This window comes from Mustelus asterias, chromosome 3 (assembly GCF_964213995.1).
Source record: "Mustelus asterias chromosome 3, sMusAst1.hap1.1, whole genome shotgun sequence".
Classification (NCBI taxonomy): Eukaryota; Metazoa; Chordata; class Chondrichthyes; order Carcharhiniformes; family Triakidae; genus Mustelus; species Mustelus asterias.
The window spans coordinates 119,169,883-119,241,971 of NC_135803.1; the positions used below are offsets into that span (position 1 = coordinate 119,169,883).

The 72,089-nt window shown below is 41.4% G+C and overlaps 1 protein-coding gene and 1 pseudogene across 8 annotated transcripts; one reads left to right on the forward strand and one right to left on the reverse strand.

Annotated features, from left to right (window-relative positions):
* Positions 1 to 21,868: 21,868 nt before the first annotated feature.
* On the reverse strand, positions 21,869 to 53,586 carry kbtbd8 (kelch repeat and BTB (POZ) domain containing 8). 8 transcript variants are annotated; one of them, XM_078209479.1, is made up of 4 exons: positions 53,559 to 53,586; positions 36,564 to 36,771; positions 34,479 to 35,596; positions 21,869 to 27,008 (listed from the first exon to the last, which is right to left on the reverse strand). In XM_078209479.1, exons 2-4 carry the CDS (start codon positions 36,710 to 36,712, stop codon positions 26,545 to 26,547), a joined length of 1,731 nt encoding a protein of 576 aa, XP_078065605.1. In that variant the 5' UTR covers positions 36,713 to 36,771; positions 53,559 to 53,586; the 3' UTR covers positions 21,869 to 26,544. The 8 variants fall into 8 exon arrangements, with proteins under 8 accessions (XP_078065605.1, XP_078065606.1, XP_078065602.1 ...); XM_078209480.1 differs by having other exon boundaries at positions 36,670 to 36,771; positions 53,496 to 53,568; XM_078209476.1 differs by lacking the exon at positions 53,559 to 53,586 and adding an exon at positions 53,496 to 53,558.
* LOC144491951 (U2 spliceosomal RNA) lies at positions 46,015 to 46,158 on the forward strand (annotated as a pseudogene).
* Positions 53,587 to 72,089: the final 18,503 nt, after the last annotated feature.

The following is a 72,089-nucleotide window of genomic DNA, read 5'->3' on the forward strand; positions in this document are numbered from 1 at the left end:
TTTATAGAATTCTACAGTGCAGAAGGAGACAATTTGCACCGACTCTCTGACAGAGCATCTTACCCAGGCTCTATCTCCCCGTAACGCCACTTATTTACCCCACTGAACCCCCTACACATATTGGGACACTAAGGGGCAATTTAGAAGGCCAATCACCCTAACCTGCACATCTTTGGAGTGTGGGAGGAAACCGGAGCACCCGGAGGAAACCCACGCAGACACAGGGAGAATGTGCAAACTCCATACAGACAGTCACCCAAGGCTGGAATTGAACCCAGGTCCTGGAGCTGAGAGGCAGCAGTGCTAACCACTGTGCTACTGTGCTGCCCCCAAGTTACCTGAAGCACACAGATTTATTCCACCATTCTCTGGTTTGCTGGATCTGTGCTTCAAGGTAGCAGGAATACAGGCCCTCAGTTCTATATGCCCAATTGGCAGCACACCCAACTTTCTGATGGCCAATTTCCCTTACTGCAAATTAGGCTGTGCTGCTAGCACACTTGGGCATCAATTAAACTGAATAATGTGGGAAGTTATGTCCCTTACCTAAACTTCCAACTATGGGAAAGGATTGTTTACTTGTTTGCTGTTTGCCTGGTCAAATTGAGTGTACTAGAAATCCCAGACTTCAGCTGTGAGCTTCTAAAGATCATGCAAAAGTCATCACCACACAACTTTGTATTTCCCAATAACTGCTCTATATTTCACAGCAAACATTAATTGCTTTTGCTGTAGCTTTTTTGGTTTATTTCATTTTACGTTTTCCTTTGAGAACAGTGTTTTTCTTTCATTAGTCTCAGATGCTGCAGACATTTAAATGGCATTGTGCAAATTGTTAAGCACTGTCCGGTCTCCAAACAGACTAAATGCTTCTAATGAGGAAAACAAACTCATGAGAGGTTTTATGTAAGCCCGCTGTCAAGCATTGTGTCTGCACTTGTCGTTACCTTGGACTCTCCGCGTGCACTTGCCTTCACCACGTGATACGATTCCTTCGAGTGCGGGATGTCATGGATGGCATCCATTGGACTTCTGTGTTCCTTGTGTCAACCTTCCAGTCTATGTCTGAAGAAAGGGTTTTTACTTATTAACTGGGTTAACGCCACAGAAATATCATGATACACGGAATGGTATTCAGGAAGTAGTCATTGGGCCAGTATGTCTGAGCAGTGACAATCGCAGTCAGATTGCCTCTCTGCTCCTTTTTACATACACACGAAAACAGCTGCACCTTTCTCGGCCAACCTTCCTCCTCAGGCCGACTGAGAAAGATGCAGTTCAGCAGGTTTCCGAGGCCTTCAGTTGAATGCAGAGAAGTCGGGGGAAAGGAAGCCATGTTTTTAAGACACCAGCTGCTGTAAAGCAGATGGGTTCAAGAAGCCAGGGAGAAGGTGAGTGAGTAGGATAGGGAGGTGGTGGAGGGAGGGGGTCAGATAGGTTAGGAGGGGATAGGATGGGTCAAGAGGCTGGTCAGTCAGGGGTTAGGGGGCAATGGAGCATTGGGGAAATTGGTCAAGAGATAGCGGGTAGCCAGTGGGTTGAGAGGGATTTGGGGTTGTGAGGATAGTCAGTGGTTGAGAGGGTAGTCACTGGGGGTAAGCAGGTGGGTAGTCAGGGGTCCAGTACTATATTACTCTGGAGTTAGAAGTGGTTTTAATTCTTCTACCTTATCCTGTGTGACTATTCTGGTAAGACAGTTGGAACCTCCCAAATAGTCCGATGTAAATCGGAGTATCAGATGGTTCCGGGTGCAGGGTCATTGTCCAATGGAAGTTTGAACTTCTGGGCAACTCCCATACATTGCTTGCATGGGGACTTTGGGGGAAGCCCCCAGTACATCATCTGGGGTCGCACTTAGGTACAATCCTGAGGTCAAAAGTTATGAACCATTATGTCACGAGTAACCACCAATCATGGTGGCTGCATTTCTGAAAAGAGAAAAATAATTGGGTGAGGGTGGTTCTTGGAAGACCTTAGGTTAGAAGACCTCTATATCCCTGATGACTGACCACAATGAGAAAACCAACAGCAATGATGGGGGCTGTGCTGAAAGTGCAAGAATGGCTTCCTGTTCATAGTTACTGTACTACTTCAACATGCTAAACATGCTATGCAACTTTGATGCAATTAAAGTGCTCAAAAAGGCAATGGCTTTATACAAAACTTAAAATGGTATCACAATGGTGAGTTCTTATTATGGGTTTATACAACTATGCCCACAAGAAATACAGTGAGAATGACATTTACATCAATTCCTTTTGGTGTCTGCAAACCTCTTCTTCACTTATGGTCAAGTGTAAATGATCTGGATTTCAAGCTTCCATACAGCCTTCATTTGTGCTTTCACTGCAGGGCAGACTTCCACCTTCAATTGGTCCACGGTCCGTTTGTGCATCCCTTGTAGCAGGGTCTGCAACTCTCAATGCCAAAGGTACAGTGTTACCCACACACCTCTGTTATACTACTCTGATCAATTACTCCACTTCTCAAAATAAATCTGAGTAGTAATTTCCCACAGTGGCAATATGGGTCTGTTAGCGATAGAACCCTATTAACCACACAGCAATCGTGTCACTGAATATTGCCAGACTAGTTTGCTGACTAATGAACCATAGAAGTGACATTCCCCAGTTTGTGTTTATTTATTTGTTGATCACGGCTGCAGATTCCTACTGATTTTTTATTACTCATTCAAGGGACGTGGAAGTTGCTGGCTAGGCCAGCATTTATCGCCCATCCTTAATTGCCCTTGAGAAGGTGGTGGTGAGCTGCCTTCTTCAGCTGTGCTGGCCATGCATAGGTACACTCACAGTGCAGTTAGGGAGGGAGTTCCAGGATTTTGGCTCAGCAACATTGAAGGAACAGCAACATAGGTCCAAGTCAGGACAGTGTTTGGCTTGCAGGGGAACCTGCAGGTGGTGGTGTTCCCATGCATCTGCTGTCCTTGTCCCTCTTGGTGGCAGAGGTTGTGGGCTTGGCAGATGCTGTTGAAGGTGCCTTGGTGAGTTTCTGCTGTGCATCTTGCAGATGGTTTACACTACTCCCACTGTGAGCTGATGGTGGAGGGAGTGAATGTTGAAGGTGATGGATGGGATGCCCATCAAGTGGGCTGCTTTGTCCTAGATGGTGTCGAGCTTCTCAACTGTTGTAGCAGCTGCACTCATCCAGACAAGTGGAGAGTATTCCACCACATTCCTAACTTTTGCATGTCCATGGTGGACAGGCTTTATGGAGACAGGAGGTGAATTACTTGCTGCAGTATTCTCAGCCTCTGATATGGATTAGATCCAGAATTGGGTAGACCAGATTTGGGTCATAGTTAGGGCCAAGAAGTTCATAAATACTGCAGTAGTTTTGGTTCTTTTATTGTTTGGTTTCTGTAATTGCCAGAAGTTCCTTCCACTATGTTATTAGTCTTAAGTCTTGTTTACTTGTTCTGTAATCCTTTCTGCTGGGACCTTTGTCCCAGGTTGAGGTGCAGGCCATTCCAACAATACAGCTTCTTCCTATTCCAATACTGGTGCCAGTGTCCGATTGGAAAAATCAACCTTCCTTGCCAAACCACATCTCTTGCTAAATGTTGGCATTCCTAATTTGTTTATTCCAATGTTAAATTGTTTCTGGCTCAGGTAATACTCCTGAAATTGTTAACAGCGCCTGTTTTTCGATCTAATTTCTAACCATTGCATGATCTTTCCTATGTCAGTGGTTTCAACTTGGAACCCAACAAATGGATTTGCCCCTTTCTAGGTTATTATCCGGTTTTGAGATGTAACTTGCCTTGCTGCTAGGAAGGCAACAAATGCTTGTGTCATGATTCTGATTGTAAACAGTACCATTCATCCCTAATTGTAGAATTCCCTCCAACAGATACAACTACAATCTTTCTACTCTGCACCTCTTCCTGTTGTACAACCTCTTGCTCCACTGTATCAGAATTGATACAGCGCAGAAGGACCCCATTTGACCCATCATGTCTGCACCGGCTCTCCAAATAAGCATAGTGCCATTCCCCTGCTTTTTCTCTGTACCCCTGCACAGTGTTTCTAGTCAAGTCATCATCTGATGTCGTAGATAGGTTCATGGACGAAAAGAAATTGGTTTAGGTTGGAGGGTCACAGTTTTTTTTTTTAACTGGTCGGTGCAACATCGTGGGCCGAAGGGCCTGTTCTGCGCTGTAATGTTCTATGTTCTATGTTCTATGATGTCACCTTGAATGCCTCAAATGAACCTGCTTCCACCACATGTCCAGACAGTGCATTCCAAACCCAAATCACTCTCTATGTGAAAAGGTTTTTCTCATATCACATTTTTTCCTTTTGCGAATCACTTTAAATCTGTGCCTTCTTGTTCTTGATCCTTTTACAAGCACATTTGACAATCTACCCTGTCCAGCCCTCTCATGATTTTGAACATTTCTATCAAATCTTCTCTTAGCCCTTTTCTCTTTAAGGAGAATATAGCACGCAAGAAACAATACTTTTCACTGTATACCAATACATGTGATAATAATAAATCAAATCCTCCTCAGAGATAGAGCCCAATAAAGATTTCTTTTCATACACAGATGAGTTGCCAATCACAGCAATTAACACTGGTTGAAGAACTTGCAGGGACCCTGTATTGGCAAGAGTACACAACTATATCACAAATAGGTGTCCAACACAGGTACTGGATTTATAAATCAGGCACATTTTTTATGCATAAGAGTGGGTTGTCAGTTGATAAAGGTTGTAAGTGGGTAGCTTATCTGAAAAGTACAGATGCAGATATTATGTGATATTCAACACTTAGGGATGAGTTTGGCAAAGAGTCTAGTGGAGAGTTATCTTGAGTGACCAGCATTGATAAGGAGATATACAGTGAAGGAGTGCTGAGCATGTCACACGTAGAAAATAAGCTGCTATTGGTTCCTTGGCAACCATGGAAATAGCCAGCTAGGGTGTGGCAAAGGCTGCACATAGAGTGCATAGAATTTGAAGAGCAACAACTATTTATTGTAATAAATAACCATCCAAAGTGGCGTTGCTTCTGATGAAGTGAACAGCTACTAGCAAAACTCTAGATATTTTGTGTAGCTTTTTTTGCTGCTTATGGGTTTTTGGCGGAAATTGTCTGACAACTGACCTCAGTTTTGTTTCAGAGAGATTTCAAATTTCTTGAGAATGGAGAATGAAGGGGGAAAACACATGAGTTCCACTGTATCATACTGCTCCCAATGGAGCAGCACAGCACACAATACATGTTGTTATGCATGCACTTGTGAAGTAAATGCTGGATACAAATTGAAAGAAACATCAGTTGTCATTGAATCACAAACTGGCAATTTTTTTGGCTTGTATATCGTAACACACCTCAAACTACTGGCAGTCCACCAATTGAATTGTTCCTTGGAAGACAGCTCAGAACAAGGTTTGCATTGCTGAAGCCACACAGTCGGGAAAAGAAAAACAATCCAGCCAGAAAAAGAGTCATAACGGTAAAGTGAGAAAAAGAAGTCTGAAGATGAAAGAACATCATTATAAGTAGTTGAAATGACTACCAGAAAGGGCTGTGGTCCTCACACATATTTGATTAAGATGTTTAGTAGAGGGAAGATTGGGTTTGTACACATAGATCATGTTTTACCTTCAGAGATTAACAAATTAAAAGGACGTTGGGAAGAATCAAATGAGACTGATGAATTGGGTAGTTGATATATGAGTAGAGTACCAATAATTACCGCAACACTGACTAAAAGGGATTGATAAGGTAAATGTAGACCAAATGTTTCCCATTGTGCGGCAATCCAGAACAAGAGGTCACAGGTAAAGGTTGAGAGGCGGTAGATTTAAAACTGAGGTGGGGAAGGACAACTACTCGCAGAGGATGGTGAATTTATGGAACTCGCAGCCCCATTGTGTGGTGGAATCTGAATCATTAAATGGTTTCAAGAAGGAGATAGATATATTTCTGATTTTTAAAAAAACAGGTTAAAGACATATGGGGAACGAGTAGGGTGATGGATTTGAGACCAGGGAGAGATCAGCCATGATCTGATTGAAAAGCGGAGCTCATCAAACAGCTGAGATGGCTACTTCTGCTCCTAATTCCTATGTTCCTATGTAAGTTATCCCTGAACCTGGTTCTGATCCAAGTCATAATCAGACAGGCATGTCTGATGAAGTGGACATTTCAATTGAAGTTCAAGGGTGAAATCAGTTCTTGTAGGGTAAAACTTCTCCTCAGGCCCAGATGGGTCCAGGTCCTTTCCCAAGTTCTAGAATTTGGCTCAAGAAAAGAAGCATCCTTTTAGAAATAGGAAACCAGTGGTTAAGTTGGATTTGTAAATAAATGAAAAACAAATGTATATGAGTTTAATAGAATTTGAATATTGCATACTTCCTTATTAAGGCGAGAGGAGTGTAATAGTACCCTCTTGTGACCATGTGTGTATGTATATATAGTCAAACTGGAATAAACTTGTTTCAGTTGGTACTCAACTTTACATGTAGCACACTGTCTCTTTTCTATGCTGCAAAAAATATCTCAGCCTGCTTATTATCTTTGTACTGGCTAGTACAAATAACTCGCATTGAAATCTGTTCTTGTGCGTCTTTTCTGTTCGATCTTATGCCACTTTCATACACACCTTGCTTTCCCCTTTCTGTTCATTTAAATCTGTATTTCAATAAATTTCAACTATAATTTGATTGAACAATTTACCTTACTGCAGCACATTTATAAAATGTTTTGGACTGACATGAAGGAAATTGCCCAAAAGTTGAAGCATTAAAGTATTATATTAAAAAGTCTTACCTGTTATGTGGAATGCAAAGCTTGTTCTGAGCTGTCTTCCAAGGAATTAAAACAGATCTTTTAAGAATCAAAATGTGGATTTCAGTCCGTTATTAATATCACCCTTTTTGCTTATAAGCAATGTCTCTTTGAAATCTCTAAAATGTAAATTTGAAATCTAGCCTTTTTTCCAAAAGCTACAATTTAAAGGGATACAATCCGCATTAAAAACTTTGCTAGACACATTGACATCATTTGCATGAAACATGCAAAGCTGTCACAAAAATCTAATTGTGCTGCTTATGTTTGATATTATATTAAATCCTCGACTTCCCATCCTTCTTCTCCATGACAGATTCCTCTGATTTGATTTGATTTATTATTGTCACATGTATTGGTATACAGTGAAAAGTATTGTTTCCTGTGCGCGATACAGACAAAAACATACCATTCATAGAGTACATAAGGGAGAAGGAAGGGAGAGGATGCAGAATATAGTGTTACAGTCATAGCTAGGGTGTATAGAAAGATCAACTTAGTATACAGTAGGTCTATTCAAAAGTCTGATGGAAGCTGCTCTTGAGTCGGTGGGTACGTGACCTCAGACTTTTGTATGTTTTTCCCAACGGAAGAAGGTGGAAGAGAATATGTCTGGGTTGTGTGGGTTCCTTGATTACGCTGGCTGCTTTTCTGAGGCAGTGGGAAATGTAGACAGAGTCAATGGATGGGAGGCTGGTTTGAGTGATGGATTGGGCCATGTTCACAACCCTTTGTAGTTTCTTGTGGTCTTGGGCAGAGCAGGAGCCATACCAAGCTGTGATATATCCAGAAAGAATGCTTTCTATTGATGCATCATAGAAGTTGGTGAGAGTCATAGCAGACATGCTGAATTTCCTTTGCCTCCTGAGAAAGTAGAGGCATTGGTGGGCATTCTTATCTATAGCGTCAGTGTGGAGGAACCAGGACAGATTGTTGGTGATGTGAACACCCAGAAACTTGAAGTTCTTGACCATTTCCACTTCATCACTGTTGATGTAGACAGGGGCATATCCTCCACTGCGCTTCCTGAGATAGATGACTATCCCTTTCATTTTACTGACATTGAGGGAGAGACTATTGTCATTGCACAAATTCACCAGATTATCTTTCCTGTACTCTGTCTTATCATTGTTTGGGATCCAACCCACTACAGTGGTGTCATTAGCAAACTTGAAAATCGAGTTGAAGGGGAATTTGGCCACACAGTCATAGGGATATTAGGAGTGTAGTAAGGAGCTGAGGACACAGCCCTCTGACACAGTACAAAATAACTCCTTCCAATCTCAAATTCAGATGATGCCCCTTGATTTGTAAACAGATTCAATTCAGGTTGCTGCTGTGAGCTCATCTATTAAGCAGATGTTGGGTTTAAAATGAAAAAAAGAAAAATATACTGCTGATACATCAAAGTTCAAGGCAATTCTGACCCAATGTATCACAAAGTATGTGGGCACACAAAATCATTTATCATTCTAAATAGGTATAGTTTAAGAGTTTGGCTGCTTTTTATATCATTCTAAATTGTGCCTTATTTTTATTGTCTTATTGTATTCCTGCATTTTATTAGCGATATTTTGAACACATTGACTTATGAGCTACTTTTATCTCCTGTGCGTGTTTATGCTTTTAATATGAACTTTTATCAAGACAGGAATCAAGACAGCATAGAAGTTCAAAGACTTGCCTTCTTACACAATACAAGACCTTTCGCTTTTCATGCCATTGTAGTTTAGCAAATCAGATTTGACAAACAAAATGTTGGAGTGTTATGAAGATCATGAAACTGGACTGCATGTCCAAATCTATGCAGTTTACTGTCAGTGGAAGCAATGAGCAGTCCAAATTTTGTCACATCATATATAATCATTTGCAATGGCTACTTAAGCGTTTACATGATATATATGCTGCTGTCAACAAGGCAGGCCATATGATATGAAATGTGTTTGGAATGTTGTCCCAACCTCTAATCAGTTACACTTCCATTTGCAGCATCAGTTCCATCCCAGACTGCATTTCGATCAAACTATTTTATTGTAAATGCAGTGGACATTTTTTCTTCCATTCCTTTATAAAATTTTAACTTTAGTAAGTCGCTTTATTTCACTGGGAAACATAGGGTCAAACTACTTAGCTTTCTCATTTAATTTTAAATGTGCAGTAATATCCTAATGTAGCTGACACTTGACCTTCATAGATGTTGAATGTAAAATATAATCAGTCCCTCCAAATTTGATATAAAAACCTAATATGCACCATTTCCAATGATCTCAATTATGTCAGCTTCACTGACACGATGATTTAAGTTGAAGTTTAGAAACTGTATTTCCTTAGCTTTCATGGGGAATTAACAGAGTGAAATAATCAGGAGTGAAGAGGGAATAGGACTAATAGGATAAAAATGGGTTTTGCCCCCATTTTACTATTTTATTTTTGACCCATTTCAAAAATCTAGTTTATGCAGGTACAGCAAGCAATTGGGAACGTTAATGGAATGTTATCACTTGTTAAAAGGGGAATTGAATACAAAAGAAGGGAGGTTATGCCTCAGTTATACAAGGCACTGGCGAGACCACATCTGGAGTGCAGTCATCACCTTATTTAAGGAAGGATGTAAATGTGTTGGAAGCAGCTCAAAAATGGTTTACCAGCCTAATATTGGGATTGGGCAGGTTGTCTTATGAGGAAAGGTTGGACAGGTTAGGTTTGTATCCACTGGAGTTTTGAAGAGTAAGAAGAAACCTGATTGATACCTTTAGGATCCTGAAGGGTCTTGAAAGGGTGGATATGGAGAGGATGTTTCTTCTTGTGGGAGAATTGAGAACTGGGGGTCACTTTTTAAAAAAATATATAAAACCGAGGTGAGGTAGAACATAGAACATAGAACATTACAGCGCAGAACAGGCCCTTCGGCCCACGATGTTGCACCGACCAGTTAAAAAAAAAAACTGTGACCCTCCAACCTAAACCAATTTCTTTTCGTCCATGAACCTATCTACGGATCTCTTAAACGCCCCCAAACTAGGCGCATTTACTACTGATGCTGGCAGGGCATTCCAATCCCTCACCACCCTCTGGGTAAAGAACCTACCCCTGACATCGGTTCTATAACTACCCCCCCTCAATTTAAAGCCATGCCCCCTCGTGCTGGATTTCTCCATCAGAGGAAAAAGGCTATCACTATCCACCCTATCTAAACCTCTAATCATCTTATATGTTTCAATAAGATCCCCTCTTAGCCGCCGCCTTTCCAGCGAAAACAATCCCAAATCCCTCAGCCTCTCCTCATAGGATCTCCCCTCCATACCAGGCAACATCCTGGTAAACCTCCTCTGCACCCTCTCCAAAGCCTCCACATCCTTCCTGTAATGTGGGGACCAGAACTGCACACAGTACTCCAAGTGCGGCCGCACCAGAGTTGTGTACAGTTGCAACATAACGCTACGACTCCTAAATTCAATCCCCCTACCAATAAACGCCAAGACACCATATGCCTTCTTAACAACCTTATCTACTTGATTCCCAACTTTCAGGGATCTATGCACACATACACCTAGATCCCTCTGCTCCTCCACACTATTCAAAGTCCTCCCGTTAGCCCTATACTCAACACATCTGTTATTCCTACCAAAGTGAATTACCTCACACTTCTCCGCATTAAACTCCATCCGCCACCTCTCGGCCCAACTTTGCAACCTGTCTAAGTCTTCCTGCAAACTACGACACCCTTCCTCACTGTCTACCACACCACCGACTTTGGTGTCATCAGCAAATTTGCTAATCCACCCAACTATACCCTCATCCAGATCATTAATAAATATTACAAACAGCAGTGGCCCCAAAACAGATCCCTGAGGTACACCACTTGTAACCGCACTCCATGATGAATATTTACTATCAACCACCACCCTCTGTTTCCTATCCACTAGCCAATTCCTGATCCAATTTCCTAGATCACCCCCAATCCCATACATCTGCATTTTCTGCAGAAGCCTACCATGGTGAACCTTATCAAACGCCTTACTAAAATCCATATATACCACGTCCACTGCCTTGCCCCCATCCACCTCCTTGGTCACTTTCTCAAAAAACTCAATAAGGTTAGTAAGGCACGACCTACCTGCCACAAAACCATGCTGACTATCACCTATCAATTCATTACTCTCCAAATAACTATAAATCCTATCCCTTATAATTTTTTCCAACATCTTGCCGACAACAGAAGTGAGACTCACCGGTCTATAATTCCCGGGGAAGTCTCTGTTCCCCTTCTTAAACAATGGGACAACATTCGCTAACCTCCAATCTTCTGGTACTATACCAGAGGCCAACGACGACCTGAAGATCAGAGCCAGAGGCTCTGCAATCACTTCTCTTGCCTCCCAGAGAATCCTTGGATAAATCCCATCCGGACCAGGGGATTTATCTATTTTCAGACCCTCCAGAATATCCTGCACATCCTCCTTATCAACTGTAATACTGTCTATTCTACTCCCTTGCAACCCAGTGTCCTCCTCAGCTATATTCATGTCCCCTTGCGTGAACACCGAAGAGAAATATTGGTTCAATGCTTCACCAATCTCCTCCGGTTCCACACATAACTTCCCTCTGCCATCTATAACTGGCCCTAAACTTGCCCTAACCAACCTTCTGTTCTTGACATACCTATAGAACGCCTTAGGATTCTCTTTAACCCTATCCGCCAAAGTCTTCTCATGTCCCCTTTTAGCCCTTCTAAGCTCGCTCTTCAACTCCCTCTTAGCCAATCTAAAGCTTTCTAGTGCACTACCCGAGTGCTCACGTCTCATCCGAACATAAGCCTCCTTTTTCTTTTTAACCAACAAAGAAACTTTTTTGGTGCACCACGGTTCCCTAGCCCTACCAATTCCTCCTTGCCTGACAGGGACATACCTATCACAGACTCGCAGTAGCTGCTCCTTGAAAAAACTCCACATGTCGGACGTTCCCAGTCCCTGTAATCTCCTAGTCCAACCTATGTTTCCTAATTCTCTCCTAATAGCCTCATAATTACCCTTCCCCCAGCTAAAACCACTGGCCCGAGGTTCATGCCTATCCCTTTCCATCACTAAGGTGAACGTAACCGAATTGTGGTCACTATCACCAAAATGCACACCAACTTCCAAGTCTAGCACCTGGTCTGGCTCATTTCCCAGCACCAGATCCAATATAGCCTCACCTCTAGTTGGCCTGTCTACATACTGAGTCAAAAAACCTTCCTGCACGCTTTGAACAAAAACTGACCCCTCTAACGAGCTAGAGCTATAACAATTCCAGAATTTTTTCTCCCAGCAATTTGAGAGTCTTTGGAAATCTGCTTCCACCACCTTTTCAGGAAGAAATCTGCTTCCACCACCTTTTCAGGAAGAGAGTCTTTGAATATTCTGAAGGCAGGTGTGGAAAGATTTTTGTTAAGCAAGGGAGTGATAGGTTACCAGTGGTAGGCAAGATACAGATTTGAGATTACCATCAGATCAGCCATGATCTTATTAAATGGCAGAGCAGGCTCAAAGGGCCAACTGGCCTACTCCTGTTCCTTGTTCACAAGTTTGTATATTAGCAAACTGCCTGAGATTCTGAAGCTCTAGGACCTCCATATGCAACCATCTCTTCTGAAGACTATAGGGGCTTTAACTTTTCAAGTGGTCCTGAGTCAGATTGCACCCAAACGTGCATCCACTTGGGGGATTCTGCTCTATGACTAATAATAAGACACTTATATATGATCAGGATGTTTAGACATAGAAAGCATAGATTATATAGGCCTCATATTTCTCAACCTCTTCAACATGGATTGCAATTAAAACACTTATAAGAAAGACAGGGAGCCATTAATCTCATTATACTTGTAGAGGTGCTAATAGCCACCATATATCTGTTAAGGCGAACAACTGAATTTGACCATAGAAACTGGTTGTTATAAAAGCAAATTATTGCAGATGCTGGAATCTGAAACAAAACCAGAAAATGCTGGAAAATCTCAGCAGATGTGACAGCATCTGTGGAAAGAGAATGGAGCTAACGCTTCAAGACTGGATGACCCTTCATCAGAGCTTAACTGATTGTTAACCTGAAACTGATTCATCAGTGGGCAAGGCCACATGGTTAAGCTCCTTTGGCTAGAAAGTTTTAATGTTACATTGCTGGTCTCCCTGGATAGGCTGCTGTTAACAGCCGGTCAACACCAAAGCAAGACTCCATAGTGACAGCAAAGCCTGCCTCAAGTCTAAACCTCCTGGAAGCCTGATTTTAGAACATAGAACATAGAAAAGCTACAGCACAAACAGGCCCTTCGGCCCACAAGTTGTGCCGAACAATTTCCTTACCTTCTAGGCTCATCTATAACCCTCTATCTTACTAACCTCCATGAACCTATCCAAAAGTCTCTTAAAAGACTCAATCGAATCCGCTTCCACCACCACTACCGTCAGCCGATTCCACGCACCCCACCACCCTCTGAGTGAAAAACTTACCCCTAACATCTCCTCTATACCTACTCCCCAGCACCCTAAACCTGTGGCCTCTCGTGACAACCATTTCAGCCCTGGGTAAAAGCCTCAGAGAATCCACTCTATCAATACCTCTCAACATCTTATACACCTCTATCAGGTCACCTGTCATCCTTCGCCTCTCCAAGGAGAATAGACCTAGCTCTCTCAACCTATCCTCATAAGGCATACCACTTAATCCCGGCAACATCCTCGTAAGTCTCCTCTGCACCCGTTCTATGGTTTCCACATCCTTTCTGTAATGAGGCGACCAGAACTGGGCACAGTACTCCAGGTGGGGTCTGACCAGGGTCCTATACATCTGCAGCATTATCTCCCGATTTCTAAACTCAATTCCTCTATTGATGAAGGCCAGTAATCCATACGCCTTCTTAACCACAGCCTCTACCAGCGACGCCGCTTTGAGTGTCCTATGAACCCAGACCCCAAGATCCCTCTGTTTTTCCACACTGCCAAGCGTCTTACCCTGAATATTATATTCTTCCATCCTATTCGACCTGCCAAAATGAACCACCACACACTTATCTGGGTTGAAGTCCATCTGCCACTTCTCCGCCCAGTCTTGCATCTTATCTATGTCTCGTTGCAACTGCTGACATCCCTCTACACTGTCCACAACCCCACCAACCTTTGTGTCATCAGCAAACTTGCCAACCCATCCTTCCACTTCCTCATCCAGGTCATTTATAAAAATCACAAAGAGCAAGGGTCCCAGAACAGATCCCTGGGGCACCCCACTGGTGACCGACCTCCAGTCTGAAAAAGACCCATCTACAACCACTCTTTGCCTTCTGTGGGCAAGCCAGTTCTGAATCCACAAAGCAACGTCCCCTTGTATCCCATGCCCCTTCACTTTCTCCATAAGCCTTGCATGGGGCATCTTATCAAACGCCTTACTGAAATCCATATAAACCACATCTACCGCTCTTCCCCCGTCAAAGTGTCTAGTCACATCTTCAAAAAACTCAATCAGACTCGTAAGGCATGATCTGCCTTGGACAAAGCCGTGCTGGCTACTTCTGATCATACTATTCCTTTCCAAATGTTCATAAATCCTGCCTCTCAGGATCTTCTCCATCAACTTACCAACCACTGAGATTAGACTCACCGGTCTATAATTTCCTGGGCTATCTCTTCTCCCTTTCTTGAATAACAGAACCACATCTGCCATCCTCCAATCCTCTGGAACCTCTCCCGTCTCCATTGACGACGCAAAGATCATCGCCAGAGGATCAGCAATCTCTTCCCTCGCCTCCCACAGTAACCTGGGATACATCCCATCCGGTCCCGGCAATTTATCTAACATGATGCTTTTCAACAGCTCCAACACATCCTCTTTCCTAATGCCCACATGCTCAATCTTCCCAGTCCACTGCAAGTCTGCACTGCAACTACCAAGATCCTTTTCCACTGTGAATATTGAAGCAAAGTATTCATTGAGTACCTCTGCTATTTCAACCGGTTCAATACAGACTTTCCCACCGTCACATCTTATCCTCTTGCTCTTCACATACTTGTAGAATGCCTTGGGGTTTTCCTTTATCCTGTCTGCTTTGTGGATTCAGAACTGGCCTTCTCCTGTCCCCTCCTGGCTCTTTTAATTTCCCTCTTTAGTTCCTTCCTACTAGTCGTATACCCTTCTAGATTTCTAACATTACCTAGCTCCCTGAACCTTTTGTAGGCTTTTCTTTTCTTCCTGACTAAATCCGTTACAGCTTTTGTGCACCACGGTTCCTGTAACCTACCATAACTCCCCTGTCGCACCGGAACATTGCCGTGCAGAGCTCCAGACAAATTTTCTTTGAAAATTTGCCACATTTCTTCCGTACATTTCCCTGAGAAAACCTCCTTCCAATTTATGCCTCTAATTTTCTGCCTAATAGCATCATAGTTGCCCTTACTCCAGATAAACACTTTCCTAGCTCGGCTGATCCTATCTCTCTCCAATGCTAGTGTAAAGGAGATAGAGTTATGATCACTATCCCCAAAATGCTCTCCCACTGATAGATTTGACACCTGCCCAGGTTCATTTCCTAATATCAAATCAAGCACAGCCTCTCCTCTTGTAGGCTTATCCACATACTGTGTCAGGAAGCTCTCCTGAACACACCTAACAAACTCCTCTCCATCGAAACCCCTTACCCTAGAGATATTCCAATCGATATTTGGGAAATTAAAATCTCCCATCACGACCACTCTGTTATTATCACATCTCTCCAGAATCTGCTTCCCAATCTGCTCCTCCACATCCCTGCTACTATTGGGCGGCCTATAGAAAACACCCAGTAAAGTTACCGACCCCTTCCTGTTCCTAACCTCCACCCACAGAGATTCCGTAGACAATCCTTCCGTGGCATCCATCTTTTCTACAGCTGTGACACTATCCCTGATCAACAGTGCCACTCCCCCACCTCTTTTGCCTCCTTCCCTGTCCCTCCTGAAACATCTGAAACCCGGCACTTGAAATACCCAGTTCTGACCCTGAGATAACCAAGTCTCTGTAATGGCCACCACATCACACTTCCAAACAGTGATCCACGCTCTAAGCTCATCCATTTTGTTCACTATACTCCTTGCGTTAAAATAAACACACCTCAACCCTTCGGTCTGAGAGCTCCCCTTCCCCTTCACCTGCCTATCCTTCCTCTCACACTGCCGACCAGCCCCTCTTATTTTTACTCTAACCTCCTCTCTCCCAGTCACCACATTTTGATTCCCACCCCCCAACTATTCTAGTTTAAACTGTCCCCAGATTTTTTGGAAGGTTCCTGCCATTGTCTGTACAGCGAATCAGGTTTCTGTATACCAATCTCATCTTGCCGTTTCATCATTACCTTTGAAGGAATTTGGCAATTCATAGAGTCATAGAGGTTTACAGCATGGAAACAGGCCCTTTGGCCCAACTTGTCCATGCCGCCCTTTTATTTTTAAACCCTTCAGCTAGCTGAACCTGCCTGAATTTTCAGCCCTACATGAAGGAACGCTTACTGGACTCCAACATTCTGGATTCAAGAGTCACACAATTAGAATTAATATTCCTATTTTTGTTCTGAGTTATTACTAGTTGTAAAACTTCTCTTTCCTATCTCCCACTTGCGCTGTGTGTCAATGTAGCTGCAACTCTACCCTCAGGTTTTAATGCATCAATAAACAATACTTCTGATTTAACCCCGTGGTGAGTTTGCTGCAAGTTACTTACAAACATAAGAAATCGGAGTAGATAATTCCATCCCTCAAGTCTATTCCGTCATTTGAGAAGATCACAGCTGATCTGTTTGTTTCAAATTCTACATTCCCATCTACCCCTGATGAACTTTGATGCCCTTGCCTAACGAGAATCTAACGTTGCCCTTCAGCACGGTAGCACAGTGGTTAGCACTGCTGCTTCACAGCTCCAGGGACCTGGGTTCGATTCCTGGCTTGGGTCACTGTCTGTGTGGAGTTTGCACATTCTCCTCGTGTCTGCGTGGGTTTCCTCCGGGTGCTCCGGTTTCCTCCCACAGTCCAAAGATGTGCGGGTTAGGTTGATGGCTATGCTAAAATTGCCCTTAGTGTCCTGGGATGCGTAGGTTAGAGGGATTAGTGGATAAATATGTAGGGATATGAGGGTAGGGCCTGGGTGGGATTGTGGTCGGTGCAGACTCGATGGGCCGAATGGCCTCTTTCTGTGCTGTAGGGTTTCTAAGTTTCTAACTACCTTGGCCTTAAAAATATTCAATCATCCTGCCTCCACCACCTACTGACGCAGAGAGTTTCAAAGTCTCGCAACACTTGGAGAGAAATAAATTCTCATCTCTGTTTTTAAAGGGCACCCCTGAATTCTAAACTCTCCCACAAGAGGAAATATTCTTTCCACTTCTACCTTGTCAAGACCGTTCAGGATCTTGTATCAAGTCACCCCTCACTCTTCTAAACTTCAGCAGAAACAAGGCCAGCTTGTCTAACCTTTCCTCGTAAGACAACCCGCTCATTCCTGATATCAATCTAGTAAACCTCCTTTGAACCACCTCCAATACATTTATATCCTCTGAAATTGACTTCACAAAGAGAGGATTTGGGGCAAGACACAACAGTCTGTTTCAAAAACTAAAACACCACTATTTGCAAACAGCAAGAAAAATAAAAGAGCTTAGTTTGCCCTCTTCCCACCCTCTCAATTCTTCCTGATAAGTGATCTCAGTTCTGGCAGTATCCTTGGAAATATGTTTTGCCCTTCTCCAGTGTCTCAATCTTTTTATAATATGGAGACTAGAAAGGTGCATTGAACTCTGATCTAACCCAGGTTCATTAGAAAATTCTATCTCTTTAAATATTAATCTGTGAACTTATGTCACTACATAGTGATATGTTTCCTTTTACTCCAGTGCCCTATTTAGACCTATTTCCTATACAATCCTACAAAATGCACAACTTCACATTTATTTCCATTAAAATTCTATTTCATCTCAATCTTGCTTGGAATAAAAACCAGTGGACAATGTCCAACTACAAAGGATCAAAGAGTATCAGTCAAGTCTCCTTATTTCAAAACATGTAGAATGCCAAGGGCAGTACACTGAAAAGCTACTGCATGACAATTAATAACTGCCAAGAAAATTGCTCAAATTTTGACTCAGTATCCTCGTCCAAAATGTATTGATTCTTTTGGTTCCAAGACAACTGCACGGAAGTCTTTGATAAGGATATGATATCCTAACCCAGGGGTTCCCAAACTGGGTTCCACGGAATCCTGGGGGCCCGGGGCAAGAGAGGAAAATTTGAAAAATGCTGCAGGGCTGTTTGTCCAATCAGATTTGTTATGATGTGTCACGGGCATTCGGCCTCTGATATTCGGGTAAGCGTTCTCCAAGGCGGCCTTCGCGACACACGACAGCGCAGAGTCGCGGAGCAGAAACTGATAGCCAGGTTCCGCACACACAAGGACGGCCTCAACCGGGATATTGGGTTTATGTCACACTATTTCACATAAATATTTCTGCTTTTTTCCTCCTGAGTCTTTATCATGCGATCCTAGAATCAGAATTTATGTCACACTATTTGTAACTCCCACAGTTGCGTGGACCTGCAGAGTTTCACTGGCTGTCTTGTCTGGAGACAATACACATCTTTTTAGCCTGTCTTGATGCTCTCTCCACTCCCATTGTTTTGTTTCTTAAAGACTGGATTAGTTGTAAGTATTCGCATTCCAACCATTATTCATGTAAATTGAGTCTGTGTCTTATAAGTTCTGTTTGTGAACAGAATTCCCACTCACCTGAAGAAGGGGCTCAGAGCCTCGAAAGCTTGTGTGGCTTTTGCTACCAAATAAACCTGTTGGACTTTAACCTGGTGTTGTTAAACTTCTTACTGTGTCCAATCAGACCCTGACTTCAGCAGTGATGGGAAAAAAGGGCCTCCGAATGGAACTCTGAATGCATACATTGGAGTGGGTGGGTGGGCTCAGCACGGGCCTCGGAGTGTGAAAAGAGGGGTGAGTGTGTGGGGGAGTAATAGAAGGGGGAGGGAGAGTGGGAGTGTGTGTGAGGGAGCTAGGGGGGCTGCGCGCGAGAGAGGGTGGCATGTGTTAGAATGAGAGGGGGGGGGACGTGTGTGAGGGGGAACGTGCATGTGAGAGAGGGGGAACGTTCATATTGGGGGGGGGATATGTGTGTATGAGGGGGACGTGAGAGTGAGAGGGGGACACATGAGAGATGGGGTCATGTGTGAGGAGCTACGTGTGAGGGGGGACATGCAAGAGGGGACATGTGTGAGTGAAAGAGAAAGAGACGTTTGTGTGCGTGGGAGAGGGATGGATATGTGAGTGCACATGAAAGATAGAGGGGAATGGGCGTGTATGAGGGAGAGGGTGTGTGTGTCAGATATGACTATCAGCTTTCCAGCATCATTCCTCCCATTAATAACAAAAGGCAAGATGGAGTTGTCGAATGAATTGTGACTGTGCGACGGCTCTTAATTCCTAATATGTGGATAGATATAGCTGGAGAAGTCGTGTTTACATCTGATTTGTGTTCATACCTATTTCAAGGGGAAAAAATGACATCAACATTTGAGGTTCCCTGATGCACTTGGGAGGTCAGTAGGAGTTCTGTGGCTCAAAATACTTGGAAAACTCTGTCTTAACCCAATTGATAAATTGGCCTCATAATTAGATACATATTAATTTGGGACTCAACTTTGGTGAGGACAAGAAAAAAGTATGGTTGCTGTTTAGAGGTATAGGATCCACAATATCTATAAATAAAAGGTTGGAAGTGCATAACACTAGACTCCAGTGCTCTCCTTCACTGTCTGGCTGTGAAGAGACATCCTCTGCTCTTTAGCCGCTGACTGACCAGCTGTTTTGTGTTTATTGCATTAGTTTGCTTTTGCCTCCACTTAAAGAGGACATTTTGGTGAGTCATATTGTGAACCTGCAGCACATTAATTCATTGCCTCTCCCATGGAAGTGCAACATGAGGTGCTAGGCTTGACCTCCTGCCTCAGTTTACTGGAATAGATGCCTAAATATTGACCCCAGCACAGTTGGACCCCACACAGAGGACAGATGCCATATCCATGATGTGTTGGCAAGGGAAAGGGTTGATTGTAAATAGTCCACTTCATTGTAATCAATTCCTCCCCCACCCTGTGAGAATTGGGGCTTAATTAGATGTCACAGCCTGTTTTCAGCTGTTAGTACTATCTCCATGTATGCAGTCACCGAGTACATTCTTTACCTCCATGGTTTAGAACGACGACTCCTTGTCAAACATGGTATTGTTGCTGATGGCTTCCAATCCTTTTCCACTCCTCAGTGACATCAGCAAACCACATGCACACTGTAGGACTGAACAGATATCAGAATGGGTGCCATCCTATGTCATCAGGATAAAGGACTATTTTTGCCTACATATTGGCAAAATCCATGAAACGCTCTGATGGAAACCCAGTTGAGAATCCCTGCTTAAACAACTTTGGCAAATTGTCAGTTTTTCCACACTGGACTTGGCTAAGAAACAAAAGGTGGTAAAGCGTTCTTGCTTTCTGTGGCAAACTAAACCAAGAAACGTGTCAAAGATTGTAGTGGTAGCACAGTGGTTAGCACTGCTGCCTCAAAGCGCCAGGGACCCAGGTTAAGATTCCCAGCTTGGGTCACTGTGCGGAATCTGCAAGTTCTCCCCGTGTCTGTGCGGGTTTCCTCCAAGTGCTCCGGTTTCCTCCCACAGTCCGAAAGACATGCCAGTTATGCTAGATTCTTCCTCTGTACCTGAACAAGCACCAGAGTGTGGCGACTAGGGGATTTTCACAGCAACTTCATTGCAGTGTTAATGGAAGCCTACTTGTGATAATAAATAACATTTCTTCATAAGTTCATAAGATATAGGAGCAGAATTAGGCCAAATGGCCCATCTAATCTGCTCTGCCATTCGATCATGGCTGATATGCTCCTCATCCCCATAACCCTTCAACCCATCACCAATTAAAAATCTGTAACTCCTCAAATTTACTCTCTGTCCCAACATCCACCACACTTTGGGGGAGTGAATTCCAGATTCACAATCCTTTGAGAGTAGTCGTCTCTCCTCAACTCTGTTTTAAATTTTCTACCTCTTATCCTAAAACTATGCCTCTCATCCTAGAATGCCCCACCAGCAGAAACATCCGCTCCACATCTACTTTATCCAGACCTTTTATCATCTTGTATACCTCAATTTGATCTCCCCTCATCCTTCTAAATTCCAGAGTATAGGCCTAAACTGTTCAATCTCTCATGTGACAAACACCTCACCTCTGGAATCAATCTAGTGAACCTCCTCTGAACTGCCTCCAATGCCACTACATCTTTCCTCAAATAAGGGGCCCAAAACTGTGCACAATACTCCAGGTGCCGTCTCACCAATGCTTTGTATAGTTGCAACAATACTTCCTTACCTTTATATTCTATTCCTTTAGCTATAAATGCCAACATTCCATTTGCTTTCTTTAGTATCTGCTGTACTTGCATTCTTGGTACCAATATTACAATTTCTGGCAGCACTGAACAAGTCATTCAGGTGAAAAAGTGATGCAAAGGCACATTCCTTGATGGCCCTGCCAAAACTAAATTCAAAAACTGGTTTTGTAAAGCTACTGAACTTTTTAAAAAGCCTTTTGTAGGACATTAAACTGATTTTCTCAAGATACTCACTCAACCCAATGTTGAAGTACAGCTTGATGTCACTTTACAATTTATTCACCAGCAAATTAAGTAGATCCCTTCAGCTGAGGAGCCACGTGCTGACATTATACTTAATGGCAGACATCATAATTTCAAGCTTTAGGCAATCAAGAGATATCAGAACAACTATTTTTTGCAGTAAATGCAGGTACTGCAAATTGATAGTTAGGGGAGGCTCTAATTAAACTTTCTATCAGGAAATCAGATGCAGCGCTCCTAAACGGTGCTAAAATCAGAATGTTCTGTCCCTCAGTATGTATCGGTAGGCCTTGTTTTGTGGTGTGTGTGAAAGATGTGAGAAAGAATAGCCAATCAAAATGATTACCGTTCATAGAGTTCAGAGAAGCTCAACCGTCCATCTTTTAATCAATTTATTTCAAGAATATAGTCTCATTTCATTACAGGTCACACAGTACTTTAAACTACATCACATATCAAGTAAACCAGCTTATCCCATCCGAACACCAATTCTAAAGCATTCAATTCAAATCATGTGCAAGTACAAGCTAGATGTCTTTTACATTTCTCAAAAAAAAATTCAAGTGATTACATATAAACCTGAACATACATTTCAAGTCACATCAAAAACGTTAACTATAGCCAAGTCTTTGCACACAATGGAATGAACAGCTTTGACAGCTGAAGCAAAGAACAAATAATCCAGCAAATCTACAGTGCAAATATATCTAAATTCTACAAATTCTTTTACAAAAATGCAGATTCAACTTCACAAATCAGAAACCAGCTTTTGTATTTGTACAATTCAAGTTGACTATCACATGGTGCAATGAGGACTCATTTGCTAAACCGACCCTATTTTATAATTTTCAGGCCAAATCAAATCCATCCCCCCCCCCCCCCGCCAAAGTCGATATATCCTCTATAAATAAAAAGATTGTCCTAAACAGCAGCAATGTTGTCTAATTAAGAAAATTACAGGTTTTTTGAAATTAAGCCTTACATCTTCCATGATATAGCTTCTGACACTAATTAATGCAACATTATTGCTGGAATTCTACCGTCTCGTACGCCCCAGGCCAATTGAGAATGCCGTTCTGCGATTCCGATTCTAGGGTGGGCGTGTCAGTAAAATTCCGGTCTATATGTGGAAAGGTGCTTCAAAAAGTTTGCAGTTGCAAAGTTGCAAGTGGTTAAAAATACAAAGATTGAAGTTGAAGTACTTCGTAATGAAAAAATAAACAAAACTTAAAAGAAATCAGTTTGAACCATTAGGGGGTATCTTTGCAGTGCACTGTTGTAAGTAATCAGTGTTGCAGTCAAAAAAAGACAAGTTGTTGTAACTAAGTTCTGTAAGAATGCCATACCTAAAATGTTACCGCCCACAAACTTTTAGCTGGACCTTCATTATTGCTTTAACTTAATTTAATACACAACACTCAGGATATTCCTGAATTCAGGATGGGAAGGAAAACTAAGTTTTGCCATTTTCATTTTATAATATAGCTGCCATTAACATTTTTCCAGGCAGAAAATAGTGAATGTTTATTTCAGATTTCCGCCATTCCTATTAAAGTATGGATAAAACGTGCCAAATTTGTGGGCAGAACTCCCTCTTCAAGCATTTATAGGACAAAAAAAAAGAGATTTTGTAAATGTATAAAATTGATAATAGGAAAATGCACAATGCCAGCTAAAACAAAGGCATTTAACCCATTTAAATGCACCATCTGAAAAAAATAAAGGCTACCTACATTGTAGCAAAGCATGTGCTATAGTTAGGTTTCTGTGATAGTTTGAAGGAGCAACTGAAAATGAAAAGAGATCAAGTCTACTCAATTAGCTAGTTGGCTTGCCGACCACTTGAGGTACCGAATGCTTCAGCTCGTCAAAACATCAGCCAATATAACTGGAATTGACTGTGAACGCACATCAGAATGTTGTCATGTGTACTACCACACAATTACAGAACTTCTGAGATTTGGTTCTCTCAACGTTTTGCTACAAGATAACGTGGCATGCCCAGGGTAGTGTGGAGTTCTGGAATTCAAAGCTGTAAACACCAAATGCAGGAAAGTCACATGAAGAACAAAAAAAATCCTGAGGCATCAATGGATCAAAAGATAGTGGTACTTGCATTCAGTTGTATATACCAGTTCCCTATGCAATTTTACTGCTTTTATAAACTTAATTCTTTTTCACCTGGGAAGATTTTGCATGTTAATGCAGGGCAAGATGATTTAGTACATCTTTTAATGATTGGAGCAATAAATTCAAGACAAGAGGCTCAGTTGGAAATGCAACATTCTGCCATTTGAAATGCCAGATCAAACATCCCTAGTTTGCCTTTTAGCACTCATTCAACGCCTCTGGTGTTCAGGTCAGAGTATTCCCATTGACAGTAGTGCATTTTGTTTTTTAAGGTCTGAATTTAATTTGTGGGTAGCTCTGTATATTGACTGACCAAAGCCTAGGTTCCCAGTTGCTTCTTGCAGTACCTTTACAGCCAAAGAAAGTTCCCATCAATGTCATCTAGAATTCAGTTCTATCACAGTGTAACCAAACCCACAACATCAACCAATTCCCAAGGACAACTATCTAACTCATATCTGCTTTCATAAACAATGCTCAGCTCCAAGAGTTAAAAACCCATCTGATTACAACTGACTGTATTGTACAAGTTACTTAGAAATGTGGCAAACCCCATACTCAGAATCAGTGCTGTCCACTGCTCAACTGATTGAAAGTAGACAAAGCAAAGTTTTGAAACTATTTTCGCACAAGAATTTGAGAAAGGTGGAACTACTAAATATCTATCAATGTACCGGTTTAATTATTTACTGACTAGCTCTGTTTAGATTACACTGATTTATGTGGCCCTCAGCTCCTCAGTCCATTTTAGATTATTTTCAATATAGCTTTTGCATTGTATTATGGACATTAGGAATCTTAAATTTACCTTCACCTTGAATGAAATGCAAACAGTTGCATGGACTGAACATTGAAATCAGGTTTTAATTCACTAAAACCTTATGCCAAGGTGTCCAGTCCATCAGAAATTATTTGATGGAATTACAATAAGACAATTTACAAGATGTAGAACACAATCAAATCTACTGGTTGCAGACTAGGAAAATTCAAATCAGTGCAGTTTAACTCAAATCATTCAAGAGGAAATGTAAAAACTTGGAAAGAATTAGGATTCTTGCAATAAAGGTGAATGCTTCCTGATGGGCAATGATGGAATCGGGATCACAAGACAGTATACTACATCCATTCAGTTGTAGATACCAATTTCCCATGGATGGAATTTTGCTGCTCGCATAACTTGCTGTCCCCCCACCGCTCCCCGGAAGTATTTGCATGCTAATGCAAAGAAAGATGATTTAGTGCCATCTAGTGCATGCAAACTATTTTCTACATTAGGTAACACACTTATAACTTCCATTCAATTTTTAAAAGTTTGCCAACTTCATAGTACATAAAATATTTGTTATTCGCGCACTGAATTTAAACAGGACATGGTTTTAGATTATACAATGTAAGAAAGTTACTTTAATGATTTTATAGTCATAAAAAGATATACAGCTTCAGTAAGTCATATATGAGCAGCTCATCAGAACTGTTAGCATTTGGAAATACTATGAGAGTTTGCTTTACTATACTTGCAAGATAGAAGGATGTTTTCATTAAAGATCCATATCATTAGTCAGCAGAATGTACATGGCATCATTAAAATTGGGCAATCGGATTACACCAATGTTAGGAAATCTGGTCCGAATGTGAACTCAATACAAGATAGGGATGTTTTGCATCTGTGCAATTCATATCTTAGGTGGATTATGCTGCAAGTTCAAAAAGGTTGAAGAACATACTAGATATGAAAATAAGACTTCATGTAAAATACACAAAATTTGACAGTGCTTCATAGAAAGGAGGCAATCTTAGTTTTAGCTTCTGCAGTAGCTCGAGGTGTATTCAAGAAGCAAAAAGACGATACATTATCCACTTCATTCTCAAGTTACAAAATGCCAGACTCACCACAGCAAATCCAGTCGGCTCAAAATAAGTGGAGGAGACATTGAATGCTGCCCTATAAAGTTAAGTTGGCAAAGCTCCGGTTTTAGTGCAGCACCAATAACTGATCACAATACTTCCAGAAGCCATTTATTGCAAAAAATATTAATTTAGTTTGCAAAGTGGATAAATCAACTATTTTTCCACACTGTTCCACTGTAAAACTATATACCCTGTTACGACAGTAGGTAGATGCACCCCAAGTAGTTGTCATATTCATTAACTGGCTAAAGGTTTATCACTTGTGAATTGCATATTTTCAGTCTTTCAAAGCTGTGTAATTAAGACAGATTTATTCAAATTTTTAAGCAATGAAGGGACTGAGTGAAATAAATTTACATAATACACTGCTATGCAGTGCACACTAATTCCAAGGCTCGATCCTGGTACAATATTTCAATTGCTGAGTCACTGGTTATTTGATGTAAAAACCATTCAATTCACTTACTTCCCTTTAAGATCTAGCCATCAAAATACTTTCACATTTAAATCAGGTCACTAAATGTAAAATGGTCAACTCTCAAATACAGACACTTAAAAAATACAGACGCTCTTAATTTTGAACAAATTTATACCCGTATGTCTCATTAAAGGCTTTAGTTTTTCCATATCATTGGGCAAAACAATTTCTCACTGCCAAGCTGAATTTTGCCTGCTAGTCTGCATAGTTTTAAGATTGCCAGGCAATGGACAACTGCTATACAATTCAAGAAATGCCACTGAATGAGCCAGCTAAAAATAAAAAATAAGCTATAATTCGTGTAAGTAATTGCACTTTTATATTCCCGAGCACCAGTGAAACGTTAGTAAAATTTGATTATAAAACTAAACTTCTGAACAATTTCAAAAACACTGCTACTTTCAAAAGCACCGATCCTCTTTCATTAGTGCTTTTAAAACAGCCATTTTGATTACACAAAATACTGTTAGCCCATGTCACACCAATAGTTCATGCAAGTTGCCTGAAGAAAATCAAAACACTTTCTGAAGACATTGTGGATAAAGTTTGGCAACAACACATTCAAAATGGCGACCGAGGTCCCATAACTTGTCTGGTGACTCGTACACTTTCTTCCACTGATCAGATTCTTCATCATATTGGTACAAAGAGTTCTTACGGCTTGTGCGAAAAACATGTTCCTCCACCACCACCTGTGTTGCTCGCACAAAAAGGTGCAGTTTGTTAAGGAGCAAAAAGAGTTTAATGTAGGGATTTGTGGACTGATCCAGTGGAAGGTCCTTCTTCTGCACCCATTTGTTAAGTTGAATGTCGTAAGACTCGACTGTAAGCATCCGTTGATGTGCTTTACAAATTCCAGCTACGTAGTAGATAGAACCTTTACAGACAGCTGACAGCCCCTGGGATCTGGGCACGCTCATTGGTGTCAAACAGCCCCAGTAGTTTTTGTGAGGGTTGTAGCACAGGAAAGATTCACCTAAACAAAGGAAATAGACAATTTAGACTTTGCCCAACCCAAAATGATTGAAGCTGTTGTTCTGTTGTCTGATTAATTTATTTAGGTGCTATAAGATAATTAGTTCACTAACCAAGAGCTTATCAATGTACTGGATCACCAAGCAACCACTCCCAATTTTAACCCATATCGACCTGGGACATTCCTGATCATTTCCTCACACCTGGTTCCAAATATTTGACAAGGTGTGGGAACTGGCCATCTGACCCCAGCTGTATGGCAGGGCAGACAATGATCCAAACTTTGTAACAAAAATTCTACAAGACTTTTTTTAAAAATTCATTTTTGGGCAGGTAAGGGGCTCACTAAAACAAACAGCACCCAACTGTGATGGATATGGACAAATGAGTAGGTATTTAACATGTAGTACTTCATATTTAATTTAAATTCTTAAGCACAGCACCTTACTAATCTCACCCTTTTTCCTTAATGTCACACATTTAGTTTCAATTTTCAATTTCAGCATCACAGCAATGGGAAACATGCATTTGGGTACAACATTGGTCAATACTGGCATTCATCAAACATTAACGGCCAGCTTCCCAACTGTGGGGAAATGGTGGTGGTGTAGTGTTGACACTGGACTTGTAAACACAGTAAGAAGTTTGACAACACCAGGTTAAAGTCCAACAGGTTTATTTGGTAGCAAAAGCCACACAAGCTTTCGGAGCTCTAAGCCCCTTCTTCAGGTGAGTGGGAATTCTGTTCACAAACAGAGCTTATAAAGACACAGACTCAATTTACATGAATAATGGTTGGAATGCGAATACTTACAACTAATCAAGTCTTTAAGAAACAAAACAATGTGAATGGGGAGAGCACCAAGACAGGCTAAAAAGATGTGTATTGTCTCCAGACAAGACAGCCAGTGAAACTCTGCAGGTCCACGCAACTGTGGGAGTTACAAATAGTGTGACATGAGCTTAGAGCTCCGAAAGCTTGTGTGGCTTTTGCTACCAAATAAACCTGTTGGACTTTAACCTGGTGTTGTTAAACTTCTTATTGTGTTTACCCCAGTCCAACGCCGGTATCTCCACATCATGACTGGACTTGTAATCCAGAGGTCTAGGCTAATGTGTTGGAGTCATGGGTCCAAATCCCACCACAGCAGCTGGTTGAATTTAATTTCAAATCAGAAATTATAAAAGCTAGACTCAAAAAACGACTAGTGATTGTTCTAAAAACCTATTGTGTTCACTGATCCCCCTTTGGGAAGGAAATCCGCCAACCTCATCAGTTCTGGCCTGTGTATGACTCCTGACCCACAGTAATGTGGTTGACCTCTTACCCTCCAAAATGGTCTGGCAAGCCACCCAGTTTAAGGGTAGTTAGGGATGCGCAACAAATGCTAACCTTATTGGTGACACCCACATCCCATTTAAGAAAAATAAAGAGCTATTTAGTGGAACAGCACTGTCAAAATGTTCTTAGAATAATTCAGTGAGGTTTGAATATCAGCACCAGCAATAAAACGTTAAAATATTCAATGTTTGCATAACATTTTTGGCGATCGAGACTGCTTGTTAGCTACTTTTATAAAACATTGTAATGGAGAGCAAATTTACCAAAGAATTTAATAAGCTACAAAATCCAAGGCACACAAAATGAGTGATGAGCAGCTAAATTCCACCTAGACAATGAAACCCATGCTTAAAACATATATTGTACACTTGTACAATGCACAGATTTATTTTTGGCACTCAGCCTGTGATGCGGACATAAAGCCATCCTAACTAAACAGATTTCAATACCAGTGACTTTCTTCAGAAGCTACCCTGTAAATATTTTTTTACAATTCCAATACAAAACAAACAGTTTAGGAATCCATGAAAATAGCATAAAGAATATTCTGTAGCTTGAAACAAAGATGTCAGGTTAATTTTTCAAAATGTCCAAAGTAAATAGATAGGCTGCAAATAAACAACTCTAGCAGTGAAGAGTGTGCCCAAGCATCCTCTCCCCTCATGTGTCATGCTTTTACTTTCAACTTTCTGGTTATGACAATTAGTTTACTTAATTTTGTTAATATCCACATGAAAGATGAATTGCCAGAAAAAGATTTAGTTCAAATGATGTAAAGTTTGCTTTTAAAGTCATTCTCAAATGCCAATTTTCTCTTAATTCTTCTTTTGCACTGCCAGTTGTGATGACATCAGTATTTGAGTTACTGTGGCTAAATTCCAATTACTTTTACACTAAAAATTCACTAGCCAGTATGTGGTGAAGTGGAAAATAGTTGCTATAAAAAAATAATAATTTTACAATTTAAAAAGATGATGTTGGGAGTACAAAACCAGCAACTTACCTTATGGAAGCACGGCCACCTGCAAGCTCCCTTCCAAGTCACATACCATCCTGATTTGGAAATACATCGCCATTCTTTCAGGTTACTGGGTCAAAATCCTGGAACTCCCTACCCAATAACAGTGTGGGGGGTCTGTCCTAAACCACATGGACTGCAGCAGTTCAAGGCTGCAGCTCACCACTACCTTCTCAAGGAAAATTAGGGATGGACAATAAATGCTGGCCTTGCCAGCAGCAGTCACAACATGTGGACTAATTAAAAAATACAAAAGTACCATGTTAGGTGGTTCAAAGATGCAATCAGAAAAATGTATGCCAAACCAAAGTAAAGGCATTGGCAAAGTTAAAAAAAAGTCTTAAAATTATGAGTGATCCAATTTTTGAATGTGGTCTCCTGCCAAAACATTCATAAAAAGATGACCAAGATGATCAATTCAAGCAAATAATTAATCAACTAAGCTTTTATATGCCTCCAAAATAAATTACCCATTACTTGAAAGCAGCCTGGAAGCACAGTAGCATCCTATGTACTAAGCACAACATAATGGATCACTCCAGCTCAAACCAGGTGTCAGTGTAAATAATACCATTTCATTACAGGAGCCAGCTTTCCATTACCATTCATTTGGTATCACAAGCATAACTATAACAGAATATTGCATGCTGCAGCATTTCATGCAACATTGCAGACTTGATAACATCAAGTTTATTTTGTTTTACTGTTCCATCAGAACTTTTTAAACGGATCACTGCCTTGAATTACACCCCCTCAGTTATCCATAATTTACTAACAGATGCTAGACTTAGTATTCCCAGCTCGGAATAGCAGGAGGTGTGGAGTGGGAGTAGGCCACATCTCCAGCCTCTTGGGTCAGGGAATAATGATCTACATCAGGGCATTTGAGAAAAAAAACATTGGATTTAAAACTGGGCAGAATGTTTTCCATACAAATAAAAAGTTAGATAAACATTACAAATAAGCATAGCCCTCTGGCTAAAATTGCTTTTGTCCCCATGCAGTAACGAGCCTTCAATATCAAGGCCACCATGTGCTGTGAACTGTTACTTTAAATATTTTATTCCTACCTCATATTGAGGAGCACACATTTGAAACTATAAAGTAAACATTGGGGGGGGGGGGGGGGGGGCGGCGTGGTGTTGGGAGAAAAAGGGTGTGGGATATTAAAAAAGGTAGAAACAATAAAACAACTATTCTTGAGAACCAAGGTCACTGGCAAATACAGAGAAACTGACTATTATGGATATATGTTGGTACAAAGCTATATATTTATTTATAAACATTAATTAATCCCCTCTTCTCCTCATCCCAAATTCACACAACCCAGTCAATCTCACTCAATTATGCACCTTGCCACCAGCAGTCTTGGATTATGACATGATGCTGTGCCCCTGGGATGAGAATTCCACATCCACAAGAGAACTCAAACCTCAGATTTGAACTGGGATGCTATGCTAAAGGATAGATCAAGAGAGAAGCCATGGCAGATATTTAAGGGGATAATTCAGAATACTCTGATAAGTATACCCCCTTTTTTAAAGGGAGGACCCACCATCTACAATTAACTCAAGTAGTTAAGGAAAAAAACATGACTGCACAAAGATAAGTGGCAGGTCAGGTGATTGGTCAGAATATAAAGAACAGCAGAGAATGACTGAAAGATTAATCAGGGGAACTTAATCATAGAAATCATAGAAACCCTTCAGTGCAGGAAGAGGCCATTTGGCCCATCGAGTCTGCACCGACCACAATCCCACCCAGGCCCTACCCCCATATCCCTACATATTTTACCCGCTAATCCCTCTAATCTACGCATTCCAGGACACTAAGGGGCAATTTAAGCATGGCCAATCGACCTAACCCACACATCTTTGGACTGTGGGAGGAAACCGGAGCACCCGGAGGAAACCCACGCAAACACGAGGAGAACGTGCAAACTCCACACAGTGACCCAAGCTGGGAATCGAACCCAGGTCCCTGGAGCTGTGAAGCAGCAGTGCTAACCACTGTGCTACCGTGTACGAGTGGATGCTAACTAGAATTGTAAAAACAGATAGCAAGAGATTCTACAGGTATTTAAAAAGAGAAAAGGTAAAGTGAATGTTGGTCCTCTAGAGAGTGATAATGGGTAGTTAAATTAGATATGTGGAAATGAACAAATATTTTGCTTCTGTCTTAACTATGGAGGATACAAAAACATTCCAGTAATAGCTATAAATGAAGAAGTGAAAGGCAGAGAGGGGGAACTTGGTGAAATTACAATCACTAGGGAAGTGGTACTGAGCAAACTGATGGAGCTGCAGGCTGACTAGTCTGCAGGTCCAAATAGGCTTCCTAGTGTTTTAAAAGAGGTAGCTCAGGGGTGCCACGGTGGCACAGTGGTGAACATTGCTACCTCAGTGCCAGGTACGTGGGTTCGATTCCCAGCTTGAGTCACTGTCTGCGCAGAGTCTGCACGTTCTCCCCGTGTCTGCATGGGTTTCCTCTGGGTGCTCCGGTTTCCCCTCAGTCCAAAAGACGTGCTGGTTAAGTACCATGCTAAAATTCTCCCTGTGTCCGAACAAGCGCCAGAGTGCAGCTAGGGGATTTTCATAGTAACTTTATTGCAGTGTTAACGTAAGCCTATTTGTGACACTAATAAATAAAGTTAAACTTAATAAGGTAGATGTGGAGGTGTTAAATTTTCCAAAATTTGTTAGATTCTGGAAAGGTTTGATCAGACTGGAGTGTAACAAATATATCTCTCTATTCAAGAAGGGAAGGGAAGTTAGCTTGATGTCTGTTCTGGGGAAGATATTAGAACTGATCATTAAGGAGATTAGAGCTGGCCACGTGGAGAAACTCAAGGTAATTAGAAAGAGTTGGCATGATTTTGTGAAAGGGAAACCATGTTCACCCAATTTATTGGAACTCGCTGAAGGAGTAACATGCACTATGGATAACAGGGAGCCTGTAGATGTACTGCACTTGGATTTTCATAAGGCATAGTCACATCAAAGGTTACTGCAGAAAATATAAGCTCATACTGTAGGAAGTAATATTAGCATGGATAGAAGAGTGGCTGGCTGACAAAAAACAGACAGCATGCATAAATGGGTCTTTTTCCTAATTGGCAGGATGTGACTGCAGAGGTCGGTGCTGGGGCCTCAACTTTTTAGAATTTATATCAATTATTTAATTAAGGGGAGTGAAGACATGGTACTAAATGGCAGATGACACAAAGATAGGTAGGAAAGCACGTTGTGAAGAGAACATAAGGAGGTTGCAGATGGATATAGATAGTTTGGGTGAGTGGACAAAAATCTAGAAAATAATGTGCTAGTATAATGCATGATGTGGGAAATTATGAAGTTGTTCCTTTGGCAGGAGGAATTTTTAAAAAGCATCACTTAAATGTAGAATGACTGCAGAATTCTGGGATGCAGAGGGATCTAGGTGTTCTAGTGCATGAGTCACAAAAATATGGAAGTACAGCAAATAATTAAATCTAAACAAATACTATCGTTTATTACAAGGAATTGAACATAAAAGGATGTTATGCTTCAGTTGTACTGAGCATTGCAGGCCACATCTTGAATACTGTGTGCAGTTTTGGTATCCTTATTAAAAGGAGGATGTAAAAGCTTTGGCAGCAGCTCAGAGGAGGTTTACTAGATTGATACTTGGAATGAGCAGGTTATCTTACGAGGATAGGTTAGGCAAATTGGGCTTCTATCCACGAATGTTTAGAAGAGTGAGATGTGACTTGATTGAAATATACAAGTTCATGAACAGTATTGACAAGTGACATGAAAAGGATGTTTCCTCTACTGTTTTGAAATTAGGGGTCACCCGTTTAGGACAAAGACAAGAATTTTTTTGAGGGTTGTGCAACTTTAAAACACACTGTCTCAAAAAGCGGTGGGGGTAATTGAATATCGTTAAGGCGGAGGTAGATTAGATTCTTGTTAGCAAGGGAATCAAAGGTCATTAGGGATAGATGGGCATGTGGAATTTGAAACACAAACACATCAGCCATGATCTTACTGAATGGCAGAGCAGGCTCAAGGGGTTGAATGGCCTACTTCTGCTCCTATGTTCGTATGCCTGCATCAAAAGGCAAGAGCCATGATAACCAACTGCAAGGAAAAGCTTTAGATTTCATTATAAAAAGAAAACAACCGTGATTTTTCAGTTCAGGTCAAAGTGTCAATTTTAGAACTGCTTTTAGTTTTGTCCAAGTAGCAAAACTTTGACAATTATCGCAACTTAAATTAACAGCTTTAATGAGATCAGAGCTTAATCCTTGTATAACCATACCAATGTAAGATAATAAATAGTACTCCTGCCAATCAAGTACCCTCTTTATTGATATGGTAATTAAAAGTTATTTTAAATTAAAAACACTGCTTCACCTGCCCATCACCTGTGCATACACACAAACATACGTACGCACACACGAAGTGACATAACCCTTACTCACATTGACCCAACAAACTGAATAAATTTAGCTCAAATCTTAGAAGACATGCTTCCACCAACAGCTGGCTACAAACATAGCAGAGCAGCGATTAGATAAGTCAAGATGACTCACTCGAGCAATATTTCCTCAAATCAGAATTAGTAAATTGCAAGAGAGATTTTTTTTAAACTAATTCTTGGGATATGGGCATCACTGGTATGGCCAGCATTTATTACCCATCCCTGGTACAATTGAGGTACATATCAAGCTATTTCAAAGGGCAGTTAACAGCCAACCATTGTTGTGGGTCTGTAGTCAAGTAAAGGCGAACCAGATGGAATTTCTGACAATCAGGTTATTTCAAGGTTAACATGACTGATACTAGGTTTTTATTTCAGATTTACGGCATTTAATTATGTTTAAATTTCCCTAGTTGCTTTGGTGGGATTTGAACATACGACTCTAGATCAGTACAGGCCTATGGATCATTTGTCTAATAGCGTACCGGCTATGCTAACTTAATGTATTAGCCTTGCATTTGCATGGCTAGATTTTCTTATTCAAGCTGATTTTCATTTGGAGTGTTATAATCATTGCTAGAACTTTGCATACCAACTGATGAAAAATAATTCAAAACAATGGGTACACTGGGCATCCACACCCTTACCTTGTAACACATAGATATTATCCTGATACTCCACAGCAGCATGAAACTCCATAGCAACAGGCATCGGACTGACAGCTATCCAGCAATTGTCCCTGGCATCATAGCACTCCACTGATTTTAGTGCATTCCGTCCATCACCTTCATACACCCGACCTCCAACTGCATAAATTTTGTTACAACAATAAACTAGTTTACACCCTATACGTGCTCTCAGCAATGGAGCTCTGGGCAACCACCTGTTTGTTGCATGGTCATGCATCCAGAAATCACTCTCTGCTTTATGATCTATAGAGACATCACTGTTACTTGGCCTGTAACCTCCTGCAATATAAATGTCATTATCAGGTGACACCAAGATTCCCACCTCCCTTAAATCATTGGGAGGCTTGCATAATTTGAAGACTTCGCCTGTGACAGTATCTAAACAAGGCACAGTTTGTTTCTTTCCTGAGTGTTTGTTGGCAGCCTCAAAGCAGATAATCATCTGTGAAGCAGTCATACCAAGTCTTGGCCTACAGCCATCAGCCCCTTCATTGTTTCCATCTTCAGAGGAGTTTTTAGCCATAGCCTGTGCAAAAGTGCAAGGGATTTTCTGTAAAAAGGTCTTTTCCATCAGAGGTACACGTATACATTTGGCAAAAATGTCTGCAAGATGTGGCTCCCTTTTATCTCTGTTATGCTCAAGCCACTGAATTATACTTTCATAAACACACTCTTCCTTTTCCACATTTAGGTCATCACTGTTTAGAATGCTCGTGAGCTGGTCTTTAGTCAAATGGAGGAACTCCTGCTCTTTGGCAACACATAAAATTTTCTTTCTAATATAATCTTGAGATTTCTCCTTCAATTCCTGGTGTCCATAAGCATCAGCAAATACGAAAACCCCAATGGAGTTCTGAGGGTCCAGTCGGCTTATCATATACTGGGCACACTGGTCCTGCAAGGATGGAATCTGGAAGAGACTAGCAGCTGTGAAAAGAGCCTGCACATTGGCCTCTGTCAGTGATACTCTGGATGTATATGCATAGTCCAACACAAGCCGCATTGCATCATCTTCCACTCCCACAATTCGCACTTTTTTCTGAGTGCTCTCTGTAAGGCCACTTGTGAACATAGACCTATGAAATAAAAAAGCTTAATGAACTGAACCCATTCCGGAATAATATATTTTCATCCATATAGTAATGTATCACAAAAGCATGTTAGCACACAGTTGATTACTTTGCAAGAACAGGCGAACACGAGTTATTGCTGCACAGCAAGAAACTACAAACAGTGATGGGATGAATGACTGATCAATTTGTTTTTGAATATATTGGTTGAAGGGATATTGGTCAGGGCACTGGGAAAATTCAATTATTTGAATAAACCAATTGATCTTGAATGTTCCAGCAGTTTAAAAACAATCAGACCTTAAAAATCTTATCTGAAAAAGAGCTCCCTGTACTGCACTGGGGCATCAGCCTAACTTCTCTATTCTAAAGTGGGGTTTGAATTCCTAACCTTGCAATTTAGAGGAAATGCTACCTCTAAATTGGCAAACAGAAAACTAAATTTCCTGAAAACTCAACACGAAGCTATTTTACACAAAAACTTTGTGAAACTAGGTTTTAAAATGGACCAAACTTAAGAATTAAACGCAAGATTCCAATTGAAATAGCTTTTCATAGATTTAATCCCAATAAACCAACCTGTCCAACTTGTTATTCTCTTTGACAGAAAATAAATCATAAAAAGAAAATTGTGAAAAACATTTCAATGTATTTTAGTGACCCACTGACAGAGTTAAGCCATAATTAAGCTCTGGAATTAAATTCTAGACTACTTCTTCAGAACCAAGTCTTCTTAAACACCATCTGAGTTTTCTTTAAAGCAAAAATTAGACTATTCATTGAACTCCATGCCATTTGTACATGGTCATGTAATTAAGAGAACTAGAACTTCAAATCTTTCACAACTGAGATTAAAAGATAAAATGGTTGTTTCATTTTTACATCAATTGTCTCCATTCCCACCACTTTGATGTGCCATAAGCTGGTTTGTAATATTAATAAGTGACTAGCTACCAAAACAGCAAAAGCATACCTAAAGTAAGGACTAATTGCAGCGAGTACATTTCGGTGACAGGAAAACGTTTTTCCATGATCTACCTCCACCACAATGTCTGTCAGCTGCTGTTCATCGTACATACATTTAAGCTGCTGCAGAATGCTACATGCATGTGCAGGGTCCATCCCAATATTCTGACTTGTACTCGAAACTCCATTGTGTCCCAGTAAAAACTTATTCAATTCTGTGGAAAGACAGGACACTAGTATTCATCATTTATCACACAAAAAAGAAACATCCAAGGTCATATAAATATATTCACACCTACAAATGACTTTCAGGCCTCAAAAGGAAACAAATTGTAGTTCAAAATATTAAGTGATTACAATTTTATACACATCGCCAATACCTTGCTTGGCTATCAAAAGGAAGCTAACTTCAAGGTTTGTTTGTCAGAAGTACCTCAGTCCTGTTAAGTCTATTTAAAACATTAACTTTTTTTTCAGATACTAATGGGGCTTGTTTGATGTTTATTTCAGACGTTTTTATTCCAAAAGCACCAGTATCAGAACACTGACAACAAAGCAAAATTCAGGAATGAAAACATCTTGCTCATTCCTAGGACATAAAATCAAACTCAATGCCGGACCAACAAGACCAATAACAGAGGGGAATGCTCAGTCCAAGTAAAAATAAAAGGCCCATTGCTGCAGATAGGCAACTCAAAACTAAAAACAGTTCTTGGTGACCATTAAGATAGTCCTACCAGTATGACATGCCACCTGCTGTGAGGGGAATGCTCCAAGGTGAAAGGAATTCATTACATATTTACAAAAATAGAGCAAGTTTTAATTAGCTATAACTGTACCTGTACTACAGTTCAAAGGTACTTTGATAATAAGATTCACGTTGTACACGTGGTTAATGTACACTTCATTCCAAGTCACACTAAGAAAGATATTATTGTTCCTTTACTGTCATTGGGTCAAAAACCTGGAATTCCCATCCGAACAGCACTGTGGGTGTACCTACACTACATGGACTGCAGCAGTTCAAGAAGACAGCTCACCATCACCTTCCCAAGAACAATTAGGGATGGGCAATAAATGCTGGCATAGCCAATGAAGCCCACATCCCTTGAATTATTAAAATAGACACTAAGGAATCTCCCTCTTAGGATACACCTCCTGCATTAAGTGGATTCTGTAAATACGATATTTATAAGGTGTCACAAAGATCCAAAATCTACTCTACATCTTTACAAAATTTACTTTACATTGTTTGATGTACAACTAATTAAGGGTTTTCAACTAAATCATTGACAATAACTCAAGATATTGTGCATTATAAGTCTCCCTTTGTTTTGCAGGAGAATTTGCTAATGGGAGTAGTCTTTGGAGTTGAACACAAGAAATTACAAGCAAAGTCCAAAAATAAGTTTAGTAATATGCTCAAACTTACTTGCAGTTCATATTTCAACAAAATAGTGGCCCAAGAATACTGCAACATTGAAGTAAAAATGGACAAGGGATTTTATTACTGAATTAACCCCATCACCCCTGAATCCACTAACTGGGAGAGAGATTTGCATTTATATAGCACATTACCACATCAAGACACTGCAAAAGAGCTTTACATATAATAAACTTTGAAATGTAGAGCCTGCATAAACCATTTTGCACATAGCAAGATCCCACAAATATCAGTAAAGGTGTTAAAGGTGGAATGCTGACCGGAACAAGGGGAGAATTCCTTTGAACTCTTGATGGCCAAATATTCCTCCTGTCACATCAGACCCTAAAATTTAACATGTTTGGCAATGTGCATTCGCTCAATACCGATTGAGTCAGCCTGAATCATTTGCTGAAAGCAAATTCCAGTCGATAATTTCCTGACTCAAAGAGAGGATCAACAGTGAAACAAAAAGGAAATCTTCACTTAACATGTTTCAAGCCAAACCCTGTGTTCCAGATTCTCGACAGATTCTTATTTGCCATTTCTACTCAGTTACGAAGGACAAACCTTCAGCTGTGATGGTCACTGTGGCACAGTGGTTAGCACTGCTGCCTCACAGCGCCAGGGACCCGGGTTCGATTCCTGGCTTGAGTCACTGTGCGGAGTCAGCACATTCTCCGTGTGTCTGCGTGGGTTTCCTCCGGGTGCTCTGGTTTCCTCCCACAGTCCAAAAGACGTACTGGTTAGGTGCATTAGCCATGCTAAATTCTCCCTCAGTGTGCCTGAACAGGCCAGAGTGTGGCGATTAAGGGAATTTCACTGTAACTTCACTGCAGTGTTAATGTAAGCCTGCAACACTAATAAATAAACTTAAACTCCAGCTCTCAATAACATGCTTCTAAATCCATCTCGTCAGGTTGCTGTGCTCTGGCTTCAAACCTTCTAAACTTGCATTTCTCCCTCCATACTTTGACAAATTCTCTATTTCGAACTCTCCACCTCCTTGTGGTAGTGAGGGGCTCAATTTAAACTTTCAACAGTAATTGCACATGTCACGCAGTTTCATCAATGGCAGAGGCTATATCTCCCTGGCTATTTCACTATGAAGCTAGGAGTAATTTTTCTTTCAGACAAAATCAATTCATTTCAAAATGAAATTTTAGAATTGAGCAAAGCAGAAAAGGGATCATCAGTTATTGACCCTCACATTTTGTACTAAAGTCACTGTATGAGAGAAAGGTCAAGAAAGCAATGGCTGAGTGGGCATGCAAATTTTTGTTTCCTCTGCTCTTAAAGGAGAAGCAAAGTCTCAATCCACTAGTAGCAAAATGGAAAAAACTGCTCTAAAGGTTTGGGAATTTAACCAGGGCTGAGTTCAGATACAACTGGACAGACAGATTAACAAAGTAGGAATGGAAGAAGAGAATATCCACATGGCTGCAGTGAGGAAGGATGAACTGAGACAGCAGGAACCACCTTCTTTCTCACATCACCTTTTGACATAAACACTGATATTGCTAACACCAACAGTTTTTTCTTGGTCATTCCCTTCAGCTTGTTGAATGCTCTTTGCCTCTGGGAAAATCAACATTTAAAAAACATCTGCTCAGTAAGAATTATGAATGCTTTATTTTAAAGAAAGTGAACAGCAAGTCTCTGAGCTGCAAAAGGTAGCCAGTCTGGAGTTACTGTACCTCCCTTCCTTGTATCTTTTGGCAAAGGAAAATGGAATGAAGTTAAAAATAAAAAGTGCAAGTAAAACATGAAAAGACAACCACAGCAAAGTTGTTTACAGCCATTGATGAATTTTCTGGATTTAATGGAGCCACCCCTCAGGAAACACTTACATGATGCCCTGCAGCAAAATTATTTTATTTAGATTTGCTGCAAACAAATGAGATCTCACCATCCCTAGTGAATTAAAAGGTTCTCGGGTAAACAGATTCAAGTGACATTTAGTTTAGTATTAGTAGTCTTTCAAAGTAGCTATGCTGGTGAAATCAAGTACCTGGAATAGTACTAGATAATTTGATACAAGCTTTCATTGAAAGATGTGTATAGGCGCAGGGAGTTAGTGATTAAACATGTATAATGGGAGCACCTTTTCATAGCAGTTAGATATTCAGAATAACCAATAGCCTAAAGGTTTTAATAACTTTCAGTCACTAGGGTTTTGGCTGGCAGCTTTCCTAATGTACAGATAACAAGGCCATTCATTTAATTTTCACCATCAGAATTTGATCGCAATATATCAGCATCGTGTATTAAAGCCTTATTCATACTCTGGATTAGCAGACCAATCAGATGTATAGTTGTAACAGTGACTACATCTGTTCCTGCTCCAATCATTCACACCATCACTGCTTGTTTAATTTGCCAGGATAGAATCAGGGAGTCAGGGAAATCAGACCGAAAATGAATTGACATGGGACCAATTCACCAATATTCAAGTTTTTTTCACAGTTTGAATCCAAATCCACTTCCAGCTTTCCCACTCATTGTTATCAACATTTATCACAATGCTTTAGGTATTATAACTGCATACCAATACACAAGTGTAATTTTCACAAATATTTTGCAACACATCTACTTTAAAAATATTAGTGGCATCAAATTGCACACAACCAACTGTAGAAAGTAAAAAATAGAAAAATCAAATTGTAAATTTATAGAATTGGAATCATAAAATGGTGCAGCAAAAGCAGCACTATTCAATCATTTTGCCAGTTAAGGCTCTCACCACAGCCATCCACCTAGTCCCTACTAGCCTGCTTTTTCCCATTAACTCCAATTCTTTTTGAATCTGACAATTAAATCTGCTTCCACCACTCTTTCAGATCACAACTCATTGTATTAAATATTCTTCCCTCGTATCATACCAGGTTCTTTGGTCATCTTAAATCTGTGTTCTCTGGTTCCTGACCCTACTGCCATTGCAAACACTTTATCACCAAACCTCTGTTAAAAAGAGAACACTTCAACTTCTTCAGCCCCTCATCTCTGGTACCATTTTAGTTAATCTCTTCTTCACCTTCTCCAAGACCACCTTTTGAAAGTGTGGTGTTTAGAATTGAACACAATATTCCAGATATGGCCTAATCATTACTTTTTAGAAATGTTTAGCCTAACATCCTTGCTTAACCTTCACAATTTGTGCTGTCACTGTCAAAGATTTGTGTACATACACCTGCTGGTCTTCTTGCACCCTCTAAAATTGAACTATTTAATTCATATTGCTTCTCCTTGTTCTTCCTACTGTAATGTATCACTTCACATATATTTCTGTTAAATGTCTGCCCATTTCACCTGAAGTCTGCTATCTTGCTCGTTGTTTACAGCATTCCCAAGTTGTGTAGTTTTGTAAACATTGAAATTATGCCCCTGCACACTCAAGTCCAGGTCATCAATATAGCATTAGGAGCACTGATTCTAATACTGACCTCTGGAGAACACCACTGTCTATCTCCGTATAGTCTGAAATAATTGCTCACCACTACTTTCTGCCCCTTAACCAATTTTGTATCAATGCTGACACAATTTAATACTTTAATTTTGCTTACCAAATCCATTGTGTGGTACTTTGTCAAAAAAAACCTTTTGAAAGCTCAAAGATCAACCTTTTCACTTCACTGGAGAACAACTCTTTAATCTACCATCTAAAATGTTTTCATAACTCACTGAGCAAATTAAAGGGTATTTTTTGCAAAGCTTAAATACAATAATATTGGGAGAAAATACCACAAATGAAAAGCAGCATCTTGCACAGATTATCTTACTTGAATTAAATACTTGTCTATTGATGGGTAAATTGATCACTGCCACGAAGAGAAATGACCAAACCACAAGCAAGCAAATGATCTTCAATTTACTTTCTAGTATAAAATTTGCCATCCTCAGTTTCTTAAATAACAGTTACAAAGGTAAAAATCTAAACTGAAGAAACAAGGAAATAGTATGCTGACCAAATGACATCATCCAACTAATTACTGTCCTCTAAACTAGACCAAAGTTGTCTGTAGATAATTCAAATGTGATCACACAAAAAATAGTGTAACTGTGAAATGTAGGCTTTTGCGGGGAGGTATAAAACTGTATGGATTGTGCAGTTTATGCACACACAAAACCCTCCGAAACTGATACGAAGCAAGCACAAATTATACATAATTAAGAGGTCAAGCTGAATGGTACAACATTACACAAGTGCTCACTAATCAAGAGTACTATTGGGGTACCAATGTATATGTCTTTCGCAAAGTTAGCCTTTTCAGTTTAGATACCAATACAACAGATAGCAATCATGTGCTTCTTGTTTACTCATCAAAAACTTGATTCATACAGTACCTTTTCTGAAAGAAAATAACACCTTTCCTAAAAGAAAATAACCCAATAGGGTTTGCAGGAGTGCATGATAAAACTTATCAAAGGAGATATCAAGTTATTACGGTAGGTGACTAAAATCTTGATCAAAGTGATATGTTTTAAGGAGGGTTTTCAAGGACAGAGGCAGAGAAGTTTTGGGAAGAAGTTCATGACCATCAACAATGAGTCGAGGAGAGCTGGAAGGAGGGAGAGGGGCTCGGGGGCACAAGAGACCAGAGTTGGAGAAAGGCAGAGGTCAAAGATGGCTGTGGATAGATAGGGAGGAGCAGTATCTTGGAGGAATTTAGTTAAAAATGAGAATTTTACATGTGAGATAGCACACTGTGATACAGGAACTTGCTGCAGGTTAGGATATGAGTGGCGGCGTTTGGATGAGCTCAACTTTATGGAGAATGGAAGGTGAGGTCTAATAAGAGGGCATTGGAATAGTGGAACCTGGAGGCAAAAACACAGTAGAGGGTTTCAACAGCAGTCAGGCTTAGGCAGTGACAGAGACAACCATGTCAAATGCAGAAGTAGACAGTTTCTGATAACAGGATATGGGTCAAGAAACTCAGCTTAGGGCCCAATAGATCACTGAGGTTGCAAGCAGTTGGATTGTCTGAGACAGCTCCAAAGAAAATGAAATTGATGATGAGACCTAAAGACACTGGCTTTTGTTTTCCCAGTGCTTTAACTGGAGGAAATGGCAGCTCGTCCATGACTAGGCAACTGACAACACAAGAAATAGTGTATGGAAGTGAGATGTTGATGACAGACCTAGGTAGCATTACAGTATATCATACCACAAAGGTTATTGCCAGAATTAAAATTCATTCATTTGTAGAACACACTTTGTTGAGTTTCATCCTCCTTTAAAGATTTCCAAGCTACTTTCCTAACTTCAAGGAGGCATCTTGCAAGCACTCTTAGACGTTTATTAGATGAAACATTGCATTTTCAAACATACCTGTTAAGTCTGCTATATTTGACTCCCTCCAATTAGTGGTTGCTTATTCAAACGAGACGTACCAAGGTAGTGCTATATTCTGCCCCCCCCCCCCAGTCACCCACTTACAAGTGCTCCCACACCCATTTAATTCCCCAGATCTCCTGGCAACATGTTCACATACTCCAACAATTTTAATGTTCTCAACACTATTAGCATTACAGGTGCTTCCGGATTTCACCTCCATGTACTCTAACTCCCATGATTCCCTATCTCCAGGTTCAGCCCTGCAATTTCCCCACTGTTTAGAAATCTTCCCTGCCATCTCCATGTGTCCTGTCACATTAGGAATCCAAATTAAAGTACATAAATACATTCACATCCAACTATAGCATTTTGAGACAATGTAAATGCTATCCTAAAGTTGTGTAAAAATGAACTCCTTTATTGGACTGAATCTGAATTTTTCAGGATTAAATAAATGCTCAATGAAAGATTCTGGTTTGAAAAGTACCTTTTACCTTCAGGTACTGTGCGTGTATAATTAATGGATAATCAAGTTCATTTAATTTTTTAAAAGTCTTCTATTGAATTCAGTAAGCAAATATTTTAAAAAGTCAAGATGCAAGAATGCCTTACAATTTCTTCCTTGTGACTCCCCAAACCACAGCTAATTAACTTAAATGGTCCAAGCAGAATTTCAGGATCTACAACTTCCTTCCATTCTAACTAGCACTGGGTAAAAAGAATCATAGAAACCCTACAGTACAGAAAGAGGCCATTCGGCCCATCGAGTCTGCACCAACCACAATCCCATCCAGGCCCTACCCCCATATCCCACCCACTAATCCCTCTAACCTAGACATCTCAGGACACTAAGGGGCAATTTTAGCATGGCCAATCAACCTAACCCGCACATCTTTGGACAGTGGGAGGAAACCGGAGCACCCGGAGGAAACCCACGCAGACACGAGGAGAATGTGCAAACTCCACACAGACAGTGACCCAAGCCGAGAATCGAACCCAGGTCCCTGGAGCTGTGAAGCAGCAGTGCTAACCACTGTGCTACCGTGCCGCCCACAAAGTAATTCTCATTCCAATTACACATCAGAAAGAGGTTGAATCAAAATGGGATTTAAAAAAATGATGGAGAAGATAAAAAAAGAGTAGAAAGGAAAATCATTTCCTTTTCCTTCAACCGAATCAGTCATCTTCCAAAAATTCCAACAGAAAAGCTAATCACCCTTCATTGTTCAACCATTCTTTCAGGCTTCAGCAAGTCCTGCCCAGGATTTCATACATCACAACTAAAGGCACTAGTTTACAATAACTGAGCTCAAATTCCACGTTATTACTTTCAGATACCAGAAATTTTAAAATAGAATTAGGGAGTTTTATGATTCATTCCCACATCTATGGTCACCATATTTCAAATTGGGTTAGTTTTGCCCAAACTTAAGAGATCATGCAAAAGTCTAAATTTATGTTTGACATTTTAACTATCATGCACATCTACAATTTACTGAAGGCAAAGTACGCTTCCACATTAGTGGGCTAAACATTCACTAAATGATTCCTATTCCATGCTAATTAACTGAAGAATGTCTATTATTATTGTTAAATAACAGCTATGTGTACTGCCTTATTTCCAACTCCATTAGATGCACGAACATTAAATAAGAGAGAAACATAAACCTTAATAATCTACGTCAACATTAAAATTCAAAACACCAACTTCATGGAGGACTTACTTAGAGTTGGAAAAGTTTTAATTAATGGAATTTTACTAGATGTATTGGTCTCTTATTAATTTAGAAAGACGCTCATTTGCTATCCAATTAATTTTGCAAAATTTTAAATCAATTATACTAAGCCTAAAGTATACTTGTGGTCAGTGGGTTGGAGATTAGACAGGTAAGGAAAATCACAGTGCTGGCCCTGGCAGTCTCAGCCACACAAGAGACAAGGGTGCAACATCTATCAGTTATGTAAACTTCTTTGAGACATCCCAAAATCATGAAAGGCACTACATCAATATAAGTTTGTGCTTTCCTTTAGACAATTCACCTGGCTACAAGAGGCTAAAAATATTGAACCTGGGTTGCAGTGATTCACGAGTATCCACATGGGGACTGGTCTGGACTACCACCACTGGAAAGTTACTGATTATGAATACGCAAAAATAACTAACTAATTGAGTGAAGTCTTGGACAGTTCACAGTCCCTAAAAACATGATCCTAGCAGTACCTTCAAGACAAGTAGAGTAGGGCTTAAAGAGACTGGGGATGGGGTGGGGGGGGGCAGAGAGAGTATGAAAGAATGAGATAATGAAAGTGGGAAGAGAGTCTTCAATGCTTGATTTTTTTTTTGCCAATTTTCTTCCCCTTTTACATGCATTGATCATCTTCCAATGTTTCATTCAAATGGCCAATCTTCATGTGTTACCCTAAACAGCAAATGTCAGGTTAGGTTTTTTTTTAAATGACAATGATAGCAGAATGGAAACAAGTTACAACATTTATGATCCAGTCCTCAGGTAGCATGCACACTCTAAATTAGGCTATTTCAGTGTTACAATTATGAAGTTTATGTTTTGGGATGGTATTTTTGTAGCTAGGGTAAAACGAAGGGAGCTGGGATCACGTGACTTGTTCCGCAGTCTGCCTGGGTGGTTTGATTGGTAGAGATCAGAGGAAGGCTTTTATCATTTTCCCTTGGGAAGAATCGCTTCTCGGCCTTTTGGCTCAGATCAAGTGTAGTATGGTCGGCAGCCCATGGTCAGCCGCACTTGGTTGAGGTCATTGGGTTGCGCTGAGGCTTCATATGTTTCATATGAAGCAATTTTTTAAAGCGGCATCTCAGCCTTTTGGCTAAGATGCAAATGAGCTCAAGTCTTGGAGGAGGAACCTCCCCCTTCTCCAATCAGCTTGGCTCATGTAGATCGGGCCCAGGACAGGGTGGTTTGGTCGCTCGCCCTGTCTTGTCAGCCTGGATTTGAAATGTCTCAACTTGTTGAGACTGACTTGGATTTGATTTGATTGAATTGGAAAAGTATAAAAAAAAAGAATGTGCAAGTTATTTGTTTGGATACATGGACAGAAACCTGTGTGTTAAGAGTGGAGTCGCCCCAATTCCCATAAAGGTACTGAAAGTACTGGTTGTAACCATATGCAAGCCGTCCATTTACTTCCAAGGTGAAAGAGTTGGGATCATGCAGAGCTAGTCAGTACTTAAAACACATTGGCCTTGCCTCCAGATAGATGTTGCCATGGGGAATAGAGTGCAGAGGAAGCCATTTTTGAGATCAGGTTAGAGACTTCCATACAAATCATTGAAATGTCACAGATAGCAGTTTTGTGTGGTAACAGAGAGAGGCTAATTGGCTCTGCTGAGGAAGAGAGGCAGCCTTTATTCAAGGAAGGAGCCACATCCTGCAGCTACCGAGGGATTCCAGGAAATTCGGCCTGACATGGCCAGAGGGGAAGAATCATCAGGTAGTAGATTAAGGAAATCTCTAAAAACTAAAACCAAGTGCCTGCAAACAGTCACTTGAAGTTGGTATAAAATGGAAGGGATCAACTGGACAATCTGCTTTAAGACATTAATTCTGTAAAAAGTGCAATATATGATGAGTATAAAATTGCTTTCTGTAGTTTCAAGTATAAGCTGCCTAGAAACTAATAGTATTTAGTCAAGTGTGTGTAATTTCTTACAGTAAAAGTTTAAAAACATGACCTATCATATTATCCTTTGCAGTTATGGGTCTCTACAGTGATCGTAACAGCAGTTGTATGCATAAATCAGCAATTCTATGCAACCTAATCAAGATAGGCACTGAATATAATGGAAGTGTGAAGTCATTTGGCCTTTTAAGGATCTCCTTCCAGCAGTTGTCATCTCAAACCTTGGACTACAACATATGCTTTTACAATCATGAGAGAATATATTCAGAACAATGTGAATTTCTAGTCATCTTAAAACTGGACATAGTAATTTCAATACTGCACACTAGCATGCTAATACCATTTGCTAACGTAGAGGTTTTGTTAAGGATCTGCAATGATATAGCTGTTGAATGTCAAAGGGAATTGGTTAAGGCTCTCTTGTAGATGGTCTTTGCCTGGCACTGTGACACAAATGTTATTTGCCACTTATCATGTTCATCAGTCCAAACCTGCTGCTTCATTCTTTGCAAATGGAACTGAACAATGTAATCATCAGCAAATATCCTCACTAAGGATGAAGGGAAGGTCATTGATGAAACAGTTAAGATTGCTGGGCCTAGGACACTACCTTGAGGAGCTCCTGCAATGATGTCCTAGGACTAGGGCGATTGGTATCCAACTTCCTTTACCCTAGATATTACTTCAGCCAGTGAAGAGTCTTCCGAAGATTTCCATGGACTTCAATTTTACTTCTGTGTCTTGAAGCCACATAAAGTCAAATGCTGCCTTGATGTCAAGGGCAGTCTCACATTTGACCATATTTGGACTAAAGCTGTAATGAGGTTTGAAGAAGGGTGATCAGGGCAGAATGCAAACTGAACATTGGTGAACAAAATGCCATGTGACAGCTCTGCCAATGAGTTTCTGTTACTTGGCTGCTGATGGAATGGTAAAAAGCTGGATTGGATTTGTCCTGTTTTCCGTGGATAGAACATAACCTTCACAAATTTTACAATTTTATTCAGCAGATGCCAGACAATCCATTCAGTTATTTTTTTTTAATAGACCATTTCTGAGAGCAGTTAAGAGTTAATCATATTGCTGTGGACCTGGAGTTATAGATCAGCCAAACTAAGCAAGGGCGGCTGACTTTATTCCCTCAAGGATATTAGGGAACTAGATGAGTTTTTAAATGACAATCCAATAATTTCAAGGACATTATTATTGATACCAACTTTTTGTTCCAGACTTATCTAATGAACAATTTAAATTTCCCAGTTGCAATGGTAGGATTTGAATACATGTCTCTAGATCATATGCGTAGATCTCTGGATTACTAGCCTGGTAACATAAGAATTTGAGAATAGATTAAGTGCTTGAAGATTGAAATACAGCAAAGGGGAAAAAAACAACAAAGACTGGTTGTGTAAGCCTATTTCAGTGTTGCAATTCTCAGTAAATAAAAAAAATGTAAAAAGTTTTAAAAAATTCTAAAAAAGTTTAGTTATTAGTCACAAGTAGGCTTACATTAACACTGCAATGAAGTAACTGTGAAAATCCCTGAGGCGCCACGCTCCGGCACCTGTTCGGGTACACTGAGGGAGAATTTAGCATGGCCAATACACCTAACCAGCATGTCTTTCAGACAGGGGGAGGAAAGCGGAACACCCAGAGGAAACCCATGCAGACATGGGAAGAACATGCAAACTCCACACAGACAGTGACCCAAGCCAGGAATTGAACCTGGGTCCCTGGCACTGTGAGGCAGCAGTGCTAACCACTGTGCCATCCCAATAAATGGGCAAATTAGTCATGACAGCAAATAGAAGGCACTCGAGCAGCAGACATATTCTCCCAACTTCCAATTCTTTCCAAAATGCCTGAAACAGCAATCAAGATCACCCATTACAATGAGAAATGTGAGAATCCATTATTAGGGAGGTAGTAGCAGAGTAGAAAAATATCAATGAAATGATGCAGTGGTAACATGGATTTGTGAATGGGAAATGTTTGAAAAATTAATTGGAGTACTTGAGGGCGTAACAAGCATGGGCAATAATGGAGAACTAGTAGATGTAGTACACAGATTTTGAAAAGGCATTTAATAAGGTGTCCTCTTTTTAGGTCAAACCAAACCAAGTAAACAAACTCAGATTAAACATGAGCAGAAACTGCAGATGACAAGAGCTTATAGTGTTGTGGGTGATATTTTAGCACAGGTAGAGGATAGGCTAACCAACAGGAAATAGTCCGTATAAATGGATCACTTTCAGGTTAACAAACTGTAACTAGTGGAGTGCCACAGGGTCTCAACTATTTATAATCTATATTAATGATTTGGTTGAAGGGATTGAGCATGTTGTTGCCAAATCTGCTGATATGAAGGTAAGTAGGAAAACAAATTGAGAGGAAGATGCACAAGGGATGTAGATAAATGAACTGAGCAGGCAAAAATTTGTCGGATGGAGCATAATGTGGAAAAGTGTGAAGGCCATTTTGGCAAGAAAGATTAGAAAAGCAGAATATTTAAACAAAGTTGCAGAATGCTGCAGTAGAGGGGTCTCGGTGCTCTTTCACATGAATCACAAAAAGTTAACATGCAGGTACAGCAAGTAATTAGGTTGGCATTTATTGATTTATTACTATCACATGTATTGAGATAGTGAAAAGTATTCATAGAATCGTAGAATCCCTACAGTGCAGGAGGCCATTCAGCCCATCGAGTCTGCACCGACCACAATCCCACCCAGGCCCCATTCCTGTAACCCTACATATCTACCCTGCTAATCGCCTTACACTAGGGTCAATGCTATACAGACAAAACATACCATTCATAGAATACATAGGAGAGAAGGAAAGGACGGTGCAGAATATAGTGTTGCAGTTACATATAGGATGACGAGGAAGATCACCCTAATATATGGTAGGTCCATTCAAAAGTCTGATGGCTGCAATGAAGAAGCTGTCTTGCTAGATCTGTAGAGGACTTTGGTGAGATCACACCTATAGTACTGTACAGTTTTGGTCTCCTTCATATTTTCATTGGAAGTAATTCAGAGAAGGCTCACTAGGGTGATTATTAGGATGAAAGGGTTTTTTTTAATAAGGAAAGTTTGAACAGGTTGGGCCTATACACATTGGAGTTTAGAAGAATGAGATCTTAGAACATAGAACATAGAAAGCCACAGCACAAACAGGCCCTTCGGCCCACAAGTTGCGCTGATCATATCCCTACCTCTAGGCCTATCTATAGCCCTCAATCCCATTAAATCCCATGTACTCATCCAGAAGTCTCTTAAAAGACCCCAACGAGTTTGCCTCCACCACCACCGACGTCAGCCGATTCCACTCACCCACCACCCTCTGAGTGAAAAACTTACCCCTGACATCTCCTCTGTACCTACCCCCCAGCACCTTAAACCTGTGTCCTCTCGTAGCAACCATTTCAGCCCTTGGAAATAGCCTCTGAGAGTCTACCCTATCCAGACCTCTCAACATCTTGTAAACCTCTATCAGGTCACCTCTCATCCTTCGTCTCTCCAGGGAGAAGAGACCAAGCTCCCTCAACCTATCCTCATAAGGCATGCCCCCCAATCCAGGCAACATCCTTGTAAATCTCCTCTGCACCCTTTCAATGGCTTCAACATCTTTCCTGTAATGAGGTGACCAGAACTGCGCGCAGTACTCCAAGTGGGGTCTAACCAGGGTCCTATAAAGCTGCAGCATTATCTCCCGACTCCTAAACTCAATCCCTCGATTAATGAAGGCTAGTACGCCGTACGCCTTCTTGACCGCATCCTCCACCTGCGAGGCCGATTTAAGAGTCCTATGGACCCGGACCCCAAGGTCCTTCTGATCCTCTACACTGCTAAGAATGGTACCCTTCATATTATACTGCTGCTTCATCCCATTGGATCTGCCAAAATGGATCACTACACACTTATCCGGGTTGAAGTCCATCTGCCACTTCTCCGCCCAGTCTTGCATTCTATCTATGTCTCGCTGCAACTTCTGACATCCCTCCAAACTATCCACAACACCACCTACCTTGGTGTCGTCAGCAAACTTACCAACCCATCCCTCCACTTCCTCATCCAGGTCATTTATGAAAATGACAAACAGCAAGGGTCCCAGAACAGATCCCTGGGCCACTCCACTGGTCACTGACCTCCATGCAGAGAAAGACCCCTCCACAGCCACTCTCTGCCTTCTGCAGGCAAGCCAGTTCTGGATCCACAAGGCAACAGCCCCTTGGATCCCATGCCCTCTCACTTTCTCAAGAAGTCTTGCATGGGGGACCTTATCGAACGCCTTGCTGAAGTCCATATAGACCACATCCACCGCTCTTCCTTCGTCAATGTGTTTGGTCACATTTTCAAAGAACTCAACCAGGCTCGTAAGGCACGACCTGCCCTTGACAAAGCCGTGCTGACTACTTTTGATCATACTAAACTTCTCTAGATGATCATAAATCCTGTCTCTCAGGATCCTCTCCATCAACTTACCAACCACTGAGGTTAGACTCACCGGTCGGTAATTTCCCGGGCTGTCCCTGTTCCCTTTCTTGAATATAGGGACCACATCTGCAATCCTCCAATCCTCCGGAACCTCTCCCGTCTCCATCGACGATGCAAAGATCATCGCCAAAGGCTCCGCAATCTCCTCCCTCGCCTCCCACAGTAACCTGGGGTACATCCCATCCGGTCCCGGCGACTTACCAACCTTGATGCCATTCAATAGTTCCAACACATCTTGTTGAACTCTTTTTAGGTCAAACCAAATAAACAAACTCAAATTAAGTCAGGACAAAGTAAAAGGGGCAGCTCCCCAAAAGGAGGGGGAAAAACAGCAGGCAGGACCCACGGTGAGACAGGTTCGAACTTACAATCAAGTTGATGCTGTGAAGTAACCAATGAGCTAAAGCTGACGCTCCCCATACAAGATTCTGAGTGGGCTCGATAGGTTAGACACCCAGATGATCTAGAATTAAGGGGTACTGTTTAAACATTAGTCCCCCATTTAAGGTAGAAATGAGGAGGAAATCTTCTCTCATGGTCAGTGCACTTCAGAATTATTTTCCACAGGAAGTGGAGGAGGTTTGGTCATTGAATATATTTAAGACTGAGTTAGATAGATTTTTGATTGACAAGTCAGTCAAGGGTCAGGCTACAATCAGATCAGCCACGGTGTTATTGAACGGTCAGCAGGCTCATTGGGCCGAATGGCCCATTCCTACTACCACAGACTGCACAGTGGTACAGTGGTTAGCACTGCTGCCTCACAGCGCCAGGGACCCGGGTTCAATTCTAGCCTTGGGTGACTGTGGAGTTTGTACATTCTCCCCGTGTCTGCATAGGTTTCCTCCAGGTGCTCCGGTTTCCTCCCACAGTCCAAAGGTGTGTGCATTAGGTTGAGTGGCTATGCTAAATTGCCCCTTAGTCTCAGGGGGATTAGCAAGATGAAAATATGGGTTATGGGGATAGGGCCTGGTTGAAATTGCTGTTGGTGCAGGCTCAATGGGCCGAATTGCCTCTTTCTGCACTGTGGGGATTCTATAATTCTACTCCTGTTTCTTATGATCATATGCTATTCAACACGTGGCAAGAGAAGCAAACACTTGGGAAAAGTTTGCTCAGTTAGTCTCCCAAATGCCCAACTAGCCAAGTCTGACTTTAGAGTTTCAGTACACATCTTGAATTCAGCTAGAGCACCACAAATCAATTGAAATGGATATCCCTTAAGCTGATGACCCAGAGTAAGCGACAACTTGCTGCTCAAATTTCATGCAAAGTGAAAATGCCAGTTTATTTCTTTAAAATTACTCCCATGGTTTTTCCAACTATACAATATGTACGAAATGACATTGCAATAAAGTTCCCCCTGCCCAAAAAAAACTCATCTAAAAAGGCTGAGAAATAAATAATGCAATTAAGAAACATGTAAGGTGAGAAATGGGTTAAGAGCACTTTAAAATACCCAATTTACCTCATTAGGAGTAAAGCACATCTTAACCACAAATACTCATCTTTGTTCACATCCATACAGGCACCTAATCAACTCAAATCACAACATATTCCTCTCCCCTTCAGAAGGTACAATGAAATTATCACACTTTGGGGGTTCACTAAGAAATTATCTTTCTTTTGGAGTTGTAAATTCGAGCAATCGCCCTGACAAGGAAAAAATCTCCTTCGCCTGAACCTCAAGGGGAATGATCAAACAAAGCAATAAAAAAGACAACTTCCCTCGAAGGGACACGGAGGGAGTTGTTGTCAGGGAAGGAGCAACAAGCAGAGGGCAGCGGGGCCTAGCAACCTTCCTCCCCGGCCCGGCTCCTGACGCTGGATTACCCCCGCCTCCCCAGCCAGCGGCCCATTGTTTGCCGGGCTGCTGCTTCTCTCCCCCCGCCCTGTCTCGCTCACAGAGCGGCCTTTCCAGGCCTGTCGGTACGGGATTGCCCCGGCGGCAGCCGCCACCACACCGTGTCCGCCCCGCCGCGCCTGTGGAACAATAAAAGGGCGAGAGGCCAACTCACTGACCCGCTGCTGCAGCCATCCTAACCGCCTGGAGTGACGGGGCGAAGCGACGTGTCCGACCCTCACCTCACGCAGCAGCCGCCTGCCGGCTCAACACACAGCCAATCAGCGCGGCGGGCGTACGCGTGGCCGCTCCCGCGCGCCCTCCAGTCCCCGCGCGCTCCCGAGCCCTCCACTCACCCGCGCGCTCCCGAGCCCTCCACTCACCCGCGCGCTCCCGAGCCCTCCACTCACCCGCGCGCCCCCCACTCCCCGCGCGCGCGCTCCACGCTCCTGCTGTCGCGAGCTGGCTCTGTCGCTGTGGGGCTTGGTGTCTATCTGTGTGCAGCTTCCCTCTGCTAAACTTTAGGGTCCAATTTAAAACCCGACAACTCGCCCCCCCCTCAGCTCCCGAAAATGGAGAAGGTTTAGTGGCACAATTGGCTGGCACTGCTACCTCTCAACGTGGCAGATCTCCCACTCCACCTGACGAAGGAGCAGCACGCTCGGAAAGCTAATGGCGTTTGCTACCAAATAAACGTGTTGGACTTTAACCTGGTGTTGTTAAAACTCTTACTGTGTTTACCCCAGTCCAATGCCGGCATCTCCACATCATGACCTCTCAACGCCACAGGGACCCGGGTTCGATTCCCGGCTTGGGCCACTATCTATGTAGAATCTGCACGTTCATCCCGTGTCTGCGTGGTTTTCCTCCAGGTGCTCCGGTTTCCTCCCACAGTCTGAAAGACATGCTAGCTAGGTGCATTGGCCATGCTGAATTTTCCCTCAGTGTTTATTAGTCACATTCTTTGCAGTGTTAATGTAAGCCTACTTGTGACACTAATAAATAAACTTTAGAAGTGAAATTGTCGATGGACCGCTATCACCAGCGCTGTCAACAGTTTGCACTCACAGAGTGGTTACAGCACAGGAGACCATTCAGTGGTGTCACTGCTGGCTCTCCACAAGAGCAGCTGAGATATTTGGTTTGATTTGGTTGCTGACCTTTTCCCGGTAGCGGGCGATTGATGGGGTCGTCCATCCTGACTGTCTGCCCCTCTACCATGGCTACATTCGTGGCCAGGTGTCCCTGGAGAGGGAGCATGCGGTGTCCACGGGTGCAGTTGACGCCTTCCGCGCCCGTTGGGCACGGCAGGGACTGGGGTGTATTATAAACCCCGAAAATCACATTTTGATTTAATGTTTAAAGTTTCCTTTGTGCTTAGATTTTGCTTCGGGCTGTTCCCCCTCCTTTTACGGAGCTGCTCCTTTTAATTTGTCCCTAAGTTCATTTGAGTTAGTTTATTTGGTTGGTATGAAAAGAATCATAGAATAGAATCATAGAAACCCTACAGTACAGAAAGAGGCCATTCGGCCCATCGAGTCTGCACCGACCACAATCCCACCCAGCCCCTACCCCCATATCCCTACATATTTTACCTGCTCATCCCTCTAATCTACGCATCCCAGGACACTAAGGGGCAATTTTTAGCATGGCCAATCAACCTAACCCGCACATCTTTGGACTGTGGGAGGAAACCGGAGCACCCGGAGGAAACCCACGCAGACACGAGAAGAATGTGCAAACTCCACACAGACAGTGACCCAAGCCGGGAATTGAACCCAGGTCCCTGGAGCTGTGAAGCAGCAGTGCTAACCACTGTGCTATCGTGGTAGCCCGCTTTTTTTTCTCTTCATATATTTATCCAATTTTCTCTTGAAGGCCTAGATTCACTTTGCTCCCAACCTATTCTCAGATCCTAATCATTGGCTGCATGAAGAAGATTTTCCTAGTGCCATCATTTCCTCTTTTGCCAATCTCCTTAAACCAGTGTCCTCTGGTTCTTGATCCTTCTGCCAACAGGAACAATTTCTCATAGAATCCCTACAGCGCAGAGGCCATTCAGCCCATTGAGTCTGCACCAACTCTCCAACAGAGCATCCCATCCAAGCCCTATCCCCGTAATCCCACGTACTTACCCCACGAATCCCCCTAACTACACATTTTGGGATACTAAGCAATTTAGCGTGGCCAATCCACCTAAACTGCACATCTTTGTAGACACTTTAGATGAGGTGGAGGTTTGAGAATGCAGGGCATTTTAGCTTGGATAGGCAGGCATTGTTTAGTTTCTTTATTGTTCCATTATTATTAGTTTTCCATTAAAATTCCATGTTTATAATTATAAGTTATTATGAAAACTTATTACACTGTAAATACACCCTCCCACCAATGTTGGTGCTGCTGTGCTGTTAGTAGAGGGAAGGATGTATGTACAGTATATTATGGTAGGGTTGCATCATTTGTTTCCATTAAAAATGTGGATAAAGGAATTAATGACAGGAAAAGCTGACATAAAGTATATACAAAAGGGAGATCTTCTTGTGGAGACAGAGGACATGGTTGAGGTATCAAATGAGTATTTTTTGAATTTGACTTCCTGAAGAGGATGTTTCCAGTGTCACAGTAAAGGAGGAGGTGGAGAAATTCAATAGGATAAAAGAATGAAGAAGTGGCACTCATTGTAAGATGTGTGTATTTTAGTAGGTCTCATAAAGAGGTTCTGAGTGTTTAATAATGTGTTTATTAACTATTTGTAACTATATACGTAAACACAATATAAGGCTAGTCTCCATACTTCCCTCTACACACATCTCTGCCCAGTACAAAACTGCCCTCTAGATTCAGGTCATGCTTTCCTTTACGTTACACTGTGGGCAGTATTGTACCCAGTCCCACATTATCCTTTCCATGCCAGACCCTTATACTACAGTAATTAAAAGGTTAGCAGCATTCACAGTAAAGAAGTGAAGCAACTTTAGTCCTTTGCTAAAGAAACAGGGAGAGTTGACGAGGGTGCTGTGGTTAATGTATATATGGATTTTCAAAAAGCATTTGACAAAGTACCACATAATAAACATTTTAGCAAAATTAATGTGACATTGGCTGCAGTGACTGATGGATAGAAAGCACAGAATAGCGGTAAACGATTGTTTTTCAGACAAAGGGAAGTATATAGTGGTGTCCGCAATGTGAAGACACAACTCTTCTCATTATATATTAGTGGCCTGAGTTTGAGCGCATAGGGCATAATTTCAAAGGTTGCAGATGACTCAAAATTTAGTGAACAGTAAAGAAGATTGTAACAAACTTTAAAAGATTGTAGAGAGACAATAGACAGACGCACAGCAGATGAAGTTTAACAGGAAGAAGTGTGAAGTGATTCAATTTGGTAGGAAGAATGAGGAGGAGTGATATATGCTAAATGGTTATAATTTTGAGGAGGTGCAGTAACTGAACAACTTGGGGGTGTGTGCATACACAAGACATTAGCAGGACAAGTTGAAAAGGCAGTTAAAAAGCCAAAAGGGCCCTTGCCTTTAAAAATAATGATCTGGAGTACAAAAACAAGGAAGTTATGCCCCAGCTATAATGTTGTGACCAAATTCTGGGCATCACACTTTAGAAAAGATGTCAAGATTTTGGGGAGGGTGAAGAGGAGAATTATTTTAATAGTATCAGAAATGTGTATACCCAGTTTATGTGGAGAAACTAGAGAAGCTGGAGTTGTTTTCCTTAGAATAGAGAATGTTACAGGAAAAAAATTATGGAGTTGTTCAAATTAATGAATAATTTAGTAGAGTAAATAAGGAGAAATCTATTTCCAATGGTAAAAGGGTTGGTAACACGAGGGCACAGATTTCAGATAATTACTGAAAGTACTAAAGGCAAGATGTGGGCATTCGTTTCAAGCAGCTAGTTGTTATCATCCGTAATGTATTGTCTATAAGGGTGGGGAAGCTGGTTCAATAATAACTTTCAAAGTGAATTTAGTAAATACATAAAGAGAAGAAATGTACAGGGAGTGGGACTATTTCGATAGCACATTTAAAAATTGACTCAGGCAAGTTGGGCCAAATGGAACACTCTATGATTCTATTACTTTGAATATATTATGGTCTATCTCTGCGGCATTGAACAGGGGAAATCAGTGTCAAGTGTGGTATTCTGATGAAGGAATTTCGTGGGCTGATTGTGGAAAGGGGAGGAGATGTTTAACTGGGCAATGACATATATATAAAACTGTGACTACATGGATACAGGCAAGAGCTTGGACAATCTCTGGAGTAGCTCATCCCCTTCACCATCTTCAAGTGTTGGTTACAGACATGAAATATAGGCTCTGTCTCTCTTTGCACAGATGCTGCCTAATCTGCTGAGTAGTTATGCTTTAATTGCAGATTTCCAGCATCCACAGTATTTTGCTTTTGTATCATCATCTTCAAGGCTTGTCAAGGGTGTGATGGACTGATCATCATTTACTATGAAAATTATCAAATTAGATTTCTTGCTCACTATTACTGGACTCAATACCCATCCTCTCCATTGTCAACGTACTGTGACTGCAATATTTCTGATCTACACAAAATGACGCAACAACTCACCAAAATTACTTCAACAGTATCTCAGTTTCTTGAGACATTTGAACAAAAAGGACAAGAATTTCAAAGGTGTTAGAACACTTTCACCTCTAAATTTCTCTCCACAGCACACAGTGTCCTAACATTGAACTATATCGTTGTCCTTCATCATTGCTGTGTTAATGATCGGAATTTCCCAACACCAATTTGCTCCACCTTTTGTGGAGAAGAAACATGTCAGCTTTTTGGAAACTGCACTAAATATCAACATTAATTTCTGGTAGTACCAGAAAATGATTAGGAAAGCTGCTGGATTAAAGTTAAAACGCAACTCATTCCCTCACCAACCTGGCATTCCTTTCTGGCTTGGCCTATACATGTTGAGCTCTTGACCAAAATTTGCTAAGACCAACAATACTGAATTATCTGTGCAAAATTGGGCACAGTGTCTGTTGGCTAGCTTCAGGCACTAAATTGAAACCTCTGATATGGTGAATATAAAACTCATGCTGGTTATGAATATTGGTAAGAAAATAGAATTAAGGCTCTCTGCCTGAAATGGGCAAGAGACTCTTTGCAGATGTGACAAAAGGGTCCTGTACGTGTTTGAAGCTCCCTTTGCATAATTGGTTTGTCGTGAATACAATCAACATGGGCCAATTGCTTTCAGGAAAACCTTAAGGTGACGACTAAGAAGCTACATTCATTAAAAATGCCTACTTGCATCTGGAGTGGAAGTTACAGGAGTGTTTCTCCCAGTTCCATTGTAGTCCCACAGAGCATTGTTGGTACCCTGATTTATTTTGATTTGATTTTGATTTGATTTATTATTGTCACATTTATTGAGATACAGTGAAAAGTATTGTTTCTTGCGCGCTATACAGACAAAGCAGACAGTTCACAGAGAACATAGGGGAGAAGGAAAGGAGAAGGTGCAGAAATGCCTCCCTCATCCTCCCTCTTGATTTCCTTCATTCCAGATTGCTTCCCCATCGATTGCCTGCCTTCCCAAGCACATTCCATTCCTTTCCCTTCACTTACCTGAAGCCACAGCCTACAATGCAGCAATCTGAAATTCCAAGTCTTTTTACCTGCAATTTGCCTGGGAATGCCCAACAGGTGTCCAGAGCTCACTCACCTCATTTAAATGTGGCCCAATATCAGGAGCACCTCGGGGGTGCACGAGTGGGTGACATGGTGGCACAGTGGTTAGCACTGCTGCCCCAAAACGTTGGGGACCAGGGTTCGATTCTAGCCTTGGGTAACTGTCTGTGTGGAGTTTGCATGTTCTCCCCTTGTCAGTATGGGTTTCCTCCAGGTGCTCCCACAGTCCAAAGATGTGTACATTAGGTGGATTGGCTGTGGCTAAATTGCCCCCTTAGTGTCTCAAGGTGAGTAGGTTCGGTGGATTAGCCATGATAAATGCATGTGGTTACAGAGATAGGGTGACTGGTGGAAAGAGGCTCTGTTGGAGAGTTGGTGCAGACCCGATGGGCCAAATGGCCTCCTTCTGCACTTTAGAGATTCTATGATTCTACCCAGACAGATGTAAACAAATTTAGATACAAATGAACTGAAATTCTAATTTTCTAATAATCTAATTTCTGTAATCAACCATTTCCTATAATACAACAGTGACTACACTTCAAAAGTATTTATTGGTTGGAAAACATTTTGGGACATTCTGAGGTTGTGAAAGGCACTATGTAAATACAAGACTTTCTTTAATTAACTGAAGATCAGTCAAAATCATATTTCTCCAATTTCGCAATAAGAAAGAACCTTTCAAGACCTCAATTTTAAAATATATATTTATACAAAGGATTTGATTAAAAATGAAGCATTTCTTTGTGTTTATTAGATTACTGAGTTGATTTTTTAAAAAACTAGTAACAATACAGGGGAGTTAATCACTTCCACAGAAAATGATTAGGCATTTTCAATGTACAACACAGACACCAAGATAAATGAGCTGTATAGGCATCAGTGGGATACCACATGTAAATTAATAATGTTATAGCTGGTTTATGATGGATAAGTTTAATATGTTAATTGTTTAATTGGCCCAAGTCACAATTTTGAATTGACTGTCTCATAAGAGTTCCAGCTGTGCACCACGGCATTGTCTATATTTGAATAATGGAAAGTGGCAGCCAATCTGTGTAATTAAAGGAGCCAGTTTTTTTTAAAAGACTGTAAGCACATTTTGCTCTGAGTATTGCCAATTTACATGTCATTTGTTAAACGAATTGTCCATATACAGCATGAGTTTTTCTTTAATAAAATATATATATTCAACCCTCCTGCAGAAGATGTTAAGAGACATCTGTCTAACCTGCCTTTCTAGAGAATTGTAAAGGATTTCAGTCACAGACTGAAAAACAGACGGAATCTAGACCAGTTTTCCCACCAATTCAGCACTTTTGGGAGAATCCCACCCCGCCCCCCCGCCCCCAACAACCCTCATCCCAAGACGTATTTTTTGTTAGAATCTCAGGTATGAGGTTTTCAAAGGAGACATGACCATTAATATCACAAAGAGATATGAATACATAAAATGATTCAAAACTGCTGTAACAGTTATTATGAAGACCCCGGTACAATTTCTCGTACTCACGGGCCACAGAACTGCACATTCTTCTTCATTTTATATGACCATCAACAGGATTACAGTGACATTTGATGAGGTATTCTCTGTTTGTCTTCATGAAATCCGTTCACAATGGACTTTGAACCATATATTCTCAGCGGTGAATTTCCTAACACTATCAGCACATTTCTGGTACATTAATTGAGCTAGTAACTTTTGTTGGCAGAAATATTAGCCAGAAAAGTTCATGTTGGTTTTGTACCAGAAAATGACCCCCCAAATTCTCTTGTACTTGTTGCCTTTCCCACAATCTACCTGTTGAGATGCAAACACCCTTAATTAAAAACATGAAATATACTCAAAGGAGGACTGTTGACATTGCAGCTCCAAGTTTCCTGCCATAACATAACCTATTGTGAGAATTAGAAGACAGAGCTGCTGCCAGGTTCAGTGAAGACAGGTGCAAATGAATCATTCTTGAGATTGAACAATGTGGAGCAATTTCTGCAGTTGTGAAATATTTATGGTGAAAGTTATTAACTATCCGACCAACAAAAATCTGGACTTGCTTCTTGCTCCCTCTGACAGAGGAAGACCACTGGCAGATTTTCATCCGCTATCCCTAGCGAGGATCTTTCAGGAGAGTGTTTGTTTGGTCCAAATGCTACCAGCATGGATCAGGAGGAAAAGCTACACAGGATGAAGCAAAGGAGAATCGAGCATTATTTCAGTGAAGGCAGATACAGAAATAGAGCAATGTCATGACAATAGGCGTAGGTAGTCTTATCCTTTTGTTACCTCCCCACTCATCAATTCCAATCCTCTCCCGGCCAGCCTCCCTTCTATAAACTTCAGCTCTTGCAAAGCTCTGCTTCCTGTATCGGGACTCACAGCTAGTCCTGTTAAACCATTATGAGGAAAGCAAAAAACTGTGGATGCTGGAAATCTGAAATAAAAACAGAAAATGCTGGAAAGCGGAGAGAGACAAAGTTAATGTTTCGAACCTCTGTTTACCCTTTTTCAGAGCCATTAAACCATTACCTCTGAACTCGTCGACCTGCATGGGATCCCTGTCCAGCAACACCGCAAATTTAAAATTCTCATCTTTGCATTCAAATCACTCTATGGCCTCACTCCTCCCAATTACTCTGTAATGTCTTCCTCACTCTACAACCTTCCAAAAGCCCTTGTGTTTCCCCAATTCTGAAGTCTTATTTATCCTCAATTTCTTTTCCTCCATCTTTGGCAGCTTGCCTTCGGTTGTCTAGGCCCGAGACTCTGGAAGTCAGAAGACGATGGACTTCCACACCTCCCTCTCCTCATTTAAGATGCATCTTAAAACCTGCCTCTTTGACAAAGCTTTTGGTCACTGTTATAATATCTCTTTATGTGTCTCGGTGTCAAATTTTGTCCAGTAACGCTCCTGTTATACTGTATTGTGCTATATCAATGCAAGTTATTTTTGTTGTGATAAAAAGAATCTAGGAAACTCAGATCAGGGCAAAAGAAGGTTCACTGATTGTGGACAGTGTACTTCAGCCTGACACTGGCTTTGGTCTTTCCAATGTTCAAATGGAAAAATTTGCTGGCAGTCTAGTAGTGAATATTAATACTGAGATATTGTAAGGACAGAGAGTTGGTAGCAAGATATAGTGAGTTTTCTTCAGTGTGCATGCAAAATCTGCTTCAATCTCCTTAAGTAATGTAGCTATGTAAATGAGTAAGAAGATGCAGACAAGGATAGGTCCTTGGGTGACTCCAGTGGTCCCACTTAGTTAGACAATGGAGAAGAAGCATTGGAGAAGGGTGGTGTGGACCATCGCCGAAGCTACTGCGAGGCTGAGAACAATGAGAAGGGTCAGTGTACCAAGATCACAGTCACAGTCACTCTGTGTGACTGTGACTTTGTTTAGCAATGCTCTAGGGTTGCGGCAGTGGCAGAAACCTGACTGGAGAGGTGGGAAGATGGGCCCAGATTAGGGAGGTACAACATATTCAAGGACTTTGACAAAGAAAGGGAGATTGGAAACATAGCAATAGATTGCAAGGATAGAGAAAGCAAGGATGATTTTTTTGAAGAAAGGGAATTGCCAGGATTAACAATTGTTAGGATAGACATGGACAGCAGTCTTGTCTGAATAACAAATGGAAGTTCTAAAGACTCCAGCATCAACACCTACAAATATATTGGAGGATATTTTATTTCCAGACCACAGGTGCAATTGTGAAAGAAGATTTCACGTTATAGTCACTGAGCTCTCTGCTCAGATCACCAACCTGTGGTTTTCTTACTTTCACTCAGTATGCAATAGCGACAGATCCTTTAATTCATTTTCCACATCCTGACCTTCACTCTCAACTTAGGGAAAGATACAAGTTTAAGTTGAGAATGAAGAACATTAGGGGAAGTTTGGCTTGATGAGCAAGGTGAAGGTGGGGACAGAAGCAACTAAACATACGGCTTCAACTTACTGACAAAGAAATCCATCTGCTCCTTGCACGTAGTTACAGAGAGCAGGGAAAGTGGTCTAAGGGAATGTCTGGCAGTGGAGAAAACAGTCAAAGGTTATCTTTTCTTTCCAGGATAATCCTGCATTAGTGAATATTTTAGGCAGATGATTTATGTGATCTATCCAGATCTGATGGATGGCTAAACCAAGTAATCAAGTTGTGCACCAGAGATACCTTAAACCTGTGCCCCTTGAACTTGAGGGAGCAAAAATAGGGGCCATGCTAGATAGATCAACCAAAGCAGGAGACAGTGCAGGTTTTACTGCAGGCAAGGATATTGTGGTAGCATGGAGCCTTTAGGGGGTGATCCTTCACGGGCCACATAATCTTAGGAGTGAGTTTTTTCCTGGGCATATATGGGAAAAGTGAGAATAGAAGTGAGTAGGGAATGTGAGTGCTGAAGGGTACAAGGAAATGATTGTAATTGGCCTCATTTGGGATTGAGACTATGGAAATAGAGGCCGCATGAGATGGGGGATGGTATGAATATGGGTAGAAACACACAGGGAAAGGTTATGGGAGATTCTGTGGACATTGAAATCAGAAGAAAGAAAGTAGAGTGAGTTGACAATTTGTTCAGTGCAGAGACTAAGGGAGCTAATGGAGCACGAATGTGTGAACCTGGGCCAATCAGGAGCAAAGACGAGCATTCCCAGGGCTGCAGGGCCTCAGTTTGACACAGGGCAATGTTAGGAGTAGATCTGCACTGTTGTGCTGTTAAACCTTTCATTGTATTTAGTTCTTCTTATCAATAAGTCCTTAGTTAGTTATTTGCCACATCGAATCGCCTTGTGTTAGAACATAGAACATAGAACAGTACAGCACAGAACAGGCCCTTCGGCCCACGATGTTGTGCCGAGCTTTATCTGAAACCAAGATCAAGCTATCCCACTCCCTATCATCCTGGTGTGCTCCATGTGCCTATCCAATAACCGCTTAAATGTTCCTAAAGTGTCTGACTCCACTACCACTGCAGGCAGTCCATTCCACACCCCAACCACTCTCTGCGTAAAGAACCTACCTCTGATATCCTTCCTATATCTCCCACCATGAACCCTGTAGTTATGCCCCCTTGTAATAGCTCCATCCACCCGAGGAAATAGTCTTTGAACGTTCACTCTATCTATCCCCTTCATCATTTTATAAACCTCTATTAAGTCTCCCCTCAGCCTCCTCCGCTCCAGAGAGAACAGCCCTAGCTCCCTCAACCTTTCCTCATAAGACCTACCCTCCAAACCAGGCAGCATCCTGGTAAATCTCCTCTGCACTCTTTCCAGTGCTTCCACATCCTTCTTATAGTGAGGTGACCAGAACTGCACACAATATTCCAAATGTGGTCTCACCAAGGTCCTGTACAGTTGCAGCATAACCCCACGGCTCTTAAACTCCAACCCCCTGTTATGTGTTATTACAGACATCAAAGATAGAGGTGAAGGAGTGGTTGGATAGATTTGGAGCTGTGGATGCACCATGATGAAGAGAGGCCAAAAGCTTTAAAGTTCAGAGGTTGAAAGTACAATTGTCCATTACTTAGTTTTTTCCTGGACATATACAGGAAAAGTGAGAATAGAAGTGGGCAGGGAATGTGAGTGCTGAATGATCCAAAGAAGTGGTTGTAATTGGTCTCATTTGTGATTGAGACTATGGAAATAGAGAGGCCAAATGAGATGGAAGATTGAGGGATGGTGTGAATATAGGTAGAAACACACAGAGAAAGGTTATGGGAGATTCCGTGGGCAGTGAAATCTAAGGAAAGAAAGTAAAGTGAGTTGACAATTTGTTCAGTGCAGAGGCTAAGGGACGATAGCAAGAATGATATCTCAGTTAAAAGCTTGGGGTGAAGCTTGAAGGAATGGTAGGGAAAGAAATTTAAACTGTCAGTGACCCCTTCCATCATTTTGCTGATGATCAAGAATAAACTGATGGGATAGTAATTGGCCAGATTAGATTTGTCCTGCTTTTTGTGGATAGAACACATTTGGGAAATTTTCCAAATTTCTGGGTAGATCCCAGTGGTGTAGTGTAGTTGTACTGGAACAGCTTGGCTAGGGGCATGACAGGTTTAGGAGCAAAAGTCTTCAGTACAACAGCCGGAATGTTGCCAGAGTCCATAGCCTTTGTAATATTCAGTACATCAACCATTTCTTGATACCACAAAGAGTGATTCGGATAGCTGAAGACTGGCAATTTGATGGGTACCTCAGGAGGTGGCCACGATAGATCATCCCATGGTACTTCTAACTGCAGATGGTTACAGATGGTTTGGCCTTGTTTTTTGCATTGTTGTGCTGGTCTCCCCCATCATTGAGGTTAGGGATGTTTGTGGAGCTTCTTCCTCCAGTTAGTTATTTAATTGTCCACCATCATTCATGATTGGATGTGGTAGGGCTGCAGAACTTTGATACAATCTGTTGATTGTGGATCACAATCTCTGTTTATCGTGTGTTGCTTTTGCTGTTTACAATGCACGGTGTCATTTGTTGTAGCTTCACCAGGTTGATATCTCATTTTAAGGTATGCCTATGTTGCTCCTATCATGCTTTCATTGCATTCCTCACAGAAGCAAGGTTGATTCCGTGACTTGATCGTTACGGTAGAGTGAGGCAAATGCCTGATCGTGAGATTATAGATTGCGATTGAATACAATTCTGTGGCTGCTGTTGGCCTACAGTACTTCAAGGATAGCTCAGTTTTGAGCTGCTAGATCTGTTCTGAATCTGCCCCATTTAGCACAGTTGTAGATACACATAACAAAATGGAGGGTATCTTAATTATGGAGAGGGGACTTTGTCCCCACAAGGACAGTGTGGTGGTCACTCCTCCAATAATGTCATGTACAGATGCATCTGTGACAAGTAGATTGATGAAGGTAACATCAAGTAAGTATTGCTCTCTTGTTACTTCCTATATTATTTGCTGCAGGTCCTGTATGGCAAATACGTCCTTCAGTACTTAGCCAGTACTAACATCTTGGTGTTAGATATTAAAGTTCCCAAATTTAGAATACATTTTGTGCCCTTGCTACCCTCAGTGTTTCTTCTAAATCATAGAAACCCTACAGTGCAGAAAGAGGCCATTTGGCCCATCGAGTCTGCACTGACCACAATCCCACCGAGGCCCTACACCCATATCCCTACATATTTACCCGTTAATCCCGCTAACCTACACATCTCAGGACACTAAGGGGCAATTTTAGCATGGCCAATCAACCTAACCCGCACATCTTTGGACTGTGGGAGGAAACCGGAGCACTCGGAGGAAACTCACGCAGACACGAGGAGAATGTGCAAACTCCACACAGACAGTGACCCAAGCCGGCAATCGAACCCAGGTCCCTGGAGCTGTGAAGCAGCAGTGCTAACCACTGTGCTACCGTCCCGTGGTATATGATGATGGAATGTTGCCACCATCCAGCAAACACGTATGTCACACCCTCGACAGACAAAGTTTTTGGAGTTTTAAATCAGCCTTTATTCAAGCTTTAGCAAGGAAGTCTGCCTTTCATGAGATGGTGTCCAGATTTTCTGAGGGATACTTGACATGAGCAATTATATCTGTGCTTATCTTACAAGTAATTCACATATACCAATCACAAGTATACATTTGTTCTGAAATCATTGATATCCAATTACAAATAATAGTTCTGATTACTTCATTTATGTCAGGTGAATATAGTTAACCCATTACAGCTTGTCTAATTATAATGATTAATTACTAATGAGATACACCACATAGCTATACTATTCCAAACATCCACAACTGTTGTTATGGCTATCACCTTGTGGTTATCAGAGTTCTCACCCTCTGGTCCCTTGTTTGTGCTGCCCATCTGCAAGGGTGGGAACTGCACTGAAACATCTTCACAGCAGCTTCTCAGGGAACTGTCTGCAATTATTTTAGTGTTTTTAATCCTTTCAGTATACAACATGGAAGATTACGGACACAGTAGATGGTAATCAGTAGGAGGTTTGCCTGCCCAGGTTTGACCTAACCTGAGACTATGAGACATCATGGAGTCTGGAATAAATGTTGAAGACGCCCAGGCAACTTCCTCATGACTACATACCACTGTCCTGCTACCTCTGTCAGATTGTCCTGTTTGTAGAACAAGACACTGCCAGGAATAATGATGGTGGTGTCTGGGTCATTGTCTGTAAAGTATGATTCATAAAGCAAGTACATTTAAATGGCCTTGGGGGGAGGCAGGTGGTGGGGTGTGGTGGTTTGGAGAACAGAGTGGAGGTGTCAGGAGGGGTCAGTCTTCGGGTGGAGGGTACCGGACATCAGGGGTGTGGAGGGTCTGACCTCCGTATGGGAGGGGGGGTGTGGAGGGTCTGACCTCGGGATGGGGGGAGGTGCATCTGCTCGGGGAGGGGTGCATCTGCTTGGAGGGGGGGGGGTGGTCTTTGGGTCATGTGGGGTAGTCAGGTCAGGCAGCTGTGCAAGTTCGAAGAGGAGATTTGAGATGCATCTGTAGGGAAGGGGGGGGGGTGGGAGGTGGGGTGGTTGGGTCAGTCCTATTGGGGGGAGGGGTGGTGGTGAGGGGGGCTGGTCAGGCCTATGTAATCAGGGGAGAATTTCCATGGGGGTGCTAGTGGGTGGGTTGGGGCACTACCCTAGGTGTTGTGATGGTTGGGGGGATGATTGGGGATTCCTAGAATTTCAAGGATTTGTGGGGAGTCCTATGGGATATTGGAGGGGAGGGAGGGGAGGGGGGCGTGGTGGCAGTGGCGGCGGCGGCGGCCTGTGTCTGTACAATAGTTACCTAGAAGTCAAAAAAGGTTTTATTTCTATTCTATATTTGCCTGGATAACTACTTGTGTCACACAACTGGAACCATTCAGTGGGGTGTACGTGTGTGTGCATGCATATGTCTGTTGTGAGGCGGGGAACAAAAGATGGATCACGGTGAGGGAAGTTTTGGTGTAAGAGAAATGTGAAGAGGAGTCTTATGCCTATACTTTAATGAGGTTGATTCACCATAATCGATCAGGCCCTTCGACTTCATCATTTGATTGCGTTAGGCACAGCTGATGGTAAATGCCAAGTTGCCGAAATCCCAAAGGGAAACTTGCAATAGCTACCAAAACAGTTTTTGAAATGTGTATATTATGAGGAAAGATTCTGAAATCAGGAAATGATGGATGAGATTTTCCATACAACCCGCCACTTATTTCACCATGGTGAAGGTGGCCCACCATTGGCTGGTAGCGAGATCTTCTGGTCCTATCATTGTCAATGGGATTTCCCATTGAATGGGAACCCCACAGCGGGGGTGTATCATCGGCAGAACAGGAAGATCCTGTTGCCGTGAATAGCTGTAAAATTCTGGCTGATGTCTCCGACCAATTGTGATGATTTTATATTAAAATAAATCTTTATTAACAAATAAGGAAAATAAAAGAAAATTATACTTAAGCGCAAGAATGGCTTCGCACAATAAACAATACTTTACAAGAATTCCAAAAGAATCTTAACTTAAACAACCCTCAGAGCTAACCTTCCCCTTTCCTGTTCAACTGCAATCTTTATAGATTTTAAATCTATAATATTCCAGCAATTTGTACCACACATGCTCTTTTTCTCTGAAGCAACTGCTTCTCCAGTTCTGACCTTGTTCACATTGCCTTCAGGGAAATCTGAGCAGGTACCCTGCTTCTTAGAGATCTAAGCATATGGGCTTTAGTATTTCCTGAAATGCATTCCTTTTCTTTGATCTCTCTGTTGTTTCAACCAATCTCCTCAGAAGTGCTTTCTTTTCAGAATTAATTAAACTCCTTTCTTTATTTTGGCTGTTATGTTATAAAAGTAAACTTAGCCCATGTTTACTTTACTACTTTTAACTTGTGCATCTCCCTTTGAACTAAAACAACTCACTTCAAAACTACCCGTTATTGCCCTAGGTGAATTTCCTATTGAAGTTCCTCTTGGTTCATTAACAAATCAAAAACACGTCTTACTGTTGGTTTATGTTTATTTATTAGTGTCACTAGTAGGCTCACATTAATACTGCAATGAAGTTACTGTGAACATACTCTGGTGCCTTTGTGGGTACACTGAGGGAGAATTTAGCATAGCTAATGCACCTAACCAGCACACCTTTTGGACTATGGGAGGAAACCGAAATAACCGGAGGAAACCCATACTGACACGGGGAGAATGTGTAGACTCTGCATCGACCCAAGCTGGGAATCGAACCCAGGTCTCTGGGCTATAATTTGACTCTTGCAGTCAGTTTATTTCTCACTTCAATTGTCACAATTACAACCCTTATCAACCTGTCTCCCAGCATATAAGAAATATGACAGTGATATTACCCAAAGCAAAATATTCCAATTTCTTGTTTTCATGACAATTAGCAGAGTGGGTGTCCTGTCCAATACCTGCCTGAGATATGCCACAGATGGATATACTCCACCTCCTTGTCATTTTTAAAAGTCTCCTTGACAGATTGACAGAGATTAAAAGACTTTCCAACATTATGGGGGTGAGATATTCAATTACTTACGCAAGGCAACAGATCACTTATCGTTTAGTCTCCAGGGAAGGCAATTTACAAATGGCATGTTACCTACATTTTGTGGATAAGCCTGAAAAAAAGCTTGTGTGGTTATAGTTTGTCTAAAAACTTAAAAGTATCCTTTATCTTGAATCCTTAAAAAAAGCCTGAAACATGAAAAGCACACTAACCTGGGAATACCAAAAGAGAGAGACCACTGTTCGAAGGGCGGCACGGTAGCACAGTGGTTAGCATTGCTGCTTCACAGCTCCAGGGACCTGGGTTCGATTCCCGGCTTGGGTCACTGTCTGTGTGGAGTTTGCACATTCTCCTCGTGTCTGCATGGGTTTCCTCCGGGTGCTCCGGTGTCCTCCCACAGTCCAAAGATGTGCGGGTTAGGTTGATTGGCCAGGTTAAAAATTGCCCCTTAGAGTCCTGAGATGCGTAGGTTAGAGGGATTAGCGGGTAAAATATGTGGGAGTAGAGCCTGGGTGGGATTGTGGTCGGTGCAGACTTGATGGGCCGAATGGTCTCCTTCTGCACTGTAGGGATTCTATGATTCTAAGTGCAGACTGCTATGCCTAATGTGAAATGTGTTACACTGCAGTCGGGTACCAGAATGTAAAACCACTGGCATTTTTACCCCTTGATTAAGACAGGGAGAAAAATCGCCAAAATTATGTTTTAACAGAAAGTTAATGATGTAGATCTGGCAGATCTACACAATTAGTATTTTCCACTTGGGGTTTGTGTGGGGAGGATTAATTACCTGTCCGCACTGGAATTACATTAAACTTCTTGATTGGAATCTGGTTTTATTTATGAGATATGTGAAGAGAAAAGAATTGCAAAAGGAATTAAGGCAGGAAAATGCATTGCATTGATAATTTTAGCAAAAGTATTAGCAATTTACTGTTACAAAATGAGATATGTTCACAAATCTTCATTATGGCTATAAATGTATATGCATTAAAAATACATTTTCTAGAAGTTTCTTTAAAAAGAAAATACATATCCTGGTGTTAATATCGGGATGGAGGTGAGGGGTAGAATAGTTTACTTGGGAATGAGTGCATTCATGATTTATTTATTGAACCTATGGATGTCACTAAAACATAAGTTTCATAGAATTCTTTGAGCTACTCTATTCTCGAAATGTAAGGCTGTAATTGAGTCTCTAAGGGTCAATGATTGGAGAATTAGACTTGCATATTGAACTTGTTTATAATAGAATGCTATAAAATGTGTTTAAAATAACCTTGTAAGAAGTTTCATCCAAAACATTACATTTAACTGACCATTGCACAAGACTTAAAAATAGGGTTTAGAAAATTAATAATAGGTATATTTTAAAGTGTATTATGCTAATATACGCTAAAGTTTAGGGCTGGAATCTTCCATTCACACCAGCAGGATTTTCTGGCTGACTGCCAAATTCTCCGTCCTCGCTGCAGAGGGAGCAGGTGTGAATAGGTTGTAAGATCGTGCCCTAAGATTTAAGCTCCGACTGATTTAATGCCCTGCATCCACTGTAATCATTTTGCATTTGAGCCAGCAGAAAATCGTCCTTTGAACCCTAATATACAGGATTCAACACATTAAATACATTGAGCTGTGTAGTACTTGATTTCTGCCAATAAAGGTACTGTACAGCCTGATGACTGAACTTGCTGTAACATACTGGAATATCTGGATGCTAATATAGTAAATGTGTATTATCACAAGTTATACTGCATTCTATGACATTATAATGGCTGAGGAAGCTCGATTAGAAAGGAACATAGCTTATTACAGAATACAAAGTAATACCACTTCTGTGGTGCACACACCAGTCCCTGCCTGGGACTACAGTACAGCAGGCCCAGTCCTGGGCCTGCCTTATAGAAGGCTCAGGTAATGAGTTCAAGCTGGGCAGACTACTGCTTGTTACACAGGAAGATCAGTCAGTGATTCCCCATCAACCTCATGGGGATTATCACAAACACATTTTAATGTACTGTTACCCATAAGCTAACATATGAAAATGTAGAAATGACATTGTGAATCAGTGCTATTCATGCATGGTTAATACCAAAAGCATTTTGTTCTTGCATAGAACTTAATAGTGCAGTGTTAGTTGGAATTGAAAGTCTAATGATGATTATGAAACCATTGCCTATTGTCGTAAAAACGCACCTGGTTCACTAATGTAGTTTCAGGAAAGAAATCATAGAAACCCTACAGTGTAGAAAGAGGCCATTCGGCCCATCGAGTCTACACCGACCACAATGCCACCCAGGCCCTACCCCCATATCCCTACATATTTACCCGCTAATCCCTCTAACCTACCCATCTCAAGACACTAAGGGGCAATTTTAGCACGGCCAATCAACCTAACCTGCACATCTTTGGACTGTGGGAGGAAACCGGAGCACCCGGAGGAAACCCACGCAGACACGAGGAGAATGTGCAAACTCCACACAGACAGTGACCCAAGCCGGGAATCGAACCCAGGTCCCTGGAGCTGTAAAGCAGCGGTGCTAACCACTGTGCTACCGTGCCGCTGTTCTTACCTGGTCTGGTCTTCATGTGACTCCAGACCCAGAATAACGTGGTT

Excerpts from the sequence above, each read along its gene's own strand:
- kbtbd8 (XM_078209476.1), bottom strand. Across the intron at positions 35,597-36,563 it reads GCAATTAGTCCTTACTTTAG|GTCTATGTTCACAAGTGGCC; the intron begins GTATGCTTTTGC and ends TTTATTTCATAG. Across the intron at positions 27,009-34,478 it reads TAATATCTATGTGTTACAAG|GTGAATCTTTCCTGTGCTAC; the intron begins GTAAGGGTGTGG and ends TCCTTTGTTTAG.